Source organism: Protopterus annectens, chromosome 1.part2 (assembly GCF_019279795.1).
Source record: "Protopterus annectens isolate FY-2018-M chromosome 1.part2, PAN1.0, whole genome shotgun sequence".
NCBI classification, from domain to species: domain Eukaryota; kingdom Metazoa; phylum Chordata; order Ceratodontiformes; family Protopteridae; genus Protopterus; species Protopterus annectens.
The window spans coordinates 758,836,035-758,908,123 of record NC_056727.1 but is presented as its reverse complement, the minus strand read 5'-3'; positions in this window follow the sequence as shown (position 1 = coordinate 758,908,123).

The window sequence follows — 72,089 nt, the reverse complement described above, 5'->3', positions numbered from 1 at the left end:
TGGGAGGTATAAATCTCCTTGCACATTTTATGAAATGCATGTAAAATATCCAGTGGATGCACATAACCACTACCATCTTTAACTAACAATAATATATTATTTGAACTGTGATGTAATTTTACTAGACCAGATGAAAGCTAAGATGGAGTGGCTGCCACACACACCATGATTTGCACAAAATTTATATCTAAAAAGGAATAGACAAGAAACATATGGTATGTGAGTTCATGCTGCATAGCTGTTAATAATGCAAACATATTTGGGTCAATTAAGTCCGAGAAATATCACTCCCCACAGGACTAATGCTACCTGTGCCAAACACAGTCCAAGCACATAAACTAACATAAAAGGCACAGTAGCGATGCAGGCAGTAAACACAGCACTAACCAAAATGCAGGAAACAAAGCTGAAAGAACCGCTGCTTCATGAACTTTAAAATTCGGATTTATTGTGATACAAACAGGAGACGTGGTAAGCACTTTCACCTGGATAGGCTTCTTCAGACCAAAAGAACCCCCCCTCTTGTACACCCTTATATGGCCAAAAAGGCGCAAAAACAAATAAACCATTAAAGGCACAGTGCAACTATCATAGTACACAACATAAATAAAGTGCTTACTCTAAAATACATTAACCATAGTAAAATAAAAATGCCTATACCACTCATAAAACATGAATAGTAATGCATAAAAAACAAAAAACTGCATAAATTCATACTAATTTCACAACAGTAGCAAAAAATCCTCTCATAAAAATGCTCTCATAATATATGTAAAAAGCACAGTCATACATATCACTTCAATCTCCTAGACTTCAGGAAAGGTCTCAATGGTACTTTCTCATTCAGTCCAGGAAAACATCTGCTCTAAGTCTAACAATCCATTTCGATTCATTACTCTCAGTTCTACCCCTCACACCCCCCCTAAAACTAGTGTGTATAAGATCTAGTACTTTAAAACTAAAACAATGTGTGGAATCATTAGACAATACATGTTTGGACAGAGCATTGACAGTGGAATGAATCCTGATCTGGTAGAGATGTTCCCTTATCCTGTCCCTCAGCCTCCCGTCCATCTTGCCTACATAAAACGCGGCACAGGCTCCACAGGAGGCCAAATAAACAACATCTGTAGATTCACAGTGTTATCAGACCAAAGGTTTTACAGTTGGGTGGAACGTAAGATGGTGGATATACATGTCCATAGAATACAGATGGTTTTGGATGATTTGATTAAGACTAATGTTATTACGAATGAGTTGTATGAATATTTTTTTGTTAGTGATCCCCTTCTGCCAGTGATACAGGGTCTTCCTAAGATCCACAGGGACAGTGTGTGTCCACCCATGAGGCCCATTGTTGCGGGCAGGGGGTGGATCACGGAACCATTTTCGTTGTATGTGGAGAGGTTCCTGCGCCCAGTGGTTGACGCAAATGTTTATATTCTAAGGGACACTAAACAGTTCCTGTTGGATTTGTATGTTTGTGAGATCTGTCCCCATTGATCTCCCATATTATTTAGTCATGATGGATGTTCAGTCCCTATTCACTGTGATACCAAACAGAGATGGGGTGCAGTTGGTGTCTGATTACTTGAAGGACAAATCTGGATTAGATAGTGATGCAGTGGATTTGTTAGCTTTTTTTTGGAAGTTGTGTTAGAGAACAAATTTTTTTGTTTTCGCTCTCAGTGCTATTTACAGATGGATGGCATGGCTATGGGCACTTCTTGTGCCACTAGCTACACCAACCTCTTTATGGCTGCATGGGAGACCAAATTCTTGTTTGGTATAGGTGATTTTTCGAGGAACGTGATGTTTTATAGGCATTTTGTAGATGACGTGTTTTTCCTTTGGAAGGGCACAAAAGATGAGTTATCTCTCTTTCTGGAAAGAGTTAATGGTCTAACACAATATCTGAAATTTACCCATGAGGTTTCTGAGAATAGGATTTCCTTTTTGGATGTTTACGTTCAGTGATTGGAAAGTGGCCTATTGAACACAGGAGTGTATAGAAAGGAGTGTCAACGTAATTCCTATCTCCATAGATGCAGTATGCATCCAGGTTACATCTTTGGTAATATTGTGAGGGGTCAGGTATATAGGACATCACTGTATAATCCCAGTCAGGATGGTTTTGAGACAGGTGTTAGGGATTTATGTGAGGGGTTTAAGAGCAGGGAATATCAGACATCTGATACGGAGAGAGGATTGGCAGACCTTATTAATTTGAGGGTACAAGCTGCTGCACCCTTTTTCTTTGAGACTGGAGTGGACCATGATGGCCCCTCCCAGGGTGTTCTGGCAGGGAGTAGAAATCATGGTTTCAGAGTGCCCTTATATTATATTATGGATGTAGGTAGGTTGAAGAATATGATTAGATCACACTGGGGTGTGTTAACACTGGACCTGAATGTGAGGGAAATTGTGGGTGCTGCCCCAGGTTTTGTCTATAAGAATAGATCGAATTTAAAGAAATTGCTGTGTTATCCTGTTATGGATGGTGGAGGTGATAGGGTTACTGGTACTGTACCCTGTGGTAGTTGCAACTATTGTTGCTCCATAGACACTGATGTCCATTTTTATCACCCTGTCTATGGCACTAACCATGAAGTTAGAGTTCATGCAAACTGTAAATCTACACATGTTGTTTCTTTGGCTTCCTGTGGAGCCTGTGCTGCATTTTATGTAGGCAAGATGGACAGGAAGCTGAGGGACAGGATAAGGGAACATCTCTACCAGATCAGGATTCATTCCGCTGTCAATGCTCTGTCCAAACATGTCTTGTCTAATGATTTCACACATCTTTTTCATTTTAAAGTACTAGATCTTACACACACTAGTTTTAGGGGTGGATGTGAGGGGTAGAACTGAAAGTAATGAATCTAAATGTATTGTTAGACTTAGAGCAGATGTTTTTCCTGGACTGAATGAGAAAGTACCATTGAGACCTTTCCTGAAATCCAGGAGATTGAAGTGATATGTATGACTGTGCTTTTTACATATATTATGAGAGTATTTTTATGAGAGCATTTTTATGAGAGGATTTATTGTTAGTGTTATGCAATTAGTATGAATTTATGCAGTTTTTTGTTTTTTATGCATTTCTATTCACGTTTTATGAGTGGTATAGGCGTTTTTATTTTACTATGGTTAATGTATTTTAGAGTAAGCACTTTATTTATGTTTTGTACTATGATAGTTGCACTGTGCCTTTAATGGTTTATCTGTTTTTGTGCCTTTTTTGCCATATAAGGGTGTACAAGAGGGGGGATTCTTTTGGTCTGAAGAAGCCTATCCAGGTGAAAGCGCTTACCACGTCTCTTGTTTGTATCACAATAAATCCAAATTTTAAAGTTCATGAAGCAGCGGTTCTTTCAGCTTTGTTTCCTGCATTTTGGTTAGTGCTGTGTTTACTGCCTGCATCGCTACTGTGCCTTTTATGTTAGTTTATATATTTGGGTCAATATTCCAGTGTAGTTTGTCATTTAATAGTGAAGTATGATTTTTAAGAAAGAAATGTGTTTTAGCCTATATTTTTGATACATGTTGTTTTATAATATATGGACTTGACCAAGGATTTAAAGCCATCCATCTAATTTCAAGTAATAATAACCTCCAACTAGCACTGCCCTCTTTATTTGGCTATGTAAGACTTTTTAAGTGAATTAACAAATGATCCAGAAATGACCTTGATTCTAACCTAAATGTGAGGTTATTTATTTGAAAAACTCTGTTAATTAGGAAATAATAATCCTCAACTAGGAACTATGTGAGGATGAAAAGAAAGTAAATGCTTTTCCCATTGGGTGTAGACCATATTAGGGATAAAAGAGGGCATGAGTATTAATTATATATATTAACAATTGTATATTTCCATTATTATGGGGTAAAAATGAACCAAAACTATTTATGAATGAGCCACATTTCAATATCTACATAAAACGACATCATGATTGTTGAAACTAGACTTAACATGAAACAGCTGATGGAAAAAAAACACTGGCTGTGCTTTTACTGAATTCAAAACTAAAAGGTGTGGTGAGACTGAACTGATGCATTTCACTGTAATAAACCTCACTTGAGTACCATTCTTGGCCTGCAATACGTTAAATAGAAAACTACTTTTTTTTTGCTAGGAGAGATACTCAACAACTATTTGTTGAGTTACCTGTAGCAAATTTATGTTGTACTTACATCGCCATGTAAATATCAAGCTGAGAGATATGAGTTCCTTCTATAAAATATATGATTATGTTCATATATAAAATAAATGATAAATGAGTTTCTGCTTAGCTCCCACTTACATCCAGGAGGAAATACCTTCTTGACTTCCCATTTAGGTGGAGAGAACCAATAATGTGGAGTAAAACATGACATAATGACTCCTCTATCATTGATGTGTAATATAGCAAAACTACAGGTTACTAAAAGATAATATCTCACAACAGCAAAGTTGAACAGTTGACAGCTGACTTCCCTTAGGGCCTAATCCAATTAACTTTTAACATGGCTAGCTGAAAACATTTAAACACCAGTTATAACCCTCCATTAACACAACCCCTCAATTAAAATAGTTACAGTAGTTTTCATTTGATCTACAAAAGTCGTCAGTATAACCCACAGACACTCGCAGTTTGAAACATGAACGGTTTTTGCATAATAAAGGCAGACAGAATTACAATATGGATTACTACATGAGATGATGGTATGATATAATGTCATGCTTTTTGAACTATCAATAAAATATCCTAACAAAGAATGCTAATAGGTGCAATGAATGTGCCTGAACTCACAAAATATTTAGCTTTTACAGAAGAACAGAATATAATGAACAGGATTTACTGTCTAAGTTGAACCATCAAATATTTTGTATATCAAGTAATATTTGCATGGGTATGCTTACTGATATTATCCCCAGAAATAGCACATGCAGGAGAAAACTACAAAGTCCACCTGATCACAGATAATATGAGTTAAATCAGGAGTTCCCTATTAGAGTCATTGTAGTAAAACATATTTAGTATGCCAGACATTTATACTTATCTCATTAGCGTTTTAAAGGAAGAAGGGATACACATGCATGGTGATCACCCTCTATGACAGGAAACCACAAGACAGGTGTGTTATGAAGACATGCAGCTGCATGTCACAACTATATTATTGATATTACTTCACTGATAACCTACAGCTATTACTTCCCTTATGAATGCAGTTCTATACACACAACAAACCAGTCATAAACATCCTTAACAGGCTAATAACTAAAATCCACTCCTAGAGCCAATTACCTACGACCACAGTTGAAAAAACAAGTTTATTGATCCACAGGTCACAAATCACAAGTGTAATCCAAAAAAAAAATCACACTATAAAATCCACTTGGAACACAACAGGTCAAGAGCTTTCATCAATAGACTTCATCAGAACAATTCAAAACTTGTGCAATTAACCTTTTTATATAAAAACTGCCATCAATTAAGTTAAACAACTCTAAATTAAAGTGACAGTGTTATTCTGAGCTAAAAGATACTATGACAAATAAAAATTTCACTTGAAAGTCTGCAAATCACTCAAAACTTAAAACATAGTACATACAATACAATATGTATACATCTATACTAAAACAAATATAATAAACTGTGTTTTATTTAATTGTGCTGAATATAAAAGCAACAAAGGAGCAACCAAGGCAACAAAAGTCACTTCCTGTATCATAAAAAGCGTTTTAATGAGAATAAGCAAAATCTTAAAAAACGTGGTAAGCGCTTTCGCATAAAGCTTCCTCAGACCATGAATACGTCCACATACAAAAATATGTTATATATAGGAATTCAAATCCAAGCCCACCAATCATGGATCCACAACAATTAGCTCATGGAAATACGTAAAAACACACACACAATGCTATGACAGAAAAAAACATCATAAAAACATAACTGAAAAATAAACTGACATAAGAACAAATAAACTAATATAAAAATATAAAAAAAATATAAAAAAAGACATATAAATAAAACATAACACCAAATCAGTACTACTTCCTAATCCTACATTTCTTCAACAAGGGCTTTAAAGAAGCCCGTTCATTGAGGCCACTGCCCCTATCAGCTCTCAAAATAATCATCCAATTGGTCTCCTTATATTCCATATGATTACGGATGTCACCTGCTCTAACTGTGGGTATTATGATATCAATCACCCTAAAGATGAAACTATGCAGCTAGCCACACTTTGCTACATGTTTTGCTAAAGCATTGTGTACAGAACCTACCCGAATACTGTATACATGTTCCCTTACCCTCTCACGTAAAGACCTGTTGGTCTTTCCAACATAAAAGGACCTACATTGGACACACTCAGCTAAATAGACCACATTTGTGGTTCTACAGTTGGCATCCACATGAAACATAAATACTCTTCCTGAATCAGGATGACTAAAGGCCTCAGAAGTATTGATCAAACCACAAAAATTGCAGCTGCCACATGGCCGGGTCATGCCTGTTCTCATAAAACTGGTCTTAGAATCCCTGCGATGGCATAACAATCTCTTTAAATTCTTCCTATTTCTATAAAGGAACAAAGGTTTATCACCAACTATGTCACCAATCATGGAGTCCACTTGCAAAATGGACCAATGCTGCCTAAACAGATCAGTCAATGATCTATTATCTCGTGTGAAGAATAAAGGTATCTTCACAAGTCCCTTCTCAACAGTGGAACACTCAAATACATCCACTGACTCCCTCAATAATGGGACCATAATATGGAGCTGCTATGCCATCTCTGAGTAGCTCCAAGTCTGACCAACTCTTAACTATCTCCTCCTTCTTATAACCTCTCAATAACAGTCTCTTTTCCAATGATCTAATCTCAGTTTGAAAACCTTCTAATGTAGGATTCAGTCTGGATGTAGTAATGCGCTGTCCACGTATTAGATTATGGAAGATATAATTAGGGTGCATACTGGTCTTACTCAAAAGAGTATTCCTAAAACAAGATTTATGAAAAATCCCAATGTTAATGATGGAACCCTGTAGCTTCTCAATGAATAATTCTAGGAATTCAATACGTGTCCTGGAGAAATTCATAGTGAATTTCAAACATTCACTCAAACCATTCATGAGAGCAAAAAAATCATGCAAAGCAGCTATAGATCCATTCCAAAGAAGGAACAAGTCATCGACAAAACATCAATAAAAGATTACATTGGTTCTAAATTCCACTAAAGTAAACAGAACAGCATTCTCCCAATGCGCAAGAAACATGTTGGCGTAGCTATTCACACAAGAAGTGCCCATAGCTACGCCATGTTTCTGAATATAAATATCATCACGAAAGGTAAAGAGATTGTTCTCCAAAATCATTTCCAAAAAATAACAAATGAGTTCAATCTGTTTATCCTGATACCCACTATTGGCCTCAAGATATTCATGTATGTATCGTAGGCCCAACTCATTTGGAATCATCGTGAAAAGGGATTGAATATCCATAGTAACAAACACTAGATTCTCATTCTCATGTAGGCCTTGTATGCATGCATAAAAATCTAAAAGAATTTGTTTAGAATCCCTAAGTACAACCTTATTCATATTTATAATTGGTCTGAGATATTTCTCCACATAAATTGATAAAGGTTCAGTAACCCACCCACCACCTGATACAATAGGTCTCATGGATGGGTTGAACATATGTTTATGAACCTTGGGAAGTCCCTGTATAATAGGTAGGAAAGGGTCAGATACACTCAGGTAATTAAAGGTATCATCTGATATAAGCTTCCCAGAAAAGATATCCACGATAGAATTCTGGATGCCTACAATGATCTTATGAACATCTTCTGTTCTAATTCTACTATAATAATTGGCATCACTCAACATTTCTTCCATGGCTGCAGTGTAGTATGTACTATCCATCACAACCACTAAGCCCCCCTTATCAGCCGGCCTCACAGTAATCTGTGAATTATCAATAAACTTCTCAGGGCATTCCTCTCATTATGGGTGAGATTATATCTCTTCCCCTTCTAATTACACCTACGCGATCATCATAGTACTTATAAATATCATCCTCAGTTAATTTCATGTATGCTTCAACAAGAGGATGATTTATAGGGGTGAAAGTACTAAGTTTCTTAAAACGAAAATTACTGCTATCATGCCTTTGAGTACTCTCATCCGCATGAATGTCACCATAGTGGTACCGCAACATAATATTCCTACAAAATGATTTTAAATCCAACATGGTGTCAGTCAATTTACTGTCACAAGATGGAATAAAAGACAGACCTTTACATAAAACACTGAGCTCATATGGATTCAAAACATATGATGATATATTCAAAATCAACGACTTGGTACTTTCCCCCTCATTTTCTTCAGGGTGTGATTCTGATTGTACTCTCCTGAGAATTTCCTCTTCTGACGTCCCCTGCTCATTGATCTGGTGCATCTCCCTGTCCTGTCTGCCCTGACGGGTAGAGGAAAAGGAAGATCGCCCAGGAGACATCTAACCACATATGTATCAGTACTAGAGTTGTTCACTATACGCTTACTTTTTGGTCGTACGACTGGGTCTATATTATCATTATTCAAAGTATTATTTATAACTACATTTGGGTAAATGTCCTGTCCCATGGATTTGGACCCAGTAGTCAGGTTATTACTGACACATAAAACATCATTAGTAACCTCACCAACACGCTCATCCTGGCATGGTTCAGATTCAGTATTACCACCCACACTTCCAGTTAAAACAGCAACATCTGTATCCCTAGCTCCAGCTAAGGATTGACTATTATCCCTGACAGAAGGAGGCATATTATTACTATTTCTAACAATTTTTTTCACATTCAGCAAATTCTCACTATCAAACACAACATCTTCATTCGCAATATGGACTCTATGGTTCACATTGTTATCAATAGATTGTCTCTCTCGAGGCCATAAAAATACATGACCCATCCTGAAATCATTGCTGTCCCTTAATATCTTGTTCTTTTTCTGCTGTAGAAGTTTCCGTTCAAATACGGCTACACCATCAAGCACACTCTCAAGTAACGGACACACAGTCTCTCTAGAGTGTTTCTTAAACAGAGTTTCTTGTTTCAGTCTAAGATTCTCTCTTAATTTGTCCTCCTCAAGACTGAAAAAATCATTCAGTAAACGCATATATTTAGCGCTTACCTCAAGATTCAAATGTTGCCATCTGGTCAAAAGCTCAGGATAGTGTGAGCCCTGGGTCGGCATATTCAGCACTTGGAGGCCTCGAGGAACAATTTTCTTCTCCAAGCAATACTCAAAGTGTTGTCGTTGTAGTTGTAATCTCTTAAGTTTTAAGAAGTCCCGTTCTATCTCCTCCATGTCCCGTTGTAGTTTCGCAAACTCCTGAGTCGCATCGGTGATGTCATCATTAACATCATTCATATCCAATTGCCATAGCAATCTATTGTCCTTCTCCAAATATTTAAAGAAACATTCCGAGAGCACTGTCTCAGACCTGCTACTTCTAGCCGGGTTATAGTCCAGTTCCGAAATCACGGAAGACTCTGTAGCTATGTCCCCGCAGATTAAAGCACAACAACAGAATAAGACCAAGGAAAAAACGATAATCCACTGGGAAAATGCTCCGTTGCTCACAAAAGAAATAAACTGTGCTGAATATAAAAGCAACAAAGGAGCGACCAAGGCAACAAAAGTCACTGAGTCCTGTATCATAAAAAGCGTTTTAATGAGAATAAGCAAAATCTTAAAAAAACGTGGTAAGCGCTTTAATGAGAATAAGCAAAATCTTAAAAAACGTGATAAGCGCTTTCGCATAAAGCTTCCACACACCATGAATGCATCCACATACAAAAATATCTTATATATAGGAATTCAAATCCAAGCCCACCAATCATGGATCCACAACAATTAGCTCAAGGAAATACTTAAAAACACACACAATGCTGTGACAGAATAAAACATCATAAAAACATAACTGAAAAATAAACTGACATAAGAACAAATAAACTAACATAAAAATATAAAAAAATATAAAAAAGACATATAAATAAAACATAACACCAAATCAGTACTACTTCCTAATCCTACGTTTCTTCAACAAGGGCTTTAAAGAAGCCCATTCATTGAGGCCACTGCCCCTATCAGCTCTCAAAATAATCATCCAATTGGTCTCCTTATATTCCGTATGATTACGGATGTCACCTGCTCTAACCGTAGGTATTATGATATCAATCACCCTAAAGATGAAACTATGCAGCTCACCACACTCTGCTACATGTTTCGCTAAAGCATTGTATACAGAACCTACCCGAATACTGTATACATGTTCCCTTACCCTCTCACGTAATGACCTGTTGGTCTTTCCAACAAAGGACCTACATTGGACACACTCAGCTAAATAGACCACATTCGAGGTTCTACAGTTGGCATCCACATGAAACGTAAATACTCTTGCTGAATCAGGATGACTAAAGGCCTCAGAAATATTGATCAAGCCACAAAAATTGCAGCTGCCACATGGCCAGGTCACGCCTGTTCTCTGTTAACTGAGGATGATATTTATAAGTACTATGATGATCGCGTAGGTGTAATTAGAAGGGGGATAAGATATAATCTCACCCATAATGAGAGGAATGCCCTGAAAAGTTTACAAGATAATTCACAGATTACTGTGAGACCGGCTAATAAGGAGGGCTCCAAAACACAAAAAATGACCAACAAACTTCTTAAAAGATGAAGAGAACACTATAAGAGCCGGCCAATTATTTTATAAGTTTTGTAATTCATAACCACCTGGTTACTAACCATGATATGCTTGCACTGAGGACACGAACCACGTTTGAACATCCCATTAGTTCTACCAGAACGTGTCCTGTTGTTATTTTCCAAAAGAGACTTGAGGTTTTGGCCCCGTCTGTATGTTATTCTCGGACTAGAGCCCAAAACCTTGGATAGTATTTCATCATTTCTGCTGATGTCCCAATTTTTGTTTAAAACTTCTCTAATTGACAAATAATCCAAAGAATATGTATGCAAAAAACTAGTTTGATAACTTACAAAATCAATGCTTCTATTTGTAAGCTCATGACTTGGACTAACCAATGTGTTAGACCTAGTCAAAGTTAGAGAACAAACTTGTCCTTTTAACAATGGAATAAGATAACCGACATTACGTTTAAAAACTACTTCCTTTTTTATGTTGTTAACTAGGTTGCTGGGGTAACCTCTTTTGATAAACATATCACAGAGGTGGTCACATTCGGACTCAAAGTCTGCGTCTTCTGAAATCATACGAGCAGCCCTAACCATCTGCCCTTTTACCACCGCTCTTTTTTGGTGGTAGGGGTGGTTGCTTGTAAAATGTAGGAAGCTGTTCAAATAAGTCGGTTTCCTATAAATGGTACTTTTATATCTGCCATTACTTTTGTCATTGACCAATAGAATGTCCAAATAGTTAATTGAAGTTTCACCTATGCTATAAGTAAACTTCAAGAAACTTGTGGACTTATTAATATTGTCAATAAAAGTTGATATCATAGACAATTCACCTTTCCAAATGCAAAACATATCATCCTGGTATATAGTATTCCAGGTAACATTATTTTGAAATAAGGGATCCTTAAGCAACATGTTATTTTCCCAATAAGCCATAGTGGCATTAGTGAAGCTAGCGCCACATGGGGAACCAATGGCTACGCCAGATTTTTGCAAATAAAACGTGCCTTCAAACATCATGAAGTTATTAGTTAAGACCATTTCAAGCAAGGTCTCGATTAAATAAATGTTGTCATCATTTGCCTTTTTGCTATGTAAGAATTCCCTTACCAATTGTATACCTATACTCTGGGGAATAACTGTGTATACATCTTTAACATCTATGGTTAAGAAATACACGTCAGATCGATATTCCAAGGTATTAATGTTAGTAAGGAAACTCCACGAGTCCTTGCAAATTTGTGGTTCGGTCTCGATGAACGGCTTCAACATGGTATCCACATATTTAGCACATGCGTACCTTGATCTAAAAAAGCCTCTCACACCATTTCACACTTTTTAGAAATAGATGAATTAAAATGGCAGATTAGAACAAGGGCTCACATGTTCCCAGGTATTAACAATAACTTTTCCATCAAAATCCTTTTGAGGCTTTTAACTATGGACAGATAATGTATTTATTAAGTGTTAAACCTAGGGTATTATTGCGATGTAGATTTAACAGTCAGACAACACGTTGACATTTTAGGTGGTGTTTGTTAATAACAATTTTTGTTGATGAAACAACATTTAATAGAGAACCTACTACATATGAATTTATCATAACATAGTTATTTATTTACCTTTTTACCATTTGTATTTTAAAATAACACTCTTAATTTGATCAATTATTAAACTTTATATATCTTTTTTAATTTTTTTAATATTTTTACTTTGGTAGGCTGTTGTTGACATGTTGTCAAGGTAACAAACAGCCCACGTTAATTGATGTGATTACCAATTTGATTGTATAAAAGGAATTTTTAACAGCGTTTAAGCTGTTTGTCTGAGGAAGGCGAGGCATTGTCCTAGCTGAAAGTGTGATTTACATTAAATAGCACTAATCTTACTTGGCCGGCTCTTATAGTGTTCTCTTCGTCTTTTATGAAGTTTGATAAGGGGAGCTTAGTGGTTGTGATGGATATTACATACTACACTGCAGCCATGGAAGAAATGTTGAGTGATGCCAATTATTATAGTAGAATTAGAACAGAAGATGTTCATAAGATCATTGTAGGCATCCAGAATTCTATCATGGATATCTTTTCTTGGAAGCTTATATCAGATGATACCTTTAATTACCTGAGTGTATCTGACCTTTGCTGCCTATTATACAGGGACTTCCCAAGGTTCATAAACATATGTTCAACCCACCCATGAGACCTATTGTATCAGGTGGTGGGTGGGTTACTGAACCTTTATCAATTTATGTGGAGAAATATCTTAGACCAATTATAAATATGAATAAGGTTGTACTTAGGGATTCTAAACAATTTCTTTTAGATTTTTATGCATGCATACAAGGCCTACATGAGATTGAGAATCTAGTGTTTGTTACTATGGATATTCAATCCCTTTTCACGATGATTCCAAATGAGTTGGGCCTATGATACATACATGAATATCTTGAGGCCAATAGTGGGTATCAGGATAAACAGACTTGAACTCATTTGTTATTTTTTGGAAATGATTTTGGAGAACAATCTCTTTACCTTTCGTGATGATATTTATATTCAGAAACATGGCGTAGCTATGGGCACTTCTTGTGCGAATAGCTATGCCAACATGTTTCTTGCACATTGGGAGAATGCTGCTCTGTTTACTTTAGAGGAATTTAGAACCAATGTAATCTTTTATCAACGTTTTGTCAATGACTTGTTCCTTCTTTGGAATGGATCTATAGCTGCTTTGCATGATTTTTTTGCTCTCATGAATGGTTTGAGTGAATGCTTGAAATTCACTATGAATTTCTCCAGGACACGTATTGAATTCCTGGAATTATTCATTGAGAAGCTACAGGGTTCCATCATTAACACTGGGATTTTTCGTAAATCTTGTTTTAGGAATACTCTTAAGTAGGACCAGTATGCACCCTAATTATATCTTGCGTAATCTAATACGTGGACAGGGCATTAGAGCATCCGGACTGAATCCTACATTAGAATGTTTTCAAACTAAGATTAGATCATTGGAAAAGAGACTGTTATTGAGAGGTTATAAGAAGGAGGAGATAGTTAAGAGTTGGTCAGACTTGGAGCTACTCAGAGATGGCATAGCAGCTCCATATTATGGTCCCATTATTGAGGGGTCAGTTGATGTATTTGAGTGTTCCGCTGTTGAGAAGGGACTTGTGAAGATACCTTTATTCTTCACACGAGATAATAGATCATTGACTGATCTATTTAGGCAGCATTGGTCCATTTTGCAAGTGGACTCCATGATTGGTGACATAGTTGGTGATAAACCTTCGTTCCTTTATAGAAATAGGAAGAATTTAAAGAGATTGTTATGCCATGGCAGGGATTCTAAGACCAGTTTTATGAGAACAGGCATGACCTGGCCATGTGGCAGCTGCAATTTTTGTGGCTTGATCAATACTTCTGAGGCCTTTAGTCATCCTGATTCAGGAAGAGTATTTACGTTTCATGTGGATGCCAACTGTAGAACCACGAATGTGGTCTATTTAGCTGAGTGTGTCCAATGTAGGTGCTTTTATGTTGGAAAGACCAACAGGTCTTTACGTGAGAGGGTAAGGGAACATTTATACAGTATTCGGGTAGGTTCTGTACACAATGCTTTAGCGAAACATGTAGCAGAGTGTGGTGAGCTGCATAGTTTTGTCTTTAGGGTGATTGATATCATAACACCCACAGTTAGAGCAGGTGACATCCGTAATCATACGGAATATAAGGAGACCAATTGGATGATTATTTTGAGAGCTGATAGGGGCAGTGGCCTCAATGAACGGCCTTCTTTAAAGCCCTTGTTGAAGAAACGTAGGATTAGGAAGTAGTACTGATTTGGTGTTATGTTTTATTTATATGTCTTTTTTATATTTTTTTATATTTTTATGTTAGTTTATTTGTTCTTATGTCAGTTTATTTTTCCGTTATGTTTTTATGATGTTTTATTTTGTCACAGCATTGTGTGTGTTTTTAAGTATTTCCTTGAGCTAATTGTTGTGGATCCATGATTGCTGGGCTTGAATTTGAATTACGATATATAAGATATTTCTGTATGTACATGTATTCATGGTCTGAGGAAGCTTTTTGCGAAAGCGCTTACCACGTTTTTTAAGATTTTGCTTATTCTCATTAAAATGCTTTTTATGATACAGGACTTAGTGACTTTTGTTGCCTTGATCGCTCCTTTGTTGCTTTTATATTCAGCACAGTTTATTTCTTTTGTTTGCCCAGTGGATTATAGTTTTTTCCTTGGTTTTATTTAATTGTGTTGAATTGATAGAAAAAGTTGTTACATTGTTTCTGGGACAAACTAATGGTAAAATAATAAAATATTAAAAATTAAAAGGTAGAAGCCACTAGGGTATTTCAAAGTTTAGTTGCCCGATACCTCAGATCAGGCTTTAAACTAATATGTTCATTAATCCCTGGAACTACAGTGGCGTTTAATCTAAGTTGTCATCTTACTTCTGCTCTAAGCAGTTGGTTGGCCCAGTCACCTCCCCTGATATTCTTGGTCACAACCTCCAAAATCCCAACCCAAAAGTAATGGTCCAGGTAGTTGGCAATATGTTTATAAAGGTCATTGTTATCATCCTTCCTTAAAATACTGTACATGTGTTCATAAATTCTCCTATTCAGTTTTCTTTCTGTTTTCCCTGCGTAAAAATATCCACAGGCCTGACAAATAGCAAGGTACACCAAACCCGTAGGGGTGCAAGAACCTGCAACAAAGTTGACAACAGTCTTGTAGGGCCCAAGTTCCACTGATGGAGTATCAATTATGAATTTACAGTATTCACAAGCCGCACACTTAATAGTTCCTTTTTTATAACCTTTCTTGTCCGGAATTTGGTTTTCCAATAAATTTTTTAAATTTCTATTAACCCTATATGTAAAAAAAGGCTCATCTCCTAAAACTTCCAATAATTCTGTATTCCCTTTAAACATTACCCAATTATTTTTTAATAATGTTTTTAACTCCTAGTGAAGTTTCCCCATATGTTAACACCATTGTCTGTGTAAAATCCTTATCTTGACTGGGGATTTGGTTAACAATACCCTCCTCATCACAAAGAAGTGGCTTAAACCTAGTACCCCATTCACCAAACACCTGGTCCCTAATATTGTTAATAAAGTCCAAAGGGTAACCCCTAGCTCTAAACATACTAGCAACCAGTTCCATTTCTGACCAAACCAGGTCTAAATTTGAACACATTAGGGCTACACGGACCATTTGTCACTTTACAATATTCCTCTTTACAATGGTTGGATGGCTACTTGTAAATTCAAGATAGTCATTAGAAAATGTTGGTTTTCTATACACACATGATTCATAACAATTGGACCTCACATCCTTAATTATTCTAACATCTAAATAATTAATATGCGAGTTCCCACTATTCCCAGTGAATTTAAAATAATCACATAATACATTCAGAAAATCAAGAAATTTTTCGTGTATTTCACCCCCTTTCCATAAAATAAAGAGGTCATCAAGAAACCTTAGATATACTAACCAATGTTCGTTATAAGGTGGTTTAAAAACAAAAGTAGTTTCCCACCTATACATAACAAGAAATGGCAATTAAAGGGGCACAGCTGTTACCCATTGCCACCCCTTTTGTTTGTCGAAAAAATTCTCCACCAAATGGAGATTAGGAGTTTGAGGATCGAGGGGATAGTTTAAGTCAGAAAAGAATACAGAAAAAGCAGTCAGAATATCTGTAGTAAATATAGCAGATAGTGTGGAGAGTTAAAACTTGAATATCAAGGTCTTAGCCAAGGAGGGAGAACAGAAAGAACAAAAAAGGATGTTGAAGAAATTGAATTATAATTAAGAGCCTTGATAAGACAAGATGGCAACATAAGGAGGGTGGTATTTATAGAGTTTAGTAAAACGTGAGTAAGGTGGCCCACTTGGTGTTTAGGCTAAGAAGGTAACCGATTGATTTAAAAATTAGCTGAGAAGAAGAATTTGGGAGAAGGCGCTAAAGGAGATAAGGGTAATAGGTGGATGTGGTGTAATTAATGGTAAAGAAGGAGAGAAATGGAGTTCTTTATAGATTTAATGGAGAAAATTATGCAAGGAAGCCAATCATAAAACTAAGTATATAATAGAGAAGGGAGAGTATGGTTTGGTTGAATGATGTCTTTTGGCAGGAAATGTGGGTCAATGCTAAAAAGGATAGCATGTGTAGGTCAGTGGGGGGTGCACAATGGTGTTTATTACACAGATGGTATAGAAACTTTGTAAAAGTGATGTAAGAGAGGTGACGGATGGATGACAGATGATGGAGGTGTGGATAACCCGCAGCAGATCAGTTACCTATGTGGAAGGAAAAATGGTGAAAAAGAGTGGTAGGAGTGTGGAGAAAGGTCTATGGAAAACATGATGAAATGAGATGGAGCTTTTGCTTGTCTGGGGTTGCATTATAGAAGAGTAGATCAGTGATGAATGAGAGAGTGGAGTTGCAAATTGTGGTTAGGGGGCTTGAAAGAGAAGTTATAACCGCCAAGAGGAGAAAACGCTGAGAGAAGAAGGGAGCCACTTTTGAGATTTTAAGTATTTTTTCTCTGTTTATTTGCTAAGTTTTTCTGCATAATTGCCTAGTTTGAGCATTTTCTGGCTTGTTAAACTTGATTTCTGCATTAGTAGCTGTATTTAGAGCACAACCAAAAGCTGTTTACTGAATTTCCTGTTTGCACTTAATTTTAAAATCGTTTTTTCTCAAAACTTGCATATTTTCTGTCTTTGACCTAGCACTCTTGTGTGGGGTCATTTACTGCACTGTTATAACTTGATATTACTTGTGAACCTCTGCTATCTCTGAAAAAACAAAAACAAAAAATAAAATCTTGCTTTTTCCCACTTTTCTGAGATTTAAAAAAGTTCAGTTACAGGCTTGCTGTTCCTGAACTGTTTGTAAGTTTCTGTGAGGCCATTTTTGCTTGGGCTAAAGGAAAGTCTCTCTGTTGATCAGTGGCAGTGAAAAACATTGAGCAGCTCCCCTGCCCCCCGTGGGAGTGGTTACTGACTTGAAACTGTAGTTTTATTAGCCGTATTGGGTCAATTCCTGGCTCTTTCCAGCCCCTGCTATCAAGCACGCTTTAGCGTGCTTTAGCGCGATTTAGCGGAGTTGCCACTAGAGCAGCATCGGGCAGCGCCGGTTTAACAAGGTTAAACTTTTTCTGGCTCCATAAAGTCTGTTTTTCATTTTTTCCCTTAGAACTGCTCTACTAGTAATCTAAACAGTATATCCCTTAACTAAAAAGCGCAGCACTTGTTCCTAAAAAGCTTTTTTTTTTTTCTCCAAAAAAAAAAAAAAAAGCTCAGCACTTGTCTTAAAAGCATCTTCTTTTCAGGCTTAGCACTTCTGTATTATACAAAGTCCCTCACTAGCGAAACCCCCCCCCCCCAGGAGTACCCACTTCCTTACTAAGTCCTCTCTCATTCAGTTACACCCCAAACTTCTTAATTTCTCTAGCATGTCGAAGGGCCAGATGCTGGCATCCTCTCCTGTCCAGTTGGTGAATCTGGGAATATTGAGGCAATGTTACAATTGCCTCATGTACACAGACAACCCTCTCCTCCTCCCACATAACACAAATACTTGAGAGATGCAGCTATTTAGCCAAACTGGAGGCTGAGCTCTCTCAACTCAGGACTGGCAAGACCAGACAGGAGGAGAAGGCAACTACACACACCACAAAACCAGTCTCACATAAAGCTATCACAACAATGAATCAAACACATAAACACACAAAGACATACTTGGAGGCTCTGAGCAAAAATTTACCTAAACAGCAGAGGCCTCCAAAGCAGACACCCAAGCAACCGCCACCTCATGACACACCACAGGCAACACATAAAACACAAAATCAGTGTGCAAAGCAGTCACAGCCCTTAAGGCCAAATGCAACACCAAACATACTTGTCATAGGTGACTCCATAGTCAGACACACTGATGTTCCACTCACCAGGCTAAACAAGGAGAGGGTCACAGTAAGCTGCCTATCGGGTGCTAGAATCCACCACATAACACAAGCACTCGGGTCACTCCACAGCAAGTACAAATATGACACAGTCATTGTCCATGCTGGTGTGAACGACCTGAGACATACCTCCCTGGACTACATGAAAAGAGACATAGAGGAGCTCTCTGGTTATGTAGCCCAGGCAGGTATGACCCTGACCCTGAGCAGCATCCTTCCTTCACCAAGAATGATGCCACAACATAGAGACAAGATGATCAGCTTTAACAATTGGCTTAACTTCTGGTGTCATTCAAAGGGGATCCAGTGTCTGTCTGCCTGGGATGACATGCTTGACAAGCCATGCTGCTTCGCAAGGGAAGGCTTGCACCTGTCACCCCTGGGATTCCGGATATTGGCTAAGGCTCTTGCACCCCCATAGTGCCTTTTTTAGGCAAGGCTCAAATTCTAAACCTACCACCCTAGAAAACAAAAATGGGAAGAAACTAAGGGTAATGCTGCTCAATGCCAGAAGTCTAAATCTCAAAATGCACGCACTTGAGGCCCTTCTCAGTATGGAGAACATAGATGTCTGTGCTGTGACTGAAACCTGGTTCAAGGCTCCTGAGAGCACCCCGGCACTATCAGGTTTTACCTCATATCATGCGTTCCGGCCCCAAAACCCGGACCACACCACTAAAGGAGGGGGTGTATCCATATTCATCAAGGATACCCACACCTCCAGGTTGGTGGCAACGCACGAAGCATCGGAAACCATCCAGGTGCAATTAACCATAGGCAAAACTGCTCTACAATTTGTAGCATGCTACAGGCCACCCTCTCAAACTCAGGAACCCCATGCAGCCTTCCTGAAGACACTGGAGGGTATAAATGTATCTCCAAACACCATTATATTGGGTGACTTCAACTACCCGAATATAGACTGGGAACATTACTCAAGCCCAAACTTTCTAGCCCAAAGGTTCCTGGAGTTCATAAATTCAAATGCCATGGAACAACTAGTCACCATTCCCACAAGAGGAGAAAATATACTAGATCTCATCATCACAAACATGGGGACAAAATGCTCCACACTGGAAGTATATCCCTCATTGGTGAGATCAGATCATAAACTAATCTCACTGGATATCCACATCCCGCCCCCACCCCAAACAAAAAAGACCACAGTGAAGAACTTCTCTAAAGCAAACTTCACACTACTCAAGACTGGTGTGGTATCCTTCAAGGCCCCCGAGCCAGTGGAAACCACAACCCAAGCTGCGGAAGCCCTTACAAATGCCTTCTACGAAGACCTCCAGGACTGCATGGATCAGACAATCCCTAATAAAACCAAGACTCTTTCCACCAAGGGCAAACGTCCAGTCTGGTGGACCCCAGCCATAAACAAACTTCACAATAAGAGGAGAAAGCTGTTACATGATAGAGCAAAATCCATAAAAGAGAAGACACCCTTGATCATTATTAGTAAAAAAATACGAGCACTCATAAAATCATCCAAGGCCAACTTTGAGAGAAAAATTGCCATAGATTCAAAAAACAATCATAAGGCCTTCTTCAGCTATGTTAGACACCTGGGTGGAAACTCCCAGATATGCTCAGAATTAGTCCAAAATGATACAAAAATCACTGAACCCACAGACATTGCCAACATACTGGCAGACAGGTTCAGTGCAAACTTCACCCCCCTCTCCCCCCAAAAGGAGAGATAACTATCCCAGCGGAGTGCAGCCTCCCAGACATCTCCAATGTGCAGGTGAAAGCTGCTCTCTCTAAAGCTAAAAACACAGCATCAATGGGACCGGATGGTGTCCCCAGCTGTGTGCTACACTAACTCAATGAGGAACTAAACCCGCACATAAGGCAGCTGTTTAATCTTAGCCTTACCACAGGATATGTGCTCAAGGAGTGGTGTACAGCAACTGTGGTCCCACTCCACAAAGGCGGTGCCTCTACGGACCCTGGTAATTACCGCCCCATAAGCTTAACAAGCCTGGTCTGCAAAGCTATGGAGAGGATCATAATGGAACTCATAAACAAAGACATAGGGGACTTGCAGACATTGAACCCGACCCAGTTTGGCTTTGTCAAGGGCAGATCATGCCTTTTGAACTTGGTCAACTTCTTCGAAACAGTCACCAAGGCCATTGATGAGGGAAAGGCAGTCCATACAGCCTACCTTGACCTTGCAAAAGCTTTCGACACAATACCCCACTCGGGTATTATAGAAAAACTTACCAGCTTAAATGTAAACCCATATGTCACAAGATGGGTTGCAAACTGGCTAAAGGACAGAACCCACAGGGTTAGAGTAGCTGGCGCCATGTCAGACTCCAAGCCGGTCACAAGTGGTGTCCCACAGGGCTCAGTCCTTGGCCCCTGTTGTTCGGCATCTACTTCTCAGAAGTACAGGCTAACATAGGAGGACTATGGCTGACAAAGTTTGAAGATGACTGCAAACTGGGAGCCATAGTGGAAAGTACATCGGACACAGATATCCTTCAGAGGGGTCTCACGGAAACTGATAGCTGGTGCCAGAGCCATGGCCTGAAGTTAAATGCCAAAAAATGTATAGTCATACCCTTCGGGAAAAACAAGGTAACCCCAAGCTACCATATAGGTGGCAATCCACTAAGCACAGAAGAGGTTATCAGGGACCTGGGGACCCAGGTTGACAGTGGCCTTTCTTTTGACACTCACATTGCTAAAGTGGTTAGAAAAATCTTCTACATTGACCACCTGATCATGAAGGGATTCACATCCAGATCAAGTGAGGTTATTGTTCCCCTGTACTCTTCACTTATCAGACCAATGATTGAGTACAATGCCCCATTCGGGATGTATCTCACCCGACACCTGCAGCAATTGGAGAGACCCCAAAAGTTCCTCACCAAAAGGATAAAGGGACTCCAAAATCTGTCATATGCTGCCAGACTGAAGAAACTCCAGCTCTATTCAGTCGCATACCGTCTGCTCAGAGGTGACCTGTGCCTGACATACAAGGCCATGTCCAACCCGGAATTAATGGGCATGCTCCACCTCAAAAAATCCAAATCTACCAGATCCACTACAGCAAGCAACTTAAACCTTAGCACGGATATAAATAGGACATGCTGGAGGGATAGATTTGTCACCCAGAGACTCCCTATGTTGTGGAATAAAATCACGATCCATGTGAGGCAGAGCACCTCGCTGGCTCTGTTCAAGAGAAATCTTGACCGGTGGATGGGAGATCGTAGGTTTACCCCGGGAATCATCTCTGTGTCACTGCTGGACAGAGGCACAACAAACTAATGGGCACAGTATTTTTTAACATAAGGGGTGGCGTAAGCCACAAAAACTCTGGGCTAGGCTTATAAATGCCTTAGGGCAGATAGCCTAGTATAAACCTATGAACCTATAAGCTAAAATTACTTGTACAGCCTTTTTATGTTATCATTAGAATAGTTTTCCCCAAGCCCCTGTTATTAAGTTCTTCATTCTAGACCTACTTTGTATGGAAAAAGGGATTATTTGGGACTTAACTGAAAATTGCAAACTGATTTACCCTAGGCAGCATTTTGTTATGGAAATCTTCCAAACTGGAGACCATTTTCATATTCAGAAAAGAAAGCATGATTCTGAACTCTGTAGCAAGTTTTTAATGTTCTCAATGCCAGTTTGCAAATTGCAAACCGAGGAACACATTGAGGCATATTCCTTCTTTTGTGCAGTTGTAATCAGTACTGCAAAATCTTAGAAAGTTAAGTGAGAATCCCCTAGGCTGTTAATATTGCACTAAGGCATGCTATTGGCCTATACTTTAAGTTATAGAAAGTCTTACCATTAATTGATTCCTCTTCCACTTTATATGAATATGTATCTGCCACTCCTCAAAAGGCTGATCAGATTATATATTTTATTATTATTATTATTTTTCTCATCTGGTGAAAAAAAAATGAAACTCTTGGGTGTCCAAATTGTTTATTTTTGCATTTTACATTGACTGGAATTGTCATGTTATTTTTTCATGGCATTCAAAATGTGTACATACTGTAAACCACTGGGTAAGTAAACAATTTCATCCAGTTGTATACTGTCCTCATCATGTTAGAAACAATAATTTTATGATACTCCCCTTATTGCCTATAGTAAATGTTGACTCACACACCGGTGGTTTTCAACCTTTTTACACTTAGAGACTGGTGAAAATAGGAGAATTATTTTGGGGACTGCTGAGGCAGAAATAAAAAAGCATTATTTATAAGGAACCAATTAAAACGATCATTGTTTGAGCATTGTATGCCAAATGATATGAAGTCTGAAACTTCAGTCCTTTTTATAAGGAACATACCAAAAATATAGGGCAAAAATCTGGACACTTGAGAGGTATGCTGCCTGCATACCTACCTCTTACACACACACACCTACCCATAGCTTTCAATCAAAAAGGGACAAATCTGAACAGAATTAGAGGCAAATCCAGAAATAATCAAGAGACACTTTTCATATATTAGTATTATTAACTTGAGACATTGACAAAATAACCAGAACATGAGTGAATATGCATTTTTCTGAAGTAAAAGTCTGTAACTCTAATTATTTTCATTATTTATTAAGTGTAATTCATCACCTTTTCATCAAAAGTCACTACTTTTAGGTGGGATTAAGAGGGACAGAACAAAAATTTCAGTCAAAATCAGGGACAGTTGAGAAGTATGCACCTACCTACCTATCACGCACACACACACACACACACACACACACACACACACACACACACACACACACACACACACACCTACCTTCCTTTTATACATGCACACACACACACACACACACACACACACACACACACACACACACACACACACGCTCACACGTACCTCTCACTTGTTCACCTGTGGTCCACATTTCAAACATCATCTGGCATTTAAATTCTGTGCAAGCAGAAGACAAAAACATAAATAGCAGGTCACACACACACACAGAAGACAAGAACAGGTCACGCACACCTGTTGTGTCTGTGTGACTGGATGCAAAGGGTATTAAACTTTTTTTTAGTTAGAAAATAAATTTCGCAGCCAGCAGGTGCCCCAACCAGTGGACTCTAGTCTTTCCTGGATCAGCAGAAAATTTCTGCCAGACCTGACCTGGTCCACAGACAGGAGGTTGAAAAGCACAAGTGCAGTATATCCTGTTCTGAACATAAATCCAAGCACAAAACATGTTCACAGTACTGTAACATACCTTCACAACAAGCCCATAGCCCTGTATTAGACTTACTTTCCACAATATTCTGAATCCCTGTGGTGACCGCTCTGCTCCACCAGCCCATAATCACACCCACATACATACATAGCAACAGAGTACTGCACATTCCACTACATACGTAACAGCCTGGCAGTCACCAGCAGGAAGTCCTTCATGGTGCATGTCTCCTGATGCTGCAGGACCTTCTCGAACTGACAGTGCCTCTTCAGGATCTACCGGCATTTAGGAGAAGGGGGTGCACCTCAACTCATCTGGATGTGCACCTCCTCTACCCTGTCCTGCTCTCATGCCAACACATTCAACAGCACCCTGAGATCTGTTGCCCTGTGATCGAGTAGGGACTTCAACCATCGGTGCCAGGCTTCGACACTGTTTTGTGTCCGTGGCAGGAACAGCATGTTCAGCTCATTGACATTCCTAGAAGGAGACTGGGAACAGTGGAGGGAACCTACTGAAGCCACTGGTATGTGTGCAAATCTTTCTACGTTTGTCATGTACGTACCAGTCACCAAAATAGTATAGTAGCTCCCTTCCTTCTGATGGAAAGTCCTCCTTTAAGGCATGAAACACTGAGAGGACCTCTGTCTCAGGCAGGAATGCCAGGGCAACCAGACATTTTACCTGGATCTGGAAGGCCATATCTGTATAATAGGTGTGTGCAAGGCCCAGCTGCTGGACTGTTCGCCAGACATTCTGGCCAAAATGGAACAGGCACCCTTTGGCCATTACCCCCTGCAGGTTAAGTGCAACACTTCATTTGGCTGCGATTTTGAAATCACTAAGTATGTACCTCACATGGAGCTCAAACCCCTTGTCATCCAACAGTTGCAGGACACAGCTCCCTATATAGTTGTATGCTTTAAGCGACTTCTTGGACATCAAACAGTAGAGCAGTGGCACACTTTTGTGACAGCCGCCGTGCTTCACCAGGCCATGAATGCTATATAGCTGGCGACACAGTACGTCCTTGTAGATGAATGCCCTGACTAGCCATATTGTGGCATTGCTGAGGCCTAGCAGGTTTTGCCATATACTGAATACTAGCAAAGTGGTTTCAGTGCTACTGTCTGACATTAATTTACTGGTAAATACACTGGACTTGTCAGGGAAGTCAGCCATGTTCACGTCCTGCAGTGTGAGTATACTCTCTGAGACAGACTTTGTTTCTTGTCTGCGGACCCTGCCTACTTGTTAGACAAGTGCCTTCCATGCAGGTAAGCTAGGGGCTACAGCAGATCATGTGGAGGCCAATACATCATCCAGGATCACACAGGGGTTATCCCTGGACACTCTGTTCTTCATGTTTAGGTCTGCACACATTCTGTACCTCTTCATCTCCACAGGGTCACCACCATGGTCATAAGGAATGGACTTAAGCAGCCGTTCACCATCAGGCACACTTATGCTAATAGCCCTACGTTTGCATTTCTCAGTCTGCTTCCCTTTGCAGCACCGGTAGGACCTTTCGTTCCTCACCTTCTCTCAGTTCAGCACATAGCCATCTAATCAACCACCAAGAACAAAAAACTGATGTGAAAAACAAGAAAAACGGCTATGCTGAAGAAGTCTGTTTATATTAACAGACGAAAAGCGCTTTACACTTGGAATTGTTGATTCCTGTTTTTTGGCTTATTTTGGACTTTTTTCCATCACAACATTGTTTTTTAAAGGACATTGATTTTATTAAATACTTGTTTGTGGATGCTGGAATTTTACCTGAGCCGTATTTCTTGTTTTTCACGTAGCCATCTAATAGTAGCACCTTCCCTCCTTTCTGTGACATGGAGGTCTTGTACACGGCCCCTAGTGTTCCTGGACCATTGATACTGTTGTCTGCAATGGCTGTGTTCCACACCAGGAAGTTTACTCCCTGTTTACAGTCATGTTTCAAAATTCACGGTTTTCAGCTGCTGTTTGCATTCGCGGGTACAAAAGTCGTGGTTTTCGGCTGCCGGTGTTCTGGGCATTACACTTTATAGCCTCGAGATACTGAATTTCGATATTTCAGTATTTTGAGGATATAAAGTGAAAAAAAAATATATATATATATATATATATATATATATATATATATATATATATATATATATATAGCCATACTCAACCCCTTTTCCCATTTTGCACATGGGATTGGGGTTCACTTCAGCAGTGACAACCATCTCGAGCCAAGGTTTTACACCACTGGGTGGCTAGCCCTGCCACAGTAGTTCATTCACACCACTCAGTCACATATACCCTTTCACCTACTGACAATTTAGAGTGGTCCATCCACCTACTGCATGTCTTTGGAATGTGGGAGGAAACAAGAGCACCCAGAAGAAACCCACATGACAGAAGGGAGGACATGCAGACTCCACACAGCAGGCACCCCAGCCAATAATCAAACCAGAGAAACTCTTGCTGTGAGGTAACAACACTAACTGGTTAACAACAACTGCTATCAGTACTGTTAGCCAACAGGGTGCTGGCAGAAATTGGGCTACTTTTGGCCAAAGGAGGAGAAGGAGAAGAAGAGGGGGAAGGCATGCCCGAAAGCAGAAAGAGAGGAGGAAGGCTAGGAATGCAGTAGTGAGGGTAGGAGCTTTGAATGTTGGCAGTATGACTGGTATAGGGAGAGAGCTGCCTGATATGATGGAGAAAAGGAAGTTTGATATATTGTTTGTGCAAGAGACCAGATGGAAGGGAAGTAAGGCCAGGTGTATAGAAGGCAGGTTCAAATTGTTTTACCATGGTGTGAATGGGAGGAGAAATGGGGTAGGGGCTATCCTGAAGGAACAGTATGTCAAGAGTGTTTTGGAGGTGAAAAAAGTGTCAGATAGAGTGATGTTTATGAAGCTGGAAATTGATGGTGTAATGATGAATGTTGTTAGTGCATATGCTCCGCAAGTTGGGTGTGCGATGGATGAGAAAGAAAAATTTTGGAGTGAGTTGGATGAAGTGGTGGTGAGTGTACCCAAGGGTGAGAGACTGGTGATTGGAGCGGATTGCAATGGGCATGTTGGTGAAGGGAACAGAGGGGATGAGGAATTGATGGGCAGATATGGTATTAAGGAGAGGATTTAGCAGGTCAGATAGTATTGGATTTTGCGAAAAGGATGGACATGGTTGTGGTGATTACGTATTTTAAGAAGAGGGAGGTGCATATGGTGATGTACAAGAGTGGAGGAAGATGCACACAGGTGGATTATATCCTATGCAGGAGGGCCATTCTGAAGGAGATTGGAGACTGTAAAGTGGTGACAGGGGAAAGTGTAGTTAGGCAGCATAGAATGGTGGTCTGTAGGATGATATTGGTGATCAAGAAGAGGAGGACAAGTGTGAGAGCAGTGCCAAGGATCAAATGGTGGAAGTTGAAAAAGGGTGATTGTGAACTGGAGTTCAGGGAAGAGTTAAAACAGGCATTGGGGGGCAGTGAAGAGTTACCGAATAGCTGGGTGACTACAGCAGAGATGGTAAGGGAGACTGCTAGAAAGGTGCATGGTGTGACATCTAGACAGAGGAAGGAGGACAAGGAGACCTGGTGGTGGAATGAGGAAGTACAGGAGAGTATACAGAGGAAGAGGCTGGTGAAGAAGAAGTGGGATTGTCAGAGAGATGAAGAAAGTAGACAGGAGTATAAGGAGATGAGGAGCATGGCAAAGAAAGAGGTGGCAAAGGGTAAGGCTAAGGCAATATGGAGAGCTGTATGAAAGGTTGGACACTAAAGAGGGAGAAAAGGACCTGTATTGATTGGCTAGACAGAGGGACCGAGCTAGGAAAGATGTGCAGCAGTTAAGGGTGATAAAGGATAGTGAGGGAAACGTACTCACAAGTGAGGAGAGTGTGTTGAGCAGATGGAAAGAGTACTTTGAGGGGCTGATGAATGAAGAGAATGAGAGAGAGAGAGAGAAGGTTGGATGATGTGGGGATAGTGAATCAGGAAGTGAAACAGATTAGCAAGGAGGAAGTACAGACAGCTATGAAGAGGATGAAGAATGGAAAGGCTTTTGGTCCAGATGACATACCAGTGGAAGCATGGAGGTGCTTAGGAGAAATGGCAGTGGAATTCTAAACCAGATTGTTTAATGAAATCTTGGAAAGTCAGAGGATGCCTGAGGAGTGGAGAAAAAGTGTTATGGTACCTATTTATAAGAATAATGGTGATGTGCAGAGTTGTAGTAACTACAGAGGGATAAAACTAATCAGTCACAGCTTGAAGTTATGGGAAAGAGTAGTGGAAGCTAGGTTAAGAAGAGAGATGATGATTAGCGATCAGCAGTATGGTTTCATGCTAGGAAAGAGCACTACAGATGCAATGTTTGCTCTGAGACTGTTGATGGAGAAATATAGGGAAGGTCAGAAGGAGTTGCATTGTGTCTTTGTGGACTTGGAGAAAGCATATGATAGGGTGCCTAGAGAGGAGTTGTGGTATTGTATGAGGAAGTCAGGAGTGGCAGAGAAGTATGTAATAGTGGTACAGGATATGTACGAGGGTAGTGTGACAGTGGTGAAGACTGTAGTGGGAGTGACAGATCCATTTAAGGTGGAGGTGGGATTACATCATGGATCAGCTCTGAGCCCTTTCTTATTTGCAATGGTGATGGACAGGTTGACAGACAAGATCAGACAGGAGGCCTCATAGACTATGATGTTTGCAGATGACATTGTGATCTGTAGTGAGAGTAGGGACCAGGTTGAGGAGACCCTGGAGAGGTGGAGATATGCTCTAGAGAGAAGAGGAATGAAGATAAGCAGGACTAAGACAGAATATGTGTGTGTGTGAGTGAGATGGAGGATAGAGGAATGGTGAGGATGCAGGGAGTAGAGCTGGAGAAGGTGGATGAGTTTAAGTACTTGAGATCAACAGTTCAGAGTAATGGTGAGTGTGGAAGAGAGGTGAAGAAGAGAATACAGGCAGGGTGGAATGAAGTGGCGGCTCGTCCCATCAGACTGCCACACTGCAGCCCCCCCAGCAAGAAACAAGAAAAAAAAGAACATTTTTAAAAACTAAAATATAATTATTACTAAGTTGGCTGCTTACTTACTCGCAAGTCCCGGAACTCGAACTGCGCATGTTCGCCCAGTTCCGTGTTAAAAAAAAATTAGTTTCTGTAAATCCAGACTGCTGTAAAAGTAGTCTAGATTAAGGAGTGAAGGCTTCAGTATGATGCCCAGAAGTCTACGTGGCTTGTAACCACATAGAAGTGGAAGGGGCATGGACTGCCATGTCCACAGTCACGTACATGACGTGGATGTTCTGAATCACTACTGATTGGTTCTTGCTCTTTCCGGGCTTTTTGTCCTGGGAAAAGTGCGAGAAACAATCAGTAGCAGACAGTTAATTTGTATGGTTTGCAAATTTGCAGCAGCATTACGGAAATCAATCATCCTAACTTCGTTCGATCGGACACGGACAGTGAAAGGCTCTAAGCTGAGCTAACAGCTGACTGAGACTGACTTACATATGATATTTTTACTCTTTCCTTGGTGGTATGTACCTTGTATGCAATGCAAGTACTAAAAACTGTATATTTCTACTGGATTGATAAATGATATGTAAAATTATTTACTGTAAAGGATAAATAACTATGCTTTAGCTATAAAATAGCCATTTTGTATAGTTCAGCTTCTTGTTTTATAAAAATACGAAAAGATCAGCACTTTTTCTGTGCAGCCTGAGTTGCAGATTCACCTTATGATACTCTATGTATCTTATAGAGTTTCAGTTAAAAACTAGTTAATCAAGCACACTTCTTAGCATCTAAAAGGCATTTTACCTTCAGGAATTTTAAAGTACTTGTGTAACTGCATAAACTTATTATATATATTAATCTGTATTTGGGATAAGCTAGCTTATTAACTATGGATAGCATTTATTTGGTAGCATGGTGGTGCAACAGATAACACTGTTGCTTCACAGCAAGAGGTTCTTTGGTTCAGTTTCTCGGTTGGTATGCCTACGCTACAGAGTCTGCATGTCCTTCCTGTGTTTCCTTGGGTTTCCTCCAGGTGCTCCAGTTTCCAGTCACATTCTAAAGACATCTAGTAGATGGACTGGACACTCTTAATTGGTCATAGGTATGAGTATGTGGTATGACAGACCAGCTGTGGCTCTAGATGATTCTCACTGTTGAAGTGACACCCCGACCCCATGTGTAAAAATGGGAAAAGGAGTTATGGATGGATAAAATTAAGTGTTTGCAAGTACAATCATTTGCTTTCCTGTGTTTATATTCTGAAACCATTTTTCACATCTTCAGTTACACTTCATTTTACCTATGTACAAGCAATACACATTTCACACAATCTGGATCAATAACCAGGACTATACAGCTTCCATTTTTTTCATAAGGAATTTGTATTGTTCTTGTTTCATTAGCTACTGGGGTTCATGTAACTAAGAATTTTGAATTAAAGCTGAGTAGCCTTACAGTTGTTTCATATCTTCCTTAAGTTGTCTTCTAAAACTGTAAAATATTTAAAGATCATTGTTATATGCTTGTTGTTGTTGCTGTACTCACATATATAAACCTATTTAAACCAGGTAGTGTAATAGAATGACAGGCATATCAGATCTTCAAGATAGTCACAGAGTCACCTTTATAAGCTAAGTAATCTTATACTGGATCTTACATCACCTTAGAGCTTTAGTGTCCTTGCTGAAAAAAAACTTAATAGTAAAAGAGCAGATACAGGAGGCTTGTCAAATAGGTTGTAACAATTATATTACCACTGTTTAGTCTGCAATGACTAAATTAAATAAATGGGGATCCCTGTGCAGTTAATTCACAGATATCCTGAAGTAAACATTTTATACATTTTCCAGAGATCTGAAAACGTGGTGTGTCAAACAAGCAGCGCTTGGCCTTCCCTCCTTATTTATTGCATTTTGGGTAGTTTTTCTTATCTACAACAATACAACAGACTGTTTTACTATTTCTGATTCTCACTCCTCCACCTTTAAATAGAAAAACAAAAGACTATTGATCTGCCACCTCCAGATAGTTGAATATGGCCTTGTGATATTTTTATTTTGATTGTCATTATGAAAGGAAGGAAGTTTGGATTTGGATTTGTGATCTCTGTGAAAGGGGATGCTCATTTTGGCAGTAAATGATAGAAATGTTTTTAGTGTACGATGATCACTGTGAGCAAACAAGTAAGTGTGTCTTGCACAGTTAGCTCTCTCTCCTCTTCCTTTCCACTACTGTCTTCACAAAGGGCATATGGCTAACATTATAGCTCATGTTCTGGGATGCAGTGATGTCCAAAAATTTTAAACAGAAAAGGCAGGACTGAAATGTATGCCCTCTGAACCGTCCAGTGCTGGAAGAAATTATGCATTGTCTTATAGATGTGCCTGTATACTTGCATTAAATGTTTTTTTTTTTTAACATTCTCCTAGAATACTATCACATCCATATGAATTGGACCCAGTTTAAATGAAGACTTGTTGGCTGAGGAAAAAATAACTGTGTCTCAGGAAAATTAAGTGACATGCTACGGTACTTAGCAGGTGTTTTATGTATATTTACAGTTATTTCTCTCTCTCTCTCTCTCTATATATATATATATATATATATGTATATATTTTAGAGAGAAGAATGATGAAATGCACATGGAGGCAGAGTGTGTGTGTGTGTGTGTGTGTGTGTGTGTATATATATATATATATATATATACATATATATATATATATATATATATATATACACACACAGATTTTCACAGAATATCCAGATTTTTGCATCACGATTTTGTTCTGTTTTTCATAAAATTGTGTTTTTTTTTAGCAATTTAGTGGCAAATCGTTAAAGATTGAAGTTAGAAAATAATGACAGACATTTCAGATTTCATATCCTTCAGAAAATTCATACCAATGCAAGACCTACTATTTTATTAACTTTCTAAGTTTGTAAGAGCAATATTTAAAAATTGTCCTTATTTGTGGGCCTTCATCCCACTTTTATTTATGGCTTTGTCCAGATTTCTTGCTCTGAGGTTGAGAGTGTATGACAAATGTGTCAGGCCAGAGCCATCACTGTCAGCCGGATACATTTCAAATTGTGACATACTTGTTGTACCCCACTCCTCCATGTAGTGACTTTGGATGTGTCCAAGCAAGGCAAGGAGCAGTTATGCAGTGTAAGTGTGCAGACTGAGTATACCCCTATCCAAGGTAGACACAAGTACAGTTGTGGCTTTTCATCTGTCCTTGACTTTGCAGAATGTTCTGGCTTTCTGTCACATTTTCATACTGTTGATTTATGCTTATTATTCAGAAAATGCTTGTTGTTGGCTGCCTGTTACTTTTATAAAGCTGAATATAAATTATAATTAGAACTGCAGTGCAAGAAGAAGTGGTTTGAGTTGAGTGCTGCTTGTTTTTTTATACTTGATTTTGAGTGGCATTTTCAGTAATATATTTAAAAAGTAATTTATTTTTTCATGCCTCACAACCTTTTTGTTTCCATCTAGATATTATGGAAGCTGTCAGGTAGTCAATGCATTGAAATATTTTTTTTTTCCACTTCATTTTGTCTTGATTGGACTCACATAATGACGGTTTGGCACCCAAGGCAGCGTATTTAAAGTCCCAGTTTTTGTGGTTTTGAGCATAGCTCTGCCCCTTTCTAGTTGGCCACACCCCTTCTCATTATCCCCACCCATTCTGCTGTCTTCTGCAGCCCCCCTTTGATTTGAAGTCACCAGCCGCCACTGGCGGAATGGGTGGAGAAGAGTGTCAGGAGTGATTTGTGACAGATGGGTACCAGTAAGAGTGAAAGGGAAGGTCTACAAGAGGGTAGTGAGACCAGCTATGTTGTATGGGTTGGAGACGGTGGCACTGACAAAAAGGCAGGAGTCAGAGCTGGAAGTGGCAGAGCTGAAGATGTTAAGATTTGCACTGGGTGTGACATGGATGGACAGGATTAGGAATCAGTATATTAGAGGGTCAGCTCAGGTTGGACGGATTGGAGACAAAGTCAGAGAGGCGAGATTGCGTTGGTTTGGACATGTGATGCGGAGGGATGATGGGTATACTGGGAAAAGGATGCTAAGGATGGAACTGCCAGGTAAGAGGAAAAGAGTAAGGCTAAGATAAGGTTTATGGATGTAGTGAGAGAGGACATGCAGGCGGTTGGTGTGACTGAGCAATAAGCAGAGGACAGGAAGAAATGGAAACAGGTGATCTGCTGTGGCGACCCCTAATGGGAACAGCCAAAAGAGAAGAAGAAGATATATGTATGAATGTGAGTCAGTAAAATGATAGTAAACCTATATATGTGTGTGTGTGTGTGTGTGTGTGTGTATATTCATATATATATATATATATATATATATATATATATATATATATATATATATAACTTATATTCAGCTTAATTTAAAAAAAATCAAAGTAAGCAGCTACTTATGGCTGTTTCCCCCCAGATATTCCCTTGCCTAGCTTGTAATTGTTTATTGTAATTTATTTAATGTTACAGTTCTATGGGTTTTTTTGTAGCTATATCTTTAGGTTTCATACTGCGGTGGTGGTGCTGCGGTAGCGTTGTCGCCTCACAGTAAGACGTCCTGTTTGATTCTCCGCTAGAGCGTCTTCTGTGTGGAGACATGCGTGAATGGGCGTACCTTCATTGAAGGTTGTGCATCAGAGCTGGCAACTCGGCACGTAAAAATCTACTGCCAATCATTAGCGGACCGGAGTTCCACTGTGGCGACCCCTAACCAGGAAAAGCCAAAAGACATAACAACAACAACTGTTGTAATACTAAACGTCTTGTTTCCTGTGTTATTATAATTTTACGGGCAACTAGAGGTGATTAAAGAGTCTGTGGATGGAGAATGCACAGGATAATATGTGTAAGTTAAGGTGCTGAAGAATCAGTCTGAGAATCATGAATAATTGGAACAAAAAATAGAGTACTTCAGTGATGTGGTAACAGTAATCAGGCAGTTAGATACTTATGACAGGACAATATTTCCTGTAGTTATGGATAAATGAGGCGGGTATTACAGCGCTCATCTGCTTTTACTTTTGAATTTTTATGCCACCTGAAGAACCAAATAGACTATTACTGGTAAACAAAATGTAATTCAGAAGCATTGTAATTTCCCAATGTTTGCTGTTGTTAATTCAGGATTAGAGCATATTACACAATTCAGAAAAAAAAGATGTGTGTTTAGTCCAAACAATTTATGATATTAGAGGTCAGCTCCACTCCATTCAAATGTTAATGCATCAGACCGTTCTAATCAACCACCAGCAGTATCAGAATTGTTTGGACTAACAAAGTCATAATGGTTTGCATTTGTAGCTGTGTTTCTCAATAAAGTGGAGTTTGCACTTTTTTCACAGTATAGCCGATTTTCACAGAGTGTACAGATTTTTATCTCATATTTTTGGTCTCTTCTTTATAGAATGTGTGGTTTTCAGGCCAGTCATTGAAGACTGTAGTCACCAAACAATAACATACATTTGAGTTTCAGAGTTCATAATGCATGTTAACATAAATCCTGTTATTCTGGCAACTTTCTAAATTTATAACATCAATATTTAAAATTTGTCCTTATTTTTGGACTTTGCCTCCCTATTATTTTAGGCTTTGTCCAGATTTGTTGCGCTAAGACATTGAGAGTTATATTTCAGAATACATTGTGATCTATATACAAGTCGATCATGAACATTATGCATGAGTGTGTTGGAAGGCGTGTAATACCATGGCCTGCTAACATTTCTGATGGGGAGTGGGTGACTGCAGCAGACAAATTGAAGAATGCTTAACTCCTCTGATTGGCTGAATTATTGTGTTGTTCACGCACTCATCCAAATCACTGTTGTGAGTTAGTTCCCAGATGCACACACTGAAGTCTATCAATTTTTGAGGGCCTGAAGTGGCAATTTCAGGAAGGTGAAGCAAGCAATCTTTCCTGCTTAAAAATGTGATGTCCTAGACAAACTAGGGTACTTGAAACATATAAATATACCATACACAGTTCATGAATATCACATATTTTTCCGGATAATATACGGCACATGATTTGTGAAGCAAAATAAATTGCCAGGTAGCACAGAGAAACAGAATCAGAGAGGAAAATAATGTGTTGTGGAAATATACTAAGGATGAAGTTTTGCTTTTTGGCATATTTCCTTGGGTAGTCAGTTGCTTCTGATCAAAGATTCCATTTAAGTAATACTGCTAAACCAAAGACTCAGAAAACTACAGTTAACTGTAAAGCAGGAATGGTAAGGAATGGAAAGAAGGTTTTGGTAAGAAGGCATTACTTCTTTTTAAATACATTTTATAAGTGTAACTTTATTTTACCAGATAGGATAACCACTAACAAATTGCATTTAAAAATCCTTGTTCAGTACAGTTTAAAATGCTGGGCTCAGTTATTATTTTACATTTATAAAATGCTTCAGACATTTTGGTGACATTCTTATTATCTCAAGACTAAAAAAACAATCAACGTCTTCCCTTCTACCCCTTATGTAGCCTTCATTCTGTTTTGCTTTAAAAATGGAGTGCCCTGGTATTAATATTAGTAACAGTGCAATATTAATAACCCAGCCTTTAGATCTCTTCATGTCTCACTCAGTTCACCAACAGTTTTCCATTAAATTAAAGTTACTCAATTGGAGGTGCTATTAAGTCAGGCCTTTTTAGACAGAACATTAGAATAAATGAATACCATGCTCCTCAATGACCGTCCTCTCTCTCAGATCTTCTGCCCTTTCTCAGGCTGTTCTCAACTTAAATACATTCTGCTAAGCATCCACAGGGCAGCAGACTTTACTGCAATCTTTGGTGGTAGAAAGTGCAGAGAAGATGTTATCGATGTTGGAATGAGGACGGGATGAAGGTAGAAGTACCACTAGACTTGCCAGCGTTCAGGCACCATTGATGGATACACGTACAAGCATGGTATCCCCAATTTAAGTTTCACATCCAGCCTACCAACACTGGATAAGGGGTTGTTCTTATAATAATCCAGAACAGAAGCTAAATATCTGCCTGTCTGTCTGTCTGTCTGCACAGGAGTCATCAGGTACAGCAGATAAGAAGCTGTCTGCAGATTCAGACTAGTGTCACCTTAGTTATTTGTATATTTTATACACTAACTGTCACAGTCTGGCAGCAGAAGCAGAGGACATGTTTCTGTTGTGTGGCATGAGAGTCTAGTGTTCCAAGCCCATTAGTACTTATGGTAATTTGGCCCACATGGGGCCCTGTAAGGCTTTGTCAAAAGCAATTATTTGTATAGGTCTATGTATAGTGTGATGATACCTGAGCCAGATGGAAGAAGGGATCAGGCAGGAATAGGAGACAGACAACTGTAAAATATGGATAGAGGTGAAAGGTCATAGATTTTCTTCTGTCATCAGTCTTGGCAATTTTGAAGAGCTTGTTGAATGAGATATATTGTATGCAGAACCAATATGGCATTTGTAAGTGGACTACTCCAGTTGATAAATATGTGCTTATCACAAATTGTCGACAAAGAATATATTTCATCTGACAACTAATTACACAGGGCTATGTCTTTGCACATGACACTGGTGTATAACTGATCACATACTTCTGCAGCAGTCAGAACTATATGATATACATTTCTTTCAGCTACCCATGATTTTATAATTTTTCAGAATGTCCAGATTTTTGTCTCACACTTTTGGTTTCTTATTTATAAAACATTTTATTTTCATAGGTTCATAGGTTCATATGCATGTTTATTTTCTGTGTTCAGAGCTATCTAGACCTTGCTGTGGTAGAGGGAAGTCCTACTGCTTACCAGTGGGAGTGGTGAGCCTTGTACTGTCTGTGGCAAATCACTGAGGAATGAGTAAACAAAATAATGACAGTTCAGTTTCAGACTTCACAATCTTTAGAAAATGGATGCTACTGCAAAATCTATTATTGTATCAACTTTCTAAGTTTGTAAGAGCAATATTTAAAATCTGTCCTGGATTATAGACCTCTGTCCCTCTTTGTTTCTGGCTTTGTCAATAATTCCTGTACCAAGAGGTTGAAAGGTATACTAATGTATTGATATACACTCTACATATACCATTTATTTTACTGAATACTTGATAGGGCATCATCTTGTTTTCTCCGACTTCAGTATATATACTCACTAAAAATCATCAAAAAGACAAGGATATATACTCTAGTGCTTAAAGCCTGCCCTTCTCACGGTTTCCATCACATTTTACCAGTCTTAGACAGTCTTCCTTTATTTCTGAACTATTGGCCAACATTGAGAGAAGGTAGTGTGAGTTTTAGCTCTCAAGGATATCAGTGACAGTCCTGAGAGATGTTTTTCCATTGACTAGTTTGAGAATAAACTATAAAAAGGTTTTGATTTTCATTAATAAAACACATGGTGCCTTCACTAATGCCTGTAGAACAATTACTTGATGTTAACACTACACAAAAATATTGTTCAAACCATGGGCTCTGCAGACTAGAAGGCTGTTCTGTTGGCTTACATTGTTCTTGGCTATTGCACAATGAAAGAATGTGAGAGAATTTATTTGACTTGATGGATTGATTTATCTTTTGTTAATTAAATATATTTAAAAATGACCCAACATATTTTATTACAGCAACATCTAGAATTATATTCTCATGTTTAGAGGGTAAGCACAATTTATTTCTTGGATGACCAGTTCTGTGAATTAATTATTTTTTGTTTCAATTGAATGAAGACTATTATGACTTATAGTCACTTCTTCTTTTGGCTTTTCCCAGTTAGGGGTCGCCACTGCGAATCACCTGTCCGCTCATGATTGGCAGTGGAGTTTTACGGTATAGTCACTAATCGTCTTTTATTTTTAGTAAGATAGTTCCATTACTTCAGCATACTTTTTGCTTTGTCTGCTTAAAAATTAGTCTTATAGGCTCAGTGGTAGTATAATCATATATGAATATGAACTTTCTACCTCTGTAAAATATTGTGAATTAATTACATCAGAAAATTGTGGCATTTTCAGGAAACTGCATCCATACAAACCGCAGAGGATTATAATTGAATCTCTAAACATATCCAACTTATTATGTGTTTGAGACATGGGCATCAAGAAATTCACCTTGAGAGCAAAGCAAAGTGAAGCTTGAGAGGTGAATCCTGTTGGAAACACATAATACATGCAATGATCAAAGAGATCCAGTCATAATTCTTTGTAGTGTACGATGTTTTATCAGTTCCATGTAATACCGGTTACAGGGAAAAGAAAATCATGCAACTATAACATGTTCTACAGCTTCGAATGGTATAGAACAGCACTGCCACACAGACAGCATGCAGAAGGGAAGTATCCCACTTAGGAACTAACAGATTTAAAAGCTCTTAGATACTGCATGACACATTTTTGTTTAAAAATGTGGCAGAGTGAAGTTTCTAAATGCTTTAAAGATGTTCAGCTTCTGCCACTGTTCTATAGTGGCTGTTACTGGCTGCTGTTACAATCTAGTTCAAGACTAGAGCATAAAAACATTAAGAGTTGCTAGGCAAACTTTTTAAGTACTTTCCTGACAGCAGAAGGTGCTTAACAAGCCTATCTTTTTCTTGGTTATGAACTGTAATCACAGCACTCCATACAGTACATATTGTGTAAGCTCATGTTTGTTTATTATGAAACAGTTTCCAACAGTTGATTCCTTTTGATTTTTTTAGATATTTAGTAAACATACTTTTCAGCTACTTTACTTTTTTATTTTTAGGTGATTGCTAACTTACACTATCATACTTTCGTCTGCATGGGACTCTTCACTCAACACCCCTACTTGTGAGCTTTACTTAATCACTAGTTGTTTTTAATGCTACATCCATCCTTTCAAATCTTCTTTAAAAAAGCAATAGTTAGTTTGCAGTACAGTATGTGTCTTGCAACTATATGTCAAGCAACCATGTAAATGTAGATTTACAACAGAAATAGACTTGAGGGACTTATACCGGAGTTATATGCTGAAGGAACTGCTTGTCACAAGCAGAACTTTGTTGTTCAGCAATGCTAAATAAACTTTGTAGACCGTGCTGTAAATGATACATAACTTCACAGATTAGACATCTTTTGAATCTCAGAATTTATCACAGGAAGAAGCCAGACAGCAGGAAAAAGCATGTATGCAGAGAAACATGATCAACAACTAAATAAGCTACTGAATGAAAGAACAGCAGTACTTGCTGTCAACTGTGACAGGAAGGGAAGAGCTAAAATGCCAAGTCAATCAGTGATAATTAGTAGAATTAACACATAGTGGCTATGTTTATTCAGCCATGGTTAATGGGATCATGTTTATGCTTTCTCAGATTTGTTGTGGACATTAAATGACAACACTGATTTATAGTATGTGTTAACAGCAAACTCTTGTGGAACTTCTGTATCATCTGATACATCTATTTGGATTACAGTGTGTACATAAACTGGAAAATGCTGCTTCCAAGAAGATGAAACTCACAGTGCTAAATATAGCAATCATAACCTTTCAGTCTAATAGCAGTCAAGAAGTAAATGGAATCCCAGCAGGTTTTGGAATGATGGTAATGTTCAAATGACATCCTCCTCAAGGGTGAAAAGAACACTGAATGTAACATTTGGCTTTTCATGCAAGAATGCTCAGCAAAATATAGAGAGTCCACAGTGAGCAATAGTCTTAGGTCACTGAGCAGTAGATGAAAAGTTAGAACAACTGTCCGTAATATAGAATGGATAAATGGAATAAAAGCAAATACCCCAAAAGTTAACTTAATGCAGTCATTTATGTGAAAGGCTTTAAGGAAATGGTAATGAAGTTACATTGCAATGTGCATTAATTTATTAATCCTTTATTAATCCTTCTGGGTAAATGCCCACATTCCCTATGGGCATTTTTTCAAATAAAATCTTAGCCGACAGGAGGGAACTAACCCCACCCCAAACAAGTAGTAGGCTTAAGGCAAAAGCACATTAACAGAGCAATACTCTGTGTCAGATTAGTGTTTAACAACTAACAGGTGCAGATAACATTTCCTGTGAATTTCTGCACAATTTCAAACAAAAGTATTCTTAAAAGCATATGCCTGATCAGATTACATACTCACTAGAATTCCTCTAAGAGAATAAGTCTTGCTCATCTTACTCATATGCCCAAATATGAGCACTTAAATTAACTCATTCAAGTCTATAGTAACTTTTTTGTATACTTCCAGTTAACACCCATAGGTCCTTATGGTGTCCAGACTCTTTTTTTGGGTCTGGCTTCTTTAACTTAGTATGGCGGTAGCATTGTTACCTCACAGCAAGAGGTTCTCCCATTTGATTCTCGGCTTGGCTTGGGAGTGCCTTCTGTGTGGAGTCTGCATGTCCTCCCCGCAGTTGGGTAGCATTCGAAAGATATGTGTGCGTCAATGGGCATGCCTTTGTTGAAGGTTGGGCGTCCAGCTGGCACCTCGGCATTTCGTAAAAAATCTACTGCCAATCATTAGCGGACTGGAGTTCCACTGTGGTGACCCCTTACCGGGAAAAAGCCGAAAGACAAACAACAACCTACCAGCTGATCAAATCAGTATGAGAGAGGGCAAAGGGTAGTTAACAAAGTCAATTACAAACTATTGCATGGCATCAGGTGACACCTCAAATGTTGTTGAAGAAAACTGTTATTGATATTTGGACTGCGAGGTGCATATCTTGACTAGCTGCGGTGGTGCAGCGGTAGCGTTGTCACCTCACTGCAAGAGGTTCTCCCGTTCGATTCTCGGCTGGAGTGCCTTCTGTGTGGAGTCTGCATGTCCTCCCCATGGTCAAGTAGCATGGGAAAGACATGTGTGAATGGGTGTGCCTTCGTTAAAGGTTGGGCGTCGAGCTAGCACCTAGGCACCGTAAAAATCTACTGCCAATCATTAGCAGACCGGAGTTCCGCTGTGGTGACCCCTAACCAGGAAAAGCCGAAAGAAGAACAACAACAACAACTACAAGGTGCATATCTTGAGAGATGTTCAGTGTTATTTATTTTGCAGAATAGAAAGTTAAGTATATGTTTTCATATTTAGGTTCATAGGTGCATACTAGGCTAACAGCCCTAGGGCCTTTACAAGCCTAGCCCATAGGATTACCCAGGCATCGTGCCACCCGACCTTAGTTCCCAGTGACTCTGTCGAGTAAAGCCACTGGAGTGATCTCTGGGGTGAATTTTCTATTTCCCATCCACTTATCAAGATTTCTATTGAAGAGGGCCAGTGAGGTGCTCTGCTTGACATGTATGAGAAGTCTATTCCATAGCATGGGCAATCTCTGGGTTCTGAACCTGTCCCCCCAGCATGTTCTGTTGATTGTGATAATGAGGTTGAGGTCTCTGGAGCGTGTGGTATGGCGGGATTGGGATTTCTTTGGATGTAGCATTTATGACAGGGCTGGGTTAGACATGGCTTTGTAAGTCAAGCAGAGATCGTCTCTAAGTAGGCGATATGAGATAGAGAATAGTTGGAGTTTTTTTAGTCTGTCCATATAGGACACATGTTTAAGGCCTAGGATCCTCCTTGTGAGGTACTTGTGTGGCTTCTTCAGTTGTTGCAGGTGTTTAGTGAGGTACATGCCAAATGAGGCATTGTACTCAATGATTGGCCTAATGAGGGAAGAGTAGAGAGAGACAATGGCCTCCTTCTTCCTGGATGCAAAACCCTTAGTAATGAGATGTGCCACATAGAAGGACTTTCTGACCACAGTGGCAATGTGGTGGTCAAAAGAGAGGTTGCTGTCAACCTGTGTTCCCAGATCTCTTATAACGTCTTCTGTGTACAGTGGACTACCATCGATGGGTAATTTGTGGGAACGGGTTTTTCCCAAAGGGGATGATGACACATTTTTTTGGCATTGAGCTTAAGGCCATGGTTCTGACACCAGTCATTGGTCTCAGTGAGGCCTTTCTGTAGGATGTCAACATCACTCAGAGAATTAATATTAGCTCCCAACTTGCAATCGTCTGCGAACTTTGTCAGTCAGAGTCCCTTTGTGTTGGCCTGGATTTCAGAGAAGTAAATACCAAACAGGAGAGGACCCAGGACTGAACCCTGTGGGACTCCACTTGTGACTGGTCAGCAGTTTGACTTGGAGTCAGCTACTTTCACATGGTGGGTTCTACCTGTGAGCCAGTTTGCAACCCACCTAGTGATATAGGAGTTGATGCCTAGCTTAGTGAGTTTTTCTATGATTCCTGAGTGGGGTATGGTATCAAAGGCCTTGGCCAGATCAAGGTAGGCTATATGAACCACCATGCCTTCATCCACATCTCTGGTGACTGACTCAAAGAAGTTGACCAAGTTGTGCGAGCATGATCTACCCTTCACAAAACCAAACTGTGTGGGATCCAGAGTTTGGAGATTCCCTATATCCTTGTTTATTAGGTCCATGATGATGCATTCCATAGCTTTGCATATCAGACTCATCAGGCTAATGGGGCGATAGTTCCCAGGGTCTGTAGTCGCTCCTTCTTTGTGGAGAGGGATGACTGTAGCAGTGCGGCATTCAGTAGGGCCAAAGCCTGAGATGAGACTGTGATTGAACAGGGCACACAGGTGAGGTGCCAGTTCACTCTGTAGTCCATGTAGAACACAACCAGGGATATTGTCAGGTCCCATAGAAGCTGTATTCTTGGTCTTGGACAGTGCTGTTTTAACCTGTGCAGCAGTAATACTGGGTTCCTGGAATCTACTGGTATTGTGACTGGTCCCTTGGGGGGGGAGGGGTAAAGTTGGCACTGAATCTGTCGGCCAGTATATTGGCAATATCTGTTGGCTCGGTATAGGAGGTACCAATGTGCAGTAGCTCAGAGCAAATCTGGGTATTGCCATGGAGATTCTTTACATAACTGTAGAAGGCCTTGTGGTTTTCTTTACTATCTGCTGCAATTCTGTTTTCATAGCTAGCTTTAGAGAATTTGATTAGGGATCTCAACTTTTTGTTGAGGCTGATAAGGGAGTTTTTCCAGTCTTGGGACTTTACCTTATTCCGCATCAGTTTCCTCCTTTTGTTGCAGAGTTTGTTTATGGCAGAGGACCACCAGATTGGCTTCCTTTTTTTGGAGGAGAGAGTCTTGGTTCTGTTGGATGTGGCGAGATCCATGCATTTGTGTACGTGTTCATACAGTGCATTGATGTATGATTCGGGGGTCATGCAACTGATCTCCATTTGCATGGGTGCCGTGAAGTTAGCCACTTCTGTTTTTAAGAACCCAAAGTTAGCTTTGGAGAAGTTTTTCATGGTGGTTACCAAGGTGATTAGCTTGTGGTCGGATCTAACCAGGGAGGAGTTGACTATTGGCATACAGCAACCTAGTGAGTATCTGTAGAGCAACCCAGTGAATATAATTTCTGTATCTCAATAAACGTGTACTCAGAGAGGAATTGCTTGCTGCTGTGTGAAAGCTTATGTCTGATTAACAAAATTGTTCTAAAATTATATGTCTAGGTTGTACAGTTTCTATGACATGACAGTTTGTGAAAGTTTAGCAAAAATATGATTCTGGGTTTGTGTGCATTATCATAAATCATAGCATTTATGAAAAAACTATGAATACACTATTATTATTATTTAGAATACTACTTACTGATAAAATTGCTATTTGTGCAATTTAATGGCTTTTGCTCACACAATATTTATATTTGTTTATCTTATGCTTTTTAAGTTGATTTTTCAGAAAATGAAGTGGAAAGCAAGAATGTGTGTAGGCTGCAAGAGGAGGTGTGACTTTACACAACACTTAGTTCTTCATGAGTGTTTATGAGTTAACTTCTGACAGTGTTTACTTGCCTTTTACAAAATGACACTAAAGAAAATAAGCTGTATGAATTCAATGTTGCATCAAAAAGACATTTACTACATTCCCTGTATTGCACAAATGCTCAGAATATTGCTATTTACCCATGCCTTTGTTGCCTCAGTTGTGAGTGAAGCAGGTATATGAACCAATCAACTTAGCCAGCTAACAACTGATAAAATAAAATAAATACAAGTAAGGCATGTAAGCATGAGTTGGTGGTTGAATCCCAGGATGCAATATTCTGTTAAACAATAAGCATTTTGTATAACACTTTTAATTGCAATTTTATTAATGCTCATAAATCATAATACATGAATCAAATTAAGAAACACGAGTGTTATCTCATTGTAAACTTATGAAAGCGACGTACTTGCATAAAACAATGTTTGAAACAAGAACAGTCAGCATAACTAACTTAAAATCCTGACTTAGCGAACTAATATGCAATGGTAAAAGATGGCTTAAACATTCTGCTTGTCAGGCTTATGGTTACAGTGGATGAACCAGGGACTGTAAGAGCAGGGTGTATGAAAAAATATAATACCTAACAAATAACTTGTAAATTCCAGCCTTATCTTATATAGCAGTTACACAACTTCTTTGCAAAGTCAGAAATGTCTGACAACTCTACTGTAAAGTTGTTAGGACAAAGGAATGTTAGAACATCAGCAGCAGAAGATTCATCTAGACCTTTCAAATGGATGAAAATCTCTCGACAGACACTTGGGTGGAGGGTTCCATTTGGATGACAACTAAGATTTAATTACTGATACAGTCTGCTATATGCAGATTCCTTCTTTATGCCTGAGATTTATAATAACAAGATAGGACAGAGGAAACCAAACAGCAGAAGTTAGTAGCAAGCTAGTCCAGAGATTACAGATTTTAGGGCTGAACCAATATGAATATTTTCTGTGACAAAGACATACTTAAAATTTCTGTCTAGATTCTAGAGTCTGCTTTTATCTCTGCACCACTTTGCTGAAAGTTTTCATTTCATAGCCAACATTCACACTTTACATTGGCTTTTAATACCCTTCAGAGTTCTAATACCCCTCATGTAAAAAAAACAGTGTTTTTTGTGGAATTACAAAGTACCATAGGGTTCTTGGAGGACCTACAACTAAAACAAAAGGCAACAGTTAACTGACTTTTGGTTAGGGCATTGCACTGGAAAGACTCCTGAATATACTTGTAGATAGTAGGAGTGTTATGCTTTAATGCCATCCAAAAGGCTTGTATGGATAGAAAGGGAGGTACTGCCTATAGTGTGAATTTGCCTAGACTAATTAGGCCCCAAAGGCAGGACAGTAGGGTGGAATCTTATAGCTAGAAATATGCCCAGAAGTCTGAGGGAAACATTGTCTCATGGATAGAAAAAGGTGAATAGCGTATTTTGCTTTTCATTGTTCTGGATTATATCAGTAAGTAAGTAGATTTCCTTTTTTCAATATACCTATTGGACTGGCTTTCCCTAAGAGATTCTATAACTGGACTATAGCCTGATGTTTACTAAGACCTGTGAATTTACTCATGAAAACCATGGCATTTTGAGTGTAGGCAATAACTTGTCATGTTCAAAGAGACAGTGTATGGTAGTGTGAAAAGAAGTGTTTAATATGGCTGACTATAATCTGTCACATAACACTCTGCTATGAGTGAATTTATTAATGGCATGTTGAACAGTAAAGGCAGTTACCAATACACTTAAATGATGAATTGGACAGGGTAGCTGTTTGAGTTGCTGAGACTCATAATACCAAGTCCCAGAATATGGAGACTGAATAACTGAATCTTTGGATTACATGTACTAGGTCTGCAATTTCTTGGAATATTCCCTTTTCTCTGAGGTATGATGATCTCAGAATTGGTATATATCTGTTTTAGGGGGTTGTGGACTTGCCCCCCACATCAGGGGGTGAAGGAGGGTTTGATGCCTACAAAAATCAAGTTTAAAGAGAAAAGTGATGATTGGTATTTGCTCTTCTTTTTTACTTTTTGGTATTTTTTCAGGCATTTGATAACTGGCATTGTGACTTCTGGCATTTCAGCAGGGAGCAATTCATGTCAAAGAAATCTAGACTTCTGTACTTGTTGGATAATTAGGACAGAATGCACAATTATTCTTCTCCTTTCCAAAATAAACTATAGTGCTGGCTTGCTAACTTAACTAGCCAAAGAGTGTGAGGGAAACAGTAGGGAACTGCCAGGCTGCTTAGAAGATCACAGGGCAAAAATGGCTTTCTGAGTTTTTATCAGACCCAGAAGTAACATGTCTGTAGTTAACATGAGTGGATGCTTATCCTTGGGTACTTTACTGGCTTTTACATCACCTAAAAGGAAATTTAAGGCTGGAATTGGAAGCTCTCGGGCTGGAGGGTTACTAAGAAATACTTCAGCTTTGGTCAAGTGGTTCTAATAAATCAAAATCTCTAAAAGCAAATCAGTGTTGCTCCCTGGTAAGTCACTATCAAGGAATAATTTGTGGATATTAATAATGGAGCCTCTTTCTCTAACTGTTCTGAACCACATAGGGCAGGAAGATTGATAGTCAAGAGGCAAAAAAACAAGGAAGGGGATCACCACTGGCATTTTTCTATGCTGGGTAGAAGGTGGATGAAATGTCAAAGGTGATTAGTACCAAGGAGCAAAAGCAACAATATAGTGCCTGGTCTGAATATAGTGCCCAGTCTGTTTTTGTAAAGGAGAGTGGAATGCCACAGTATCTGCTTGCTTCCCACAAAGCAGATACAGACATTATATTACTTGGATGATTTTCTGCTTATCAGGTGAAGAAAGAATAACACTACGCTCATGGTGATAACATTTCAGCAGTGGTGCCAGTAGTTAGGAATTTATTTGGTGAAAGCCGAGCTAGAGGGTTCAGCAAAGACATTGATATTTTAAGCCTTGAAATAGATGTTAAATCACAAGGCTTTAGGTTGCTTAGGGACAAGGTCTGTTACTTGTATGAAAAGATTGAAGGGATGAATGGTATGAAAAAAATTATACCAGAAGACATGATGTCTTTATTTGGGCTACTTAACTATGTCTGTAGAGCAGAGGATATGGAAAGAACATTCACTAGGACTTTGGCTAATGTGTTTACTTATTCTGATCAGGAACATCACACTATTAGGATAGCATACCTGGTTAAATAGGATTAGTTGATGTGGAAAGAATTTCTGTAACACCACAATGGCATATCTTTTAGACAGGTAGATAGTGTAGGTTTAGAAATTCATAGAGTTGCATCATGTTCTTTAGGGATAAGGGATATTTGAATGGAACTAATTTACCATGGGCTGAATATATGGATGTTGTTAGACATTTTGAGGAACATTATATTTCTATAGCTTATTCCAGTTTGGGTAGAGATAGTGGTATGAGCTACTCAGATGGCAAACAAGAAAACGGAATTGACAACCAGACAGTGGTGTATGTACTGAACAAGAAGTCCTCCAAATCATTGGGAGTACATACATAGTTAAAAGTACTAGTTTTACAGAGATTGAAAAGCCCTACATCTGTCTCTGCACATCACTGTCCAAGAAAAAGCCTGTCACAGTTATAGATGTATATATTTTGGTCTTTCCCTCCAGACGTGGATCAACCGCAGGAGTTATTTCCCAGTAGGTGTGGGAATTAGAAAACACATGTAGATCAGCTGATAATGGACTTGTAGACTACCAGAACAAGAAAGACCTATATTGGCTTTTAAAGGGCTTTTATGGATATGATTCCTCAAAAGCACAGGAAAGTAAAAGTTGGTTTGTTAAAGGTATATAATTAATGAGTGGCAGCAGGGTGAAGTTGTCAGAAGAATCCAAGTATAATTGCCAGCCATAAATGTTGCCTTTTCAAAATAACAAGATGCAGTTCTCTAAGCATTGGTCAGCTGGGAGGCTATTGAAAGGTTGGGTTGGAATGCAGACATATCAGGCTGATCTGAGGCAACCTTAGGGCATAGAACTCTTTCATTTGTATTGAAGGGTTTCCTGCAGTCAGAATTATATTGCATCTGGTCCAGTCTCTTTGTCTATAATATAGAGTGATCTTCATAAATTAACTGTATCAAAAGGGAGACAGGATCTTGCAATCTATAATATAGAGGTTGGATTTGGTACTTACAGACACTGTTGTTGTCGTTGTGTCTTTCGGCTTATCCCAGTTAGGGGTCGCCACAGCGGAACTCCGGTCCGCTAATGTTTGGTAGTGGATTTTTACATGCTGAGTTACCAGCCCTGACGCACAACCTTCAACGAAGGCATGCCCATTCACGTATGCCTCCACACAGAAGGCGCTCTAGCTGAGAATCGAATGGGACAACGTCTTGCTGTGAGGCGACAACGCTACTGCAGCACTACTACCGCGGGTACTTACAGGCACTGTAATTCTGTGATTAATGGCTTCTAAGCATGACTAGTTCAGCAAGGGGCACTAAGTAATCTTGGAGAAAGGAGAGAGAGTTAATCTTCCCTTGTTAGACTGGTGATCATGCTGCATAGGTTATGTGGCATTGTGCAGTCAAAGGAACTTATGCTGATGGCCTCCCCAGGGGAGACTTTAATTGTATCTGTCTGAGTTGGCTTTAAAGAAAGCCTTGCAGTGTAAGCGTACCGAACAGACTTGGTTTTCAGCTCATTCCTTAAGGAATGGGCAGGCTTAGCAATGTAAGACAATTCAGTGAATATTATTAAGAAGGCTAGAAAATGGACATTTGTGGGCCTTTTTTGCAACATGTTAGATAAAAAAAGATGGGAGATCAGAAAGGGTTCAGAAACTGAAGATGCATTGAGCAAGTGTATTCTCTGATAAAAAACTAAACTAATTGTTGCTCTTTTTCTTGCAGTTCCCAATACTGTTATTAATTGACTATTCTTAATTACATTGTTAGAGGAGTGAGCAAAAGTGAATCCAGGTGGAAAGCAGATGGATCTTGATACTAGAGAAAACAAGTTAATTTAGAAAAGATGCAAGCATAACACCTGGCATCAACAATGATAAGTACTCATTCAGAAGAATGGCATATTTGGCGAGCTTGATTTGTTGTTTCTGCACTGGAAGGGATAAGGATATAGGTCAGAGAGCTGAAAAGAGAAAAAAACTTGTCAACATGATTAAGGACAAAGTGTTAATTAAGAAATTATTTTATGGTACCATAGTGATAAATCCATGAGTATGTATATGTATGGGTCTACATTGAATCACCAAACTTACATTTTAATGAAACCCACTTGGCAGAGACCACTTCTCCGAAAAGCCATTAAACCAAAAGCATGGACTGCCAAAAACCTTTCCCTGTGAAAGGAACCACTTGGCCATCTCGAATAAACCCTAAACAGACCAAAATTTGACCCACACACCCACCTTACTTAAATATACCAACTCCAAGATCGCACTACACTGATGAAAGGGCAAAGTTCACCATGGTGGCCAAGTGGTTCCTTTCACAGGTAAAGGTTTTTGGCAGTCCGTGCTTTTGGTTTAACGGCTTTTCAGAGAAGTGGTCTTGGCCAAGTGAGCTTCATTGAAATGTAAGTTTGGTGATTCAATCTACACCCATATATATATATATATATATATATATATACGCACACACACACACACACACACACACACACACACACACACACACACACACACACACATATATATATATATATATATATATATATATATATATATATATATAAAATCATACCTCTCAATTTTTTGGCACAAAATAATAGGGTACCACGAATTCACAATTGGCCCCTTTATATCCCAAATTCATTTTTAATTAAACTGGAATGCAAGAGTTTTTACAGCAGTTACTATCACCTTACTTCTACTCCTTCCATTCACAGCTGTCCGCTGCTTGGGGGAGGGGAACTGTATGTATAAATGTGGTAGCAGTGTGACTCTGTGACTTTGTTTTACAGTTTGTATAGAAGAGGAGGTGATCGTACATCAGAAAGAATTTCTATTGGCTATAGTACAGCAATATTTGGTGGACTGCTTAATACCTTTAAACACAGATGCAGAATTCTTGAAAATACTAATACTGCATTGTATCCGGTGCATGCACTTCTGTGCTTTTACATGCCCATTACTTCAATTTTGGCAAGGTTCATATCAGCAAGAACTGTAAATCACACCACACATGCACCGACTTGAAAGTAACTTTAACCCATACAACAAAAAATATACAGGAATACAAACTAAGCCGACAGTGCCAGCCCAAATTCCAATAACAAAGGAGATCAGAATCGCCAGCTCAGAAGGTAAAGAATCCTTCCAAAGCCAAACTTCTGCAATTGAGTACAGCTTGACAGCAACTGCACCTTCTGAGTTCATAAACACACAGAAAGACTCAACTTAAACGCCAATAAACCTATAAACATTTCCACTGCAATGCAAATAGTTTACCCTCCACCATTCATAAAAGGAACCACACAACGTTCAAATGTGCAGTTAAGGTATAATTTGTATATGCAGTCCATGTTCAAGAACACTAGCTATACGATCAGGGCCTAATTGAACATTACAGTGTCGGCTGCCCTAGGATTGATTTGTAGGCCATACTTCACTAGCGAAGAAGTACTCCCATTGTTACTATGCATAATGCTTGCAACAAAGTTAAACAACTAAATAACAAACAGCATCAAAAAAATGCACTGTCCACCGATAAAAAAAAAAAAAATGGAGTACGCACTATAAAAGCCACTGCAAGATCGCTATCGTCTCTTGAAAACTGCACTGAAAACCTTATATGAGTTAAAAAAACAGCATTACACAAACCAATGCTTACATATAGAATACAGATATATGAACACGTAAGAAACAACTCACTTTAATATAACGAAGAACTGATCTCTTTTCAAAGGTCTTACTTCCAGGTCAAATAAGCAATGTTTTAAAAAAAAAAGGAAAACTAACCTAAATATACATAAAACCTGCCTTTGTGATGTCTGTTTTTCTAAGTACTATTACTCATATATTTGTACTTCTGTACCGCAGTACCGTACTCCCAAACTTAACGCAACTTAGCAAAGCAAATAAAACTGCCACAAAATGACATTGAACAAGTCATGCTAAATGAAAAAAAAATTAGCACTCTACTCTCATTTACGACCCACAACAACCACAATACAGCACCCGTTCTTCTGCTTGCTCATTCTCACCTTGGTTTCCTTGAGCTGGAAGCAGCAGCAATAATGAGGCGATCATATTTTTCCCTTCCTACCTACCTAGATTTGCCAGCAGCATTTCAGTGTAGTGTTCTTTGTTCTGTTGTTTATTTCTAAGATAACAAGACTATTAATATAGTGTGTGAGTGTTCCGAACGAACTAGGCATCAAACACAAATCATATTTCTTGTTTAACAGTGTTCATTCGCCTTTAAGAGAACAACGACCCTGTGCCTTTGCGCCTGTGCATCCCTGCATTGATGCACATACCTTCTGCTATTGCTTCTTCTTTTCCTCATTCACGCACAGAATTTTAAATATAATGAACATCCGGCTATTACAGGCTCAACATTAAGGTAAGTGTATGGTGTACAGATCTTACTTCAGGATAGATCTGTGCTAACACTTGTTTACTTCTCTAATTTAGTGTGATTGTTAAATGTTTATTATTTCTGCAGTATCATGCTGAGCTACATAATACATACCTATAATGTGCTGGTTTTCTGTGTTGTAGATTTGAGCATATATTTCAGCTATGGTGCTTTTTAAAGTGGTAGCAAGTAATCCAAAAGCATAACCCATTGTTTTACAAGTGTTGTTACATGGGGTCTATTAGCACATGCATTTCTTGCCTCCATTTTTCAGATTATCATGACATGGGCTAATTTTCTAATGTGCCTTTCTAATTATATCTATGTATTGATGTCTTGTATGTTACATCCTGTTATATGTTTTTGGATATCATTTTGATTCTTCATTTGTTAATTGGGGTGGACCACTGATCCACTCAGACATTGTCTAGTTAGGCAAATGGAGGCTGAGAGAATCAAACCCTGGACCACAGGAAGCAGCTTGTTAACAGCCTATAGCCTTAATTATCCTTGATAACTGCCAAACTAAATACAGCTTAAGTGTGTTTATATGTGTGTGCAGTGGATCACAGAACAGCTGCCCAATTATGTACATGTCATTTTCAACTTTTATTCTTGGATGCATTGTCAAACCGCTTTGACACAGGAAATATGGGTTATACTGCCTTATACAGACTTTAGTACACTGTTCCAGTTTTACAGTGATAGTGAGTTCATTTCACATTTATCATATACAAACAGTGTAATCATGAAGTGTGTGCAGATGGATGCACATTTAGCTGTACATGTTTTTTTTTAATCAAGAACACTATGCCACTGACACCTCAGTATGACACATACACCAAGGAGTAAAGTGACTCCCTAAATATTGTTTGAAATGGGTTATTGTCATAATTGATTTCTTTTCTGCCCAGTTATTTAAATTCAGCTGCATTTGTTTCAAACCTATTGATTCAAATTCTGCTGAAAATGTAAATAATAATAATTATACTCATTTAATTGAGTAGGTCCACTGAACACACAGTCCTTTTTCGGGGTGACCTGGTACTACAATATTACCAACTTACCATTTTAATGTAACCTAGGCAATTTATTCTTCAGGGATAGCAGGCACTGAATTTGTAGATGAAATACTGAAATATAAAGTTGTTTGCTAGCAGCAACCTTTTCATTAGTTGCAGATCTCTTTAAGGTGGAATAATTCAGATGACCTTTACTTCTGCAAAGACTGTGTATATTGTCTGATATTGAGTGGCCTTTTTATGGTTGAAATGGGCAGTTTTGTCATTATTGATTCATATGTTTTGTTCCATTGCTTACTCTGAAAATGTTCAAAACTACAAGTTTAGCATGCTCTAACAAGTGATGCTTGGTGCTTTTCCCATATCGGGGCAACACTGTTAATGTGATCTTTCAGCTGTAATCCAGTCCCCTAACATGTCCAGTAACCTCATGTCAAAGTAAAAAGTATTACTTAAAATAATGATTTAATTTGTAGCAAATAACTTTTAATTCTGACTTTCACACACATCTGATTGTCAGAGGTGTTAAGGTACTACATTACAGCTGAATGATCGCATTAAAGTGTTAACCGGAAAAGTTAGAAAAACGGAAAGTATAAGATACAGCAAAACATCAAATTAAGGCAATGATTATGTTTTTATTTTTTCCACAGTCATCAGATGGTGATATGTACACCGCAATTATTGCGTACAATCAACTATGTCCCTGTGGTGAGCATGTAAAAAGATGTAGTCATGCTAAATATATGTAATCCGACAGAAAGACAACTCTTACTGTGTCATGACTGTATTTGCTTTGTTGCAGGTGCAAGCTGGCAAGGAACTATAAGTAAAGATTTTGATGTGGACTTCTTTCAATACAACATTGTAGAGCATGCATAATTTGCCTACAATGGAGAAATACCCGTAACAGTACTCATTTAGTGTTGTTATTATGATTCTGTTATTGGGCAAACAGTTTCAAATCGTTTCCTCAGCTCTGAATCTACTGGCGAATCCTGTTTTTGTTCTTGATGTGAAATTATTAAATGGATAATATTTAAAAAATACTGTAAGTTACACACACCTGTTAAGATTAACAATCTAAAAAAAATGTTTGGCACTGGATTTGGAATTCAAGGAACTGCTCTGACAGTGTTGCCCTGATAACGGAAAAGTACCTGATGCCTACTATACAAGGAATATAATTTAACACAATCAGGAACCTGAATTAAAGAACACACAATGTCTATATGGTGATTAAACTTCTATGATGGAAATGTTCTGAATTGGGCAGTTTTGTCATTATTGGTTCATGCAGTTTGTTTCATTGCTTACTGGAAAAATGTTCAATACATTTAAAACCCACTCTAAGTATACTGTATTATACAAGGAATATAATACAATCAGGAATAAGAAAACATATATGTTTCATGTGAAAGGGGCCTATGATTTGAAAACAGCACAAAGGTATTCTTTATCTGCTACTGGCCAGATTAATTTTCTTTGAATGTGGGTTTCAATACTGTTTCAGTGAATGTGACTTTCAAGGGCAAAGAAGTTTTAATGCTAAGTCTGTTTTCATTGTGAGACTGTATTACTTTGTTTAGCATATGTCTATTAGTGTTTGTGCTATAAAATGTAAAATAAAAGTTTTAAATGAAATCCATATAATCACTGTAGAAGTAAAGAAATATGCACATTGCAGTGTTTATGGTAAATGAGGCAAAATAGCAAAGTAATGGGACACTGGAATGGCTGCAGGGGGGAGGGTTGTGTATGGGTGGTATCTATTGGGACACTGGAATGGCTGCAGGGGGGTGGGTTGTGTATGGGGGGGTCTCATTCGACCATGACTTTGTGAGGGGGGGGAGGGCAGCAAACTGAGACAGCCCTGGGTGGCACAAAGTCTAGCTACACCACTGATCAGTAGGCCATGGAAAATGACTTTTGGAGGTCCTAGCAAACTATAATATTATTTTGCTAAGATAATAATATTGCCTACCAGTAAATGCCCTACTTTTACACAAAACCCACACACTGCAAGTCACCAAAAGTAAATCCTAATGTTCATCATATTCTCCAGTCCCAGTGAACATCATTGCTACACATTTCAAAAATGGTTACCATTTACTACAGGGTCTGGGGAGAGCATATTTTGGTTGTCTGTTCCTCAGTTTGCATTTGAATGTTGGTATCTCACAATTCCATTGGATTGGGTGAGGTTACTTAATTATGTATGCAAATTTTGTGTTAATCAGAGTACAGATTTGTACCTATTCTTCATGGGCCTTTGTCCAGATTTTTGATATTTCCAGGTTGAAAGGCATTTATATATTATATATATATATATATATATATATATATATATATATATATATATATATATATAGATCCCTGTCAGTTGATAGAGTTTTCAGAAACCCGAAATTCATATCTGTGTGACAATATGATCAAATTTCTGAAAACCTGATGTTTTTGAATGGAGATCATGGTACAGTGAGGAATGGGAAATGTATTGGTTTCCTCAATGTAGTCCAATCTCGGAGCTGGTGTATATATATATATATATATATATATATATATATATATATATATATATATATATATGTATATATATATATATAATTAGCAGGGGGTGTGGAGGATGCAGGGGGCTGTCAAGGGCTGATTTTTGTGTGTTTTTTTAATGTTTGAGTTTTCAGAAATTCAGTTATATCCTCTCACTGATATGAATTTTGAGTTTCTGAAAGCTTAGTCAACTGATATAGATCCAGTGACAATGTGAGGTATTGCCAGCTGTGACAGAAGAAGCAGGTCAGTGGATGTGCAACATATGCCAGCACAGCTAGCTGGAATTTTATAAAGAATTATATGTCATTTGTATATCAAACTTTGTACAGATGCTTGTGTTGAAAAATGTATTTCTAAAGCTGTTTGTGTTAAAAATGTACCAACAGTGTGCCCTGCTGGACAGAAAAAAATATAAATGTATTATTGTAACTGTTTAAATTTATAAGTTTTACCAGAGGATACTGGAAGCGAATAGGTTAATCTCAATTCACCTAACTTTGAAAATAGTTTGAAATTAAATTACCTGGCTTAGGCCATAAAGATTGTGTCTTACAGTTCTCAGTGCAGCCCAAGACAAAAGGTCTGTACTAGGAAGCTTTCTGCATTATCTTTGGGATGAACTAATTTCTACTCTGGAAGGGTGGAGGTTTGAAATTGTTTTATGACTTCCAGGAGCTGCAGCAGATCTTAGCAAGGCTCTCTGTGTGTATTATTGACACATATGCTCTAAATCCTGACTGCTCCTAGCCAATGGGGGGGGCATGGGAACCCGTCAGATGACTAGATGTATGTGATGTCATTCTGTAAACCATCACTAAAAATTATATTTTAATACTACATGAGACTGAAGTCTTATTGCACTCTGTTTTTGAACCTGACAAAGAAGGACCCCTCACCTACTTAATCTTGCCTTGCTCTAGAAACTGAACCAGGGAATAGTAATTCTTTACATCAATCAGGAAAATATAGTGAGACTATTTAAGCACTGTTTTTCTGTATCTGTATGACTCTATTCATCTGTGTTATTGTAATGTTTCCTGTGATTGAAACTCTGCTGTTTATTGCAAGTAGATATTTACTATTTTCATGTTCTTTTCTTATTTATTATTAAATATATTTAAAATTGTCATTGTGACTGTTTTTTCAGGGAATATTTTAATCTCTGAGAGTGATTATTTATATTTGGTGACAGCTCTGGCCATTTCTGAATGCCTTGCTGTTGGTTAAATTACCATTTGTATTAATATTATTTTCACTCATTATAATTGGGTACCCTTGCAAGAACCTTAGAGTAGCTGGCTTTGGAGCGTCTGATGGCAGTGTAACTACTTTATAGTTTGAGCAGACGCGGGTATAGTTAGTAAATCTGTGCCAGCCTTTCTCAGGTGTTTGTGTGTGTGTGTGTGTGTGTGTGTGTGTGTGTGTGTGTGTGTGTGTGTGTGTGTGTGTGTGTGAAAATCAAATTTCAAAGAGTGTGTGTGTCAGCTGCTTGGAGCAGAGACACGAAGCACTGGTTTCACAGAGAGAATGCTGAAGGACTTGGCTTGGACACTCAGCTGAGGACTGAACTCTATAGCTGTGACAGTTGGGAGTCTTATTGGGGGCCTGGAGGGAGAAAGAGAGAGAGAAATCCAGACCCCAGACTGAGCGTGTTCCTTGTGTGCTCTTAAAGGAAATTGTGCTTGATACAGACAGCTGCATCTGGAAATACTGGGTGTATCCATTTTGTCCCAAGTGAACATCCCTCTCCAGTGTCAGTAATGATCACTGGCCCAGAGTGAGCACAGTCTGCTAAGATCATGTGCATGTCATAGCCCACAGTTTTGGATTCAGTAAGCAGGTTCACTAATTACAGTATATACAGCTGAATTGTAAACTTGTCAACCAATCCAAGATGGAGGAGCTATTCAACAAGCTATAAAGCAACTGTGTAGACTCTGTGCTGGTTTTCCTTGCAAATTCCAGAACATATTAGAATGCAGCCACAGAAATGAGTCATACACAGAAATAATGTTAGAGGCTGCTGTTGCTTTATTTCATGTGTATGTGCAGTAGGCTGAATTCTATGCTGCTGCTGCTGCTAATAGACCATGGTGAGGAAGGAGAAGAGTTTTTAGACCCTGTTTTACTGATTTTAATCTGCATGAGGTGGAAATTGTAGAGCACTACAGGGTGGATAGATACACACTGCAGGAACGTTGCAACCCCTGTCATTCTCAACTCAGACCAAGGGCAAACCAACAGGAACCAATACCGGTGAAGACTAAGGTATGTGTAGCACTTAGAATTTTAGCTAGAGAAACCTTTCAGAGACCAACAGGCAATACGTTGTGGGTGTTACAGCCATCAGCATTCAGGATCCAGCAGTTCCTGAATGCTATGCTCCAAAATGCCATTGACTACATATATTTTACATGTACACTTCTGGATAGGGCCACAAGTATGCCAGAGTCTACCCTGTAGCACACTGCTCTGAAGCACTAGGTGCAATAGGCTGTACAACCTGGGGACCAGGGAAAGGTGTACGCAAATAGAAAGGGCTTCTACTTCATTAGTTCAATCCTGGGACCACTGTTGTTTGGCATCTACTTCTCTGAAGTACAGGCCAACACTAAGGAACTCTGGCTAACAAAGTTTGCAGATGAATGCAAATTGGGAGCCATTATTGAATCCCCAAATTATGTGGATATCCTACAAAAGGGTCTTACAGAAACAGATGCTTGGTGCCAGAGCCATGGGCTCAAGCTTAATGCCAAGAAATGTATAGTTATCCCCTTTGGGAAAAATCATGTACCCATTAATTACTGCATAGGTGGCAGTACACTAAACACCGAAAGTGTGATGAGAGACTTAGGGGCACAGGTGGACAGTGATCTCACCTTCGATAACCACATTGCCACAACAGTCAGGAAATCCTTCTATGTGGCACATCTCATCACTAAGGGCTTTTCATCCAGAAAAAAGGAGGTCATTGTCCCACTGTCCTCATCCCTCATTAGACCCATTATAGAGTACAATGCCCCATTTGGTATGTACCTCACAAGACATCTGCAACAGCTGGAAAGGCCGCAGAAATACCTCACTAAAAGAATCACAGGCCTAAAGCATATGCCCTACGCTGACCATCTAAAAAAACTCCAGCTATACTCTGTGGCATATCGTCTACTCAGAGGCAATCTCTGCTTAACATACAAGGCCATGTCAAACCCTGAGCTGTTGGACATGCTCCACTTAAAGAAATCCCAATCCCTCAGAGCCACATGCTCCAGGGATCTAAACCTTGTCACCACAATGAACAAAACATGCTGGAGGGATAGATTCCTGACCCAGAAACTCACCATACTCTGGAATAAACTGCCTATACATCTCAAGCAGAGTGCCTCCTTGGCCCTCTTCAAAAGGAACCTTGACAATTGGATGGGAGATAGGAAATTCACCCTGGGGATCACATCAGTCGCCCTGCTAGACAGGGGTCCAGTGAAGTAAATATTGTGGGAAGAAATATCCAGGGAATTGTTATGGCTAGGCTTGTATAGGCCCTTGGGTTGCTAGCCTCATATGTAATGCTAAGGGAATTATCTGGAATGTGTGTGCTGGCAATCGAGGTAGTTGCCATGACTCACATATTGGGCATAACTCCCAGCTGTATGAGATGTTTATTAGGGATGATATCACACAAGTCATTTACTGGTTGATGTAGGTTATGCACTGGAACCATGGCTGATGAAAGCCATCAGAAATGCAGATACACCAACTGAAGAACAGTTTAATGAGGCACACACTTAAAACAAATATATCATAGAGCGTGTGTTTGGGCTGCTGAAATCATGGTTCTAGTGCCTAGCTACATCTGGGGGAGCCCTGCAGTACAATCCACATACATGTACTGAAATCTTCACTGTTTGTGCCATGCTTCACAACATCATCCTGAGAAAACACCTTTAGCAGAATTACCAAGGGGAAGGGGCACACATCCCACCACCAATGGCAAGGTCACCACAGCCACACACAGATGAGAAGTCAGAGGGGGAACCAGTAGGTCCTGTGGGTGTAGGCAGACTTAGGGGTGCTCAGTATGCCCTCACATTGGCTAAGTGGCAATGCATAGCAACTTACCCACCACCTAAGGGGCTAAAACCTTCATTCTATGCACATACATACAGTAACATTGATGCCAGACAATGTTCACAAACTTTACCTACCCATGTAATGGCTGTGTACTCCTAGCATCAGACAGACACAGCCCTGAACTAGAACTGTAGCAACTGCCAGATTTACAAGTAAGTGATGAACCTGGAATATAAAAATAAATGTGTAATAATACAAATGAATGGCATATCCTTGCATACTGTTACTTGGTAATGTAAGTAAGTAAGTAAAAGGTGGGTGATTTGTACAGCAATGACTGCAACATGTGACTGCAATGACTTATGTGGATACATTTGTCCTCCCTCAGGTAACAGGCCTCAGCCATACCTCTCAAAAGTACTGATACTCACTGAATGCCCTCAGTTTGGCCTCATACTTTTGTACTGGCAAATCATTAAGGAGAGAAGTTAGAAATGAATGATACACATTTCAGTTTCAGGCTTCATATCCCTCAGAAAAATCTTAAAAATAGAGATGCAAAAACTGTTTGATTCTATCAGCTGTCAAACTTTGTAAGACCAAAATATTTAAAAAGTCTCCCTATTGTTCAGCCTTTGTCCCACTTTTATTTATGGCTTGGCCCAGCTTTGTTGTTGTAAGAGTGTGGGAGGCATGTACACATTACAAAAAATGATAAGAAAGTACAATTAACAAAACACCATCACAAAAATAGATATACTAAGCACTAAGTCATCTATGCACCCCAAGCGTCAGACTTCAAGCTTATGTATCCCTAAAAACAAGGATATGGCACAGTTATCATCACTTGCACAGGGTGTTGGGTGTGTGTGTGTGTGTGGGTGTGTGTGGGTGTGTGTGTGTGTGTGTGTGTGTGTGTGTGTGTGTGTGTGTGTGTGTGTGTGTGTGTGTGTGTGTGTGCGTGTGTGTGTGTGTGTGTTGGAGGGCAGGAAGCCTAAGCTGACATAAAAGGTAAGTGAGTGCATGTGAGTAAGAAAGAGAAACAGGCAGACATTTGGATAAAGTATCAAATGGCCACTGTGACAGAATGAGCTTTAAGCCTCACGGCTGAACCATGTGAATGTTATATGTGTGTGAAGTTGGTGTGTGAGTTTCTGCAAGAATACAGCCAAGCTGTGTGCTAGCTCTGTGTCTTGGTATATCAAACAGGTCTGAGCATTGCATGGTAGAGGTGGCAGTTCATTGTCTTTACATGCCACACCCACAGTCAGATGCACTTCTGCTACCTGAATGTGACTGATGTTTGCTGGATGAGCTCTTCTCATGAGTATGCCCAGGACCATGACCCCATGGCCTGCCATGTCTGGGTGTGGACACCTCAACCACTGACAGAACAGTGGATGTAGTACCACTATGGGAGAATGATTGGGCATGGCCACATCAACTAACATCAGATGATGTGGCTGAACTACGCCCACATGGATGCTGTCCCCCTCCCAGCAGACATTCCATCACAGACACCGCCCATTCCAATGTGTCATTCACCAGATCCATTGAATCAGCAACATGGTGCAGGCAGTCATGCATGTCAGCCTGTGCCACATCTAAAATATTAAGAATTTCTCTGGAGGCCCTATTGGAATGTGCCTGCACCTCCATGACAGCCCTAAACATATCAAACTCTCAAATATAAAAAAACACAACAATTTATTAGCACACAAACATGTAAGTGCTTTCACGGCTCCAAAGGACAGCTTCCTGTCTGAGGAAGCGGTCTTTTGGAGCTGTGAAAGCGCTTATGTGTTTGTGTGCTAATAAATCGTTGTGTTTTTTTTAAATTTGAGAGTTTGATTTTTCTTCATTGTATGCTTCTGCCAACAACTGGGATTTAGTTTCTATTCTATTCATTTGGGCTGGATTTTGTTTTTTCTGCAGCCCTAAACATATGTTGAGTGGTGCGGAAAGACACACCTGGATAAGGAGGAAGATGGTTAGCAGGCCTCCTCCGAGTACCCCTAACAACTCTCCTGCATGGTACCTTGCCCACATTTTGACTATGGCCAGAGTCAAAAGGCACTGAAGCTGCAATTACCACACTACCCTAATCAATTGTCTTACCCTCCACCTGTCCAATATCTGAGGGCTCACTGGAATGGGTTTGTGTAGGCCTACTGGCTGAGTCCGATGGAATTACAGGGGATGGATGAATGTCAACCTCAATGTCAGATTCAACCTCTGCACCCCTGAATCTAACCTGTTTGCCCACCATTGTCATCAGAGTTTGCCAATACTCTGACATCAGGTGGTATGAGTCCTACACTTCCACTGTTAGGATCACCTGTGATAATAAGCAAGAAGCACAAGAAAGAAACTAATAGCTACACTGCTACAGTTCAGTATATGCTAACAAACTAACAGTGGTGCCACTATTACAGACAGTACAGCGACACACACACAGTCCCGACACCCACATCACACATATGGATAAAATAAATATTTCTGTGAACTGCTCATTAATACTGAAATACAAATGTTTGGCTTACCATGTGTAGATGACTCCACCGTTCCCAGGGAGTATGGTCCTGGAAGAAGTTAAGAAAATAGCAAGGATACTATCATCACAATTAACATTAATATGGGTTAAAAAAATGTTGGCCCTTCATATTTCCATTACCAATACATTTAACAGAAACTTGGATGAGCCATCTACCCCAAGCCCATGTGTAATGAACCAGAATGTGTTGTTAACTGTATCAATCTATAACTATTCCCCCCCAAAAAATTGTTAAAAAAACTTAAGTATTGCTATCAATATTTTGCTATACAAGAAATATTTAACAATTGACGTAGGTAAGCCTACCTGGAAGCTCCTCCTGGGACATACTTGTCCTCCCTGAAACAGAAGCACCAACGTCAATAAAATGCTGTTGTGCACTTTCCACAAAGCTCTCTGGATCCTTGACAGTGGACAGGAACTCTGTATTTGGTGTCAATGGTGGCTCTGTAGCAAGCCCCCTGTAGCCATCTGTCCATAGGCTACTGCAGCTGTTCTCCTCTGGGCTAATGAAATCATGTGAGTGGCCCTATGATGCACCTGATGATACATCTTGCTGTGGCCCCCAACAGCATTGACAATGTCCATTATCTGCTGCCAAATTTCCATTCTTCCTGACATATCCCTATGGCCTCTTTCAAGCAGAAAGCCACTATGTTTCTTAAATGCTTGTACAATAACATAATTCTCAGAATCACTGAAAGGGGGTTATGGGGATTGGAATGCCTGGCTGCAATAGACCTAGGTGACATAAAACACAAAAGAAGGATAATACACATAAATATCACATAAACAAACATACTTCTTAGATATAACACATAAATAGTAATTTTTCAATATTACCCACTGGAGAAACAAAAAACGTTCAAGATATTCAAATATAAAAAAAGATTTATGTGGTTGTAACATATCACAGTCACATACAAAGCAAGGTTGGATCCAAAACAAGAGGAGCAACAATATCAAAGAAATCCTCTATACAAACAGTTGTTTGTTTGTGCCAACAGAAAAATGAAACCTGGCTCCTCCACCCCCAAAATAACAGAGAAATGACATTTCGCTAACAAACAAAGGAGTAAAACATCGGTGAACAGTTATAAATGCTACCAAAGAAACTGTCCCAAAAATATGTATACACATTTACCACAGAACATTCATTTTTATGCAATTGCCAATCACCTCTACCTGTGGCCAGCAATACCCTAGAGTTGTCTATGGGCCATCCTAGAATGCTAACACCCCTGTGTCATTGACAATATAGGACATTCACATTTCACTGAAATAACAATAGAAGAGTGTTACACATATGATGAAAGTTAATAAGGCTGTGCATCTGAGAAAGTAAACTGCCCTTCTAACTTCCTAACCCTGGAAAATGCTAACATCTGTGCAGTCACAGAAAGCTGGTTCAAAGCTGCAGACAGCACCTCAGCCTTACCTGGATACTCATCCTATCATACATTCAGACCCCAAACTGTGAGTAGTAAAGCCAAAGGGGGTGGAGTTTCAATATATATTAAAGACATACACACCTCCAGGCTGGTCAAACAGTATGACGCATAGTAGACACTCCAGGTGCAGTTAACTATTGACACGACCCCTATACCAATCATAGCTAGCTACCAGCCATCAAATCCGACCCAAGATGCCCAAACTGACTATCTAGACCTCTTCGAATCTATCAAGATTCAACCCTTTACCCTGATCCTGGGTGACTTTAACTACCCAAACATAGACTGGAAGAACTACTCTTGCCAGAACACAAATGTCCAGAGATTCCTCAATTGTGTCAATGCAAATGCTTTGGAACAGCTAGCCGATAGCCTCACAAGAGGTGATAATATCTTGGATTTGGTATTAACCAACATGAATAACCACTGCAGCATCCTTGCAGTATCATCCTCCCTTGTAAGATCTGACCATAAATCTGTCACGTTCAAAGTCACCATCTCCCCTGACACCCTCTAGGTAGGGTCAATCAAAAATGCTTCTCCAAAGCTGATTTCACCCTTCTGAGGGATGGTAGAAACAGCTTCACAGCCCCCTCCCCCTCTCTAGCAACTGGTACCAGTATCCAAAACTATACCAAATTACTATACAAACATTTATATAGATGCATGAACTCAGAAATACCTGACAGGACTAAATCATCATCTGTAAGGAAGAGTAAACCTGTCTGGTGGACGTCTGCAATAAATAAACTCTATAACAAAAAAAATAAATTGCTGTCCAGGACCAAGACGGAGCAGGTGCCAAATTGGAAGCAATCTCTCCTTAACCTAAACAAACAAATAAGAGCACTAGGGAAATCCTCCAAAGCAAACTTCAAGTCCAAATTGGCCACATCTACTAGAGAAAATCATAAGGCCTTCTTCACATTTGTCTGTAATCTCAAAGGTAGTGCCCAGATCTATTCAGAACTGGTGGTCAAGGATACCACATATACAAATGCCGTAGATATAGCAAACTTGCTGGCTGACAGATTCAGTGAAAATTTCACCCCTCTGTCCTCCCATCAGTAAATCAGGACCTTTTACCTGCCCCCTTCCCCTTATATCTAGTGATCAGATCATCACTGCTCTCTCAAATGCAAAAAATACAGCCTTCATGGGACCTGATAACATCCCAGGCTGCATCCTACATGAACTCAGGCAGAAACTTGCAGCACCATTAGGTACCTTATTCAACCAAAGCCTGAGTACCAGTTTTGTCCCAGCTGAGTAGAGGACAGCCACTGCCATCCCTTTGCACAAAGATGGAGCGTCCACTGAACTGGGAAATTATAGACCCATCGGCCTAACTAGCCTGATCTGCAAAGCCATGGAATGGGTTATCATGGAACTCATTAACAAGGACATTGGCAACCTCCAAACACTCGATCCCACACAGTTTGGCTTCATCAAGGAGAAGTCATGTCTGTTAAATTTGGTTGACTTTTTTGAGACAGTCACCAAAGCCATGGATGAGGGGAAGATAGTGCACACCACCTACCTTTACCTGGTCAAATCATCAACACTATTCCCCACTCAGGCATAATAGATAAACTGTCTCAGCTAGGCATCAATCCGTATGTTACCATATGGGTAGCCAACTGGCTCACTGATAGAACCCACCTAGTTAAAATAGGGGAGGCCACATCAAGCAGTAGACCTGTATTGAGTGGCGTACCCCAGAGCTCGGTCTTGGGGCCTCTGGTATTTGGGATATACTTTTCTGAGGTACAGGCCAAAACCAGTGGGCTATGGCTGGCCAAGTTTGCAGATGACTGCAAGTTGGGAGCTGTCATCAATTCCCCTAGTGACATGGACATCCTCCAAGAGGGTCTCACCCAAACAAATTATCACATTAATAGCAATGTTCTAAGCACACAGTCAGTCGTGAGGGATTTGAGCACCCAGACTGATAGCAGCCTGACCTTTGACCACCATGTTGCTTCCATTGTACAGAAAGCTTTCTACATGGCCCACCTCATAAGTAAGGGTATCTCATCCAGGGACAAGAAGGTCATAACATCCCTGTATTCTTCCCTTATAAGGCCCATTATTGAGTACAATGCCCCATTTGGCATGTACCTCACAAAGTACATGCAGCAGATGAGAGACCACAGAGGTTCCTCACCAGGAGAATCCAGGGGCCTCAAAAATCTACCATACACAAATAGGCTAAAAGCCCTATCCCTCTACTCTGTTTCATACAGACTCCTCAGAGGTGACCTGTATCTGGCATACAAAGTGATCTCGGACCCCACCTTGATGGGACTGCTGCATATTTACAAGTCTAGCTCCACTTGAGTAACCCACACGCATGGCCTCAACCTGGTCTGTGACATCAATAGGACTTTCTGGCAGGACAGATTTGTGTCCCAGAGACTCCCCCATCTATGGAATAGACTCCTTCTCCATGTCAAGCAGAATACTTCTTTATCCCTTTTTGAGCACAGTCTGGATAACTGGATGGGTAATAGAAAATACATCCCTGGGATTCCACCCGTGTCCCTGCTGGTCAGGGGCATTGAATGCTGATTTGTCTATGCATGGGTTAAACTCTTGGCTAGGCTTATAAGGGCCTCAGGGCCAATAGCCTAGTAACTTCCTATGATCATATGATCCCTGACAAAAATGTCTATGCCAACAATAAACCTCTATGAAGTGCATATATATATATATATATATATATATATATATATATATATATATATATATATATATATATATATATATATATATATATATATATATATATATATATATATATAAGTGGCATCTACTAATACATATATAAAAATATTTTTCTAAGTAACATCTGAGCATATCCAGTATATAACTGAAAAATAAATCATACCTTATCAAGATCAGTAGTCTTCTGTGCATATAAATCCAAAGTAATAAAATTTTTCTTTTGTGTTATCCACATAAACAAGTCTCCTCGCCTTCACGTCCCCAAGCTACACTGTTCTATTTTTATAGTGTAGATTCAGGCCTGTGAGCACAGTGAGGATGAAAATGACTTTTGACCACAATATTGCCTCCATTGTATAGAAAGCTTTCTACATGGCCCACCTCATTAGTAAGAGTATCTTATCCAGGGACAAGGTGGTCATAACATCCCTGTATTCTTCCCTTATAAGACTCATTATTGAGTAAAATTACGCTTTTTGTGTGTACCTCACAAAGCACATGCAGCAGCTGGAGAGACCACAGAGGTTCATCACCTGGAGATTCCATGGCCTCAAACATCTACCCTACACAGATAGGCTAACAGGCCTCTCCCTCTACTCAGTCTCCTACAGACTCCTCAGAAGTGACCTCTGTCTGGCATACAAAGCAATCTCTGACCCTGCCCTGATGAGATTGCTGCATATCCGCAAGTCAAGCTCCACTCAAGTAACCAGCATGCATGACCTCAACCTGGTCTGTGACATCAATATGACTTTTTTGGTGGGATAGATTTATGTCCCAAAGACTACCTGTTTTGTGGAATAGAATCCCTCTCCATGTAAAGCAGAGTACCTCATTAAACCTTTTTAAGCACAACCTGGATAACTGGATGAAGAGCAGAAAATACACCCCTGGGATTCCACCTGTGTCCCTGCTTGACAGTGGCATAGGGTTTTGATTTCCTGAAACATAGGTTAAATTCTTGGCTAGGCTTGTAAGGGCCTCAGGGTCAATAGCCTAGTAACTTCCTATAATCCTGTGAGGTATGAACTCATTAGAATTGCTGAATCCTAAATTCTTGGCTCAGTGTAGCAGATGTAAATATAGTGCAGGTACGCCCTCAGTGTTTGTTGTTAATGGATTGCAACTGTGAATAATTACTGGTAAGGAGAAGGATAACACAATATGAATTCAGACTCCCTTACCTCCAGCAGATGTGTCAGCCAGGTTAGACTTACAAAGTGTAGAAGTAACTTTATCAAGGTTTTAAATGTAAGACGCAGCACCCATTTCACACTTTCTGTTCAGTAGCATTCAACCTCCCCTGAATTTGTTGAAAACTGTGTATTATTGCCATTTAATATTCTCACATATTTAAAGACAATGGTACAAAATGCCTTACAGACTGCATGTCACAGATTACTGCTCAGATAAGAGAAGAATGAGCAATATACACAGAAAGATAGGACACAGCTGTATTTCTCCATGCAATGGGTCATAGATTGTTGTGTGGTCACTCATTGTACTACCTCTGAAATTAATACATCTAGAAATAATTCAGAAGTTTACAGGTGTCATATTTCTTGTTAATACTGTGTATGAAGTTGCACTTGCTTGTATGCACAATGATTTTCATTCTATGCTGCAAAGCTATTTTTGTGGCAAAGAGGGATAAGACACCCTTACTGTGTTTTGAAGGTTCATTGGTGTGAGTCCAAATCCAGACTTGTGTAAAAACCTTTTATGTGTATTAACATATATTTTATAGTGTTAATTTTATTGATTTCTTTTATTTTTTAATGTCAGGATGTACTTCATGCAGTATGTGGCTTAGCACAAACACTGGAAATGGATAAACACAATAAATGTCATGTAGAGTACTTTTTTGATAACCAGTACATCAACTACACCTATGAATCAGGTGTGTGTATGTGTGTGTAGCACATCTGCTAAACATGTTGATCCCCACAAAATATATGCTGTCAGTAATTCAAGAGTCAAGTTCCACCTTTGTCTTTAAGGACAAAACCTAATAAGCACTACTCACAAGGCTAAAGCAAGTTTAACTTTGCTTGTCTTGTTTGCTTGACACATTCCATTGAGGAAATTTGGAGTAATGGCCCACACACAAAGCAGACAAAACACCTGCAGACAAGATGTAGACATTCTTAATTTCAAAAAAGATGCATTATTGTATTTTTTCCTTTCTATCTCGTAACATCGCTAAGTGATCTTGAGCAGCATTTAGCAGCCTTCCCCAACACCTGCAGGTTCAAAACACCTGCAGAGAGGAAGCAGATATTCAACAATTTTAAAACAGATGCATTCTATCAATTCTGTTGGGCTAAGCAGTGTTTTACAGTGGTTAACTCACAGACATTAACAATGAATAGGGAAATATCCAACTGTTTAACTATTTCTTTGGCAGCAGGTGTACGTATAGGGCTATAATATTGACTGGTCTGGGTTCTAATACTGTAAATTAAGTATTTTTACTGTTGCTCCATTTCACTTTATATTAAATGTCACATAAAAAAGTTAACAACGAACAGGGAAATATCCACCTGTTACTTAACTATTCCTATGGCAGTATGTATAAGCATAGGGCTGCAACATAGATGCTCCTGGGTTCTAATAAAGGGAATTCCAATTTTTTTATTGTTGTTCCATTTTACTTTATATTAAATTTCACATAAAAAAGATAAATATAATTATAAATAACAACAATAAGTATGTATACAAGTGGAGCTCATATGAATTATATGTGTGACTGAGGGTATACAGACTATTATGTTTCTGTAATTACAATTATGCTATCTTGCCTTGGATGGCATTCAGACTTCAATAAGACTCATACAAAAATGAATGTATAAACTAGGACCTTGTCAGGTCATACACATATACATGGTTAATCCCTCAATCTGTCATGTGTACGTATACATAATTCATGAGTATGTCTGAGCACTTCTTATGTAGCAAATATGTAAAATCAACACTGTAGAAGAAAATTTTTTGTCTCTTATGCATAGGTTTCCCACATTGTAAAATCAGTTTTATTACTGTATAAAGCCAAAGTAAATATGTTTCAGGTCATAAAAGAGAAATCACCTAACAGTTCCAGCAAAAAACAACCCTCAAACTATTGCCAGCTATCATATTAACCTTCTCATTAAAAAAACTGCTTTCCTCTTTATTTGGCACTTTCTACTTAACATTGCACAAATGTGGCTGGCATCGTTGTTTGCGTTTGTGCACAACCAATGAACACGATAATAGAAATTGGCAGGAAATCATTATTAGCTACTGGTGTTCCCTCTACTTGGACATGTCTGGTGGTAGAAGAAAACATGCCCAATTTGGGGTGCAGAGGTGGGGTGTTGAGGAGTCTAGAATCTTTATTGGACTCCTTGTAAAGTGCCACAGCTGAACACTTTTGCAGGAGGACTATAATGGCTCCGAGTACAAGTCTGATGCTTGGAATAGTCTCATCAAGGCTGTCTGCAGTGTGGCTGACATTCCATGCACTAGAGAACAGTGTTGGCATCACTTTAATGACTTATAAAGGCACAAGAGGGATATGCTCAACCAGGGGATAGATGAGTACAGTCTAATAACATCCCACAGTTGTGTAAGTATACTAATAAAGAGAGTTTATAGTAGATAGAAAGCTACACATAGGCATGACTGTTATGCATAATGCACTTCTCTTGTTCTCTTCTGTTTATTCTACAGCCAATGCTGAGATAACTGCAAATAGAGAAGCTCATGCTGAGCATCTAGAGAGATTGAAGGAAGCAAAAGGTATGTATGCAGCACAAGAGAAGCATTATTCGTAGCTTTAATATTAAAAATGTATTTTCTATACAGCTGTAGCAAAGTAAGCATGTATATCCTAAATGTAAAAGCAGGCATGCATGCTTCAGACTGTAGCACAAGCTTCTGGTGTCAATCCAGGGGGATCCAGTATCCAACTTAGGAAGACATGGTTGATAAACCATACTGCTTTGCCAGAGATGGTCTTCACCTGTCTCCTCTAGGCTTTTAAATGCTGTAAAAAACACTTGCCTCCCCCATAGTGCAATACCAAAACAACAAAACTTCCAATGTAAAAAAATCCATAGTAGACAAACTCAAGATTATGCTGCTCATTGCTAGGAGTCTAAACAGGAAACTGCACTCTCTGGAAGCTCTCTTCACCTTGGAAAATGCTGACATCTGTGCAGTCACCAAGACTTGGTTCAAGGCTGCAGACAGCACCCTGGCCATGCAAGGCTGCAATGCCTTCCACACATTCAGACCTCAAAACAAGCTTGAAACAGCCAAAGGCAGAGTTGTATCCATCTTCACTAAATCCAAATACACCTCAAGAGTGGTTAAACAGTATGACTGTCTTGAGTTACTTCAGGTCCAAATAACTAAAGGTACAACACTCAACCACATCATTGCTAGCTACAAATCCCCCACCATACCCCATGAGAAGCACACTGCCTACTTGGACTTGCTTGAGTCACTCACTATACAGCCAAACACCTTAGTCATGGGAGATCTCAACTATTCTTTTATTAAGTGGGCAATATACATGAGCACAAACTCAGTCACCCTGATGTTCATGAACTTTATTAATACAAATGCTCTGGAGTTAGTCTGCACCCCCACAAGGGGCTCAAATGTTCTGGACTTAGTACTCACTAATATGGGGGATCAGTGTACTACTCCCTGTATTCTGCCCTCACTAGTAAGGTCAGACCATAAATCTGTTTTGTTCAAAGTAACAATCAGACTTGACACCTCCACAGGAGCAATAAAAATGAGAAACTTCTCAAAAAGAAACTATAGCCTACTAAGAGATAGTTTGAAAATGTTCAAACCCTCTGCTAACACAGCCAACAATGACTCCTATGCATAGGAGTACACAAACACTCTATATAACCACTTGAACAACTGCATTGACTCTGCTGTAGCTGACAGGATCAAAACCAAGTCCTCCTGTAAAAACAAGCCACCTTGGTGGACCTTGAGTATTAACAGGTTATATAACAAAAGGAAGAAACTGATATTGAAAACAAGAGGGACTTAGTCAGCAGAGAAAGAATACCCTCTGCAGTCTGAACAAGCAAATCAGATATCTGGAAAGTCCTCAACAGCTAGATATGAGGCTAAATTAGCTTCCATGGCTAAAGAAAATCATAAGGCATTCTTTAGCTATGTCCAAAATCTAAAAGCAAATACCCAGCTATGTGCCAAACTCATAGTGGATGGTACCACTCACACTGACCATGAGAAAATTGCCAACATGTTAGCTGATGGATTTAGTACAAGCTTCACCTCCCTGCCCCCACCAGTCATGCCCCAAAGCATACCTGATACCTGTCCTCTCCCCAGTATCTCAAATGAGCAGATCATATCCCTTCTGTCCAAGGTCGAAACACAACCACTATGAGACCAGGTAATATCTCAGGCTGCTTACTAAACAACCTAAAACATGATCTAGCAGCTCAGCTTGGCACTCTCTTTAACCATAGCCTCAGCAATGGCTTTGTTCCAGTGGAGTAGAGAACAGCAACTGTAATCCCCTTGCACAAAGGAGATCCATCAACTGATCCTGGGAACTATAGACTCATAAGCCTAAGCAGCCTTATCTGTAAGGCCATGGAAAGAATTATCATGGACCTTATCAACAAGGACATAGGCCATCCCAAATAGAACCAAGATGCTCTCCTTCAAAAAAAGGAAGCCAATCTGGTGGTCCCCTGCCATAAACAAACTATACAACAGAAGAAAGAAACTGTTGCAGAAAAGAGGAAAATCCCAGGATGCAAAAAAACTCCCTTACCAGCCTCAGTAAGAAGCTGAGATCCCTCATAAAATCATCCAAAGCTAGTTACGAAAATAAAATTGCCAAAGATTCCAAAGACAACCACAAGCATTCCATAGTTATGTCAAGAATCTAAATGGCAATGCCCAGATATGCTCCGAGCTACAACAGAATGGCATTAAATATACTGATCCCAAGGATATTGCCAATATCCTGGCAGATCGATTTAGTGCCAACTTCACCCCCCCACCCCCTAAAGGGCTCATCTCAATACCAAAAGATTGCCAAATTCCAGTAATCACGGCCACACAGGTAGAAACCACACTCTCCAAAGGTAAGAATACAGCATCCATGGGACCAGATGACATGCCTGGCTGTGTACTACATGAACTACAAAATGCACTGGCACCTCACCTAAGTGTCATGTTTAATCATAGCCTCACCTCAGGCTTTGTGCCCACTGAGTGGCGCACAGCTACAGTTATTCCACTCCACAAGGGGGGATCCACCTTGGATCCCAGGAACTACCGTCCCGTCAGTCTGACGAGCCTGATCTGCAAGGACATGGAATGCATTATCATAGAACTTATAAACAACGACACTGGCAACCTTCAAATACTGGACCCCACCCAGTTTG